This window comes from Netta rufina (genome assembly GCF_964035555.1).
Source record: "Netta rufina genome assembly, chromosome: 9".
NCBI lineage: Eukaryota > Metazoa > Chordata > Aves > Anseriformes > Anatidae > Netta > Netta rufina.
In genome coordinates, this window is record NC_140132.1 from 7917810 (window position 1) to 7989898 (window position 72089).

Genomic DNA, 72089 nt, shown 5'->3' on the forward strand with positions numbered 1-72089 from the left:
ACAGCTTCTATGGGTAGAATTAAGGAGCTTGTGGAACAAGTTAATGTCAGATACAGATTGCTTCCACTGAAAAGGTCTTATGATTGTTTTCCAAATAGAAGGTAGCATAAAATAGCTGGAACATAAGCAAGTAGGACGTGCCTAAAAAGAAAAAACAAAAATACACTGGTGCATACCCTCTGTGAGTTTAGGTAATAACTTAAACTAAAGCCATTTAAAAGATCTTACTTTTGAGTAGCTTGAAAAATGAAGAGTTAATATGGTTAAAATGGATCTCTAGATAATCAGTGGCCTTCCAGAAGCTATAAGGAAAGTGAATGTTTCATTCTGTTTATATCAAGTTATCATGGTGTCATTAGAAATCTCAGAAGTTCAGCTTTGTGGAAGGATTTAAAGGCAACACTTCAACAATAATCGGATTAGAAGGACTTGCATAGCTACATGGTCTAAAAAAACAGATAAAAGAAACCAGAGTTCAAACTTGCCACAAAGAAAGGCAGTGAGCTGTGAGGTGCAGAATCAACACGCTGTTCTGAGTCTTTTATTTCAACAATTACCCAAAGTAGGGATGCCTGCAGATTTTAATGGTTACTGGAAAATGATCAGCAATGACAATTTTGAGGAGTATCTGAAAGCACTGGGTAAGCTTCCTTTCATGTTTCTTTGATAAATAATCAATAAATGCTACCTGTCTTAGTCCTGACATGAACCTATTTTTCTTTGTACAGTCATAAATCGTTTTTGCGAGAAATACTTATTTTGGGAATACACTGTAAGAATTGCTGTATGCAAAATTGTCTTAAGCAGTCTTTACTTTTTAACATCTTGACGATTAATTTTACAGTGATTAAACTACATAGCTGAAAGAGGTAAGTGGCAGATTTCAAATTTCAAACCCAACCATAATCTTAAAGTTTCATGTGTGCTAAGGAGGCAATGATGTACTTGATGCAATTCTGCATGTTTACATTTGATGAAGCATGCAAAATGCTAATAGTTCTATAGAAATACTGATACCCTTAGTAACTGTGAAATACAAGTGGTGTTTTTTAGGGTTCCACATAATCAGCAAATCAAGACAAACTTATTTAAGCTAAAAGAATTAGGCTATGGATTTTTCCTTTTAAGCAATCTGGCCTGAAAGATCTGGATGTTTATTTATCCATGTTCATTTTAGTCCTCCCAAGAGCTACAAGCCTGCTTTTGTGGTAGACTTTTTCTGGATTAAAATAACTCTTTTTCTTTTTCAGATGTAAATGTTGCTGTAAGAAAAATAGCAAACTTGCTAAAGCCTGACAAAGAAATCCTTCAGAATGGGGATCATATGATCATTAAAACGCTAAGCACTTTTAGAAACTACATCATGGAATTTGATGTAGGGAAGGAGTTTGAGGAGGATTTAGCTGGGGTGGATGATCGCAAATGCATGGTAAGCATTAGAACTGTAACAACTAACCAAAAAAAAAAAAAAGACTATTAAGACTATTAATAATCCAAGGCCTTGCACAGACAACATCTATAAGCCATTTTATGTGTCTGTTCCTAAAATTATTCCTGTGACTTTTTTCAATGAATTAATAGTAATTTCAATTAAATGTTACTCAATTACACGGGGATATCTGTTGGACAGAAAGATATTTACATTTGAGTTTTCAGAATCTCTTGGTAGACTAATATTTTACAGTACAAGAACAGCTGCAGGTCTAGGTGCTCTTCCCCATGTGCAACAATGGCCAAGTGTTTAGAAACCTGCTGCTTTTCTTATTCTTGTTTTTGTGCTCCTTCCTTTCTGTGCGTATTTGGTAGAGCAGATGCGTTAATTAGCCTTCTGGAACAGATCTTTGTAGTCAATAAGCAAACACCAAGAACTCTGCCTTATGAGCTCTTTTTGCTTGCCAGAAAGATGGTGTTTTCTAACTTGTGACTTATAAATACCAATTAACAGAGAAAACTTGAGAATACAAAGTTCTTTAGGTGAATATGACTGGACGTTTTTTTTCCTGTTAGTTCAAGGGCATGATGCCTGCAATATCCCATGGTGAAGAAGTTGATAAGCACAAGAATTATTTCAGGAGAGACTAGAGGAGTAATTATATAAAATGGAATTAATAGGTTTCCATTCATAGATAGATACTGCCATTTACAAAGTACTGTTCTCCAGTGTTAGGGTATATACATTTACTTTTGCTCTGGTAATGGTAATGCAGGAAATGAAGGATCCCAAAGACCAGGAAAAAAAAAAAACAACCACTAATCAGCAAGCAAGGACCTCAGCTAACCCCTCTGTACTCCTTGTTAGAGAAGGTAGAAACACGATAGAGTACAGAATACAAAAGTCACAAATGGGAGAATCAAAGTATATTTGTGTAAAGGAAAGTGGCATAATGTCATAATGCATTTTTGATTACTGGAAAGCTCTTCACCAAGGTGATGTGGTCCAGATCCACCAGTTATGAGTCTAAGGAAAAATTTAGGTGGCTAAAGTACTGTCAAAGATAGCAATAGTTAGCAATGTTCAAGTCATCTACTCAAGTGCTAAAAATGTCTGAGTCCTCCATGTTTAATTCAGTGAACTGCTGGTTTGTGTGAGTACAGAACTGTTTTCAGGTAAGCATTATCTATACTTAAATACCATTGAGCTCCAGACTAAAACATCCTCTGCTTGTCAGAATGAAGTAATTGTGCTAGCATATACCTGCAATGAGTTCTCATAAACTGTGTCAGGCAACTGGCGTGCTGAAAAAGCTGATTCAGAAGACATGAAAATGTGGCCCTTGACCAGCCATGCTTTTGAAATGATGAACAAATACGACACAACTTCTGGTTCACTGAAAAATATCCTTAACACTTCACTATTTATAACAGGTCAATATTAGCTACCCTATTTTGCTAAATTGAGTGATGGGGAAGAATTCAAAGTGTTGAATCAGAAAGGAGAATATAGAGACTATTCTAGTCACTAAAGCAGGTATTAGATTTGGGGTGGAACCTAGATCACCCTGATTTCAAGTGTTGCTTAAACAATTTGTCTATTGATTGTTTATAGCAAAATCACTCAGCCTTGGAAAGAGGAGGTAGCTTCAACTTCTTGCCTTTTCAAAAAAAAAAAAAAAGTGGTCTTGCTAACTCTAACTGGTTGTTTCTTTGTTGAGAATGGCTTAGACATACAACTTCACTAAAGCTTTCAGAAGTCTTCAGTATCTCTTCTTGACCTCCCACATCATAAGCAGATACCAACTGCAGCCCTAAAACTAAGGTCACTCTTTGTGACTGTTGCCTTGTAGCAATGTATCATACTTTATAGTTCAATTTTCTGACTAAAGATTTATTTTCTTGGTGAAACCACAGCTTTTCCAAAGGAAAACAGTACAAGGAGCTGTTTTTTGGAAGCTACTTCAGTCCAAATCTGATAACTGTACCGTCAGGCCAGGCTTGCAGTTTGCAATGAAATAACTCCAACGGGCTGGAAGCCTTGTTAAGGAAGGGTCATGGAGGTGATGCAAGAGATACTGGAACACTCCCTGACTGGTGTTATGAGGAAAGCCACCATAAAAACAAAGGTTGAATGTGATTCTTAATGTTTCGTTTCTTCATCTATAGCTTGTGAAACTGCACACCATAAATGGCTTAATCATTAATACTCAATCTGTCTAATGGGAGAGATTATGAATCATTTATCTATATTATGAACTGAGGAGACCACTGGGCAAGTTCTCTCCTTGCTGTCCTGCTGTTCTTCCAAGAAACTCAACGCGTTAGAAGTACAAAGTAACATGGATAAGACAAATTACACATTAAACATTAGTTTTATAAAGCAGAGCAATCATCATGAGACTAGTAAAAATACCCTTAGAAATCATTCATGGATCATGTTTCTTTTAATGATGAATATATTTTAAGAGTCATCTAACTAGAGTTAACATCAGTAAAAATAATATTAGCACAGTGAACACGTTGGATCTTGTTTGTAATTCACTGAAACTTTGTTCACCTTTCAGTTGTAAAATACACCTTTGAGTCTGTCAGGGTACAGTATAATTACAATAATTCCACGTCAATAGTCTATGATGAGTAAAGGCTAAACTCTTTTGCTGATTCTAATTTTAGAAGAAAGTTGAAGTTATGACAATAGGGATTAGTACTCCTGTGATGGTATGGGATTCCTCCTTGATTTCACTTTGGATTTTTTTTTTCCTTATTGTAGTTGGTCACTGCTGGAAACCTCTGAACTTGGAACAGGGAGTTAATTCAGCTGGATAAACCTTAGCAGATTCAGTTGTTTTATTTTGTTTTTACCTTTAACTGTCACTTTTTTCTGACACTCATTTTTAGGTGATTCTGTTTTCTTAAGGGATATAAATAACATCAGTTGGTGATATCAGCTCCTTTACAGTTTTATTTCTCTAGGGAAGTGAAAATTTGCTTCTTTAGAACTTAGATTTTCTTTGTTTTGTAAAACCAAAGATTAGGATAGTTGACCATACAGGAGAGAGCACTAATGACAGCACAAGGTGCTGCCTAAAGGCAGTTGTTACTCCACGTGTACCGAGCACTATCAGTAGTGCGTGGGACATGCTGCCGCACAGCCTTGTCTCTTAGGAAATGCAGACAAGGTGTATCAATCCTGGTGCTATCATACTTCTCCCAGAGCTTTTCCCTAGAGATTTTATCTCCTAGGTGGAAGTTAGAGTTTCTCTGTTTGGCACATTCATGAAAGATGTGTTTCTGCAAGTTTAATTGTTATACTTAAGGGTTGTTAAAACTTTTGGCAATTTGAACTACAAAGATAAAATAGAAGTTTGCTTACTGAAGAGCATCTTATGTTCTTTGCAGACATTACAAGGTGCAAATTACAATATTAATGTTCTGGCCTTCTTTCTACACATTGTATCACATTATTTCTCGTGTGATGTGATATTTGAATTGGACCATGTGCTAAAGTTTCCACTACTTCCAAGAGTTTGGTTTTGGTTTTAACTGGTAGTATACGTTAGGTGTTAGTGTACAAAGACAGAAATTTGAAGTTTATATGTAACTATGACTTAGGTATTGCCTGAAGTGAGTATTTCACTGTGCTATCTTCATTCTCAGTGAAATATCCAGCCCCATCATGAAATTTCCTCATTTTAAAGATATATTCCATAGTCTCTAGTTACAATTAATTTAGCAAGCATTTTAGCTATTACACTAATGATAAAAGCTTGTTTCAAGCATGTGAGCTTTACTGTGGAAAAATTTTGTTGTGCACCAAAGAAGCAAAAGCTTATTGAAACAATAATTAGTTGATATCTGTCTCTAAAAGCATGTCCCGTTCATCCTCAGATAATTTTACTTCCCTTTCTCACAGTCAGTAATAAACAGGGAAGCCGAGGAGATGCCTACGATGTAAAATATGTTAACAGTAAATGTAAGAATGGGGTAGGATCTGACATGAAACAGAAAAGTTAACTTTATGCACCTTCACGGCACATTTGTTTGGTATGTCAGTCAGAAGTAGGGTGTATGGGAGGTGGGGGGATTTGGAATTCACTTAACAGATCAATCATACTTGTTACCATGTGGAATAATTTCCTGAAAGTATATAGTCATTTAATGTTTAGACAGCCTCATAAGGATTGTCCACAGGCATCTGAGCAACCATTCTGCCAGTTGCACGTGCCATATCCTAGTGAAAGGTCTTACTTGAGGCAGGGTCTTTGAGGTTGATCATGGCTCTGTTTTAAACAATAAACATGCCTGATGTGAAACTGATTCCTGTCTAGTTTATATTCAGGGAAAACACAATAAAGTTTAGTTGTTCTGGGTATAATTTGATTTATACTGCTGCAAGGTCAGAATAAAGCCCTATTATAAAATTACATGGCTCATTAAACTTTTTTAACTGTTATTTAGGCAGGGTTCCTCTATTCCACAAATGGAATTCACAGCTGTTAATCTAGTTTAGAATAGGTATTGGAATGATTACTTTGCTGTCAAAAAAGCAATCACCAGTGATACTTAGAATTTCACTAGGGATCCTCAACAGGATGAGAAGACTCAAAATGAGTTGTCTTTCTAGTAAGATGCAAGATGGGCAGTGTATGTCTTTACTTGATCCTTCTGATTCAAATCCTTGGTTTCTTCACATCTTCAAATGTTTTCGTTTTCTTTTTAAAAATTACTTCAGTTTATGGATTTGGGTTTGTAAGTGTTTTCTCATATACTATATTGGAAGAAGGATTGTTCTAGAATGAGTATTGCTGGGAGATGTGTTTATGATTGGCTGTACTTATGTGTGTATATATATACACACTATTCTTCTCTCAAATCTACTGCTCCCTCTCTCTGCAGAAATGTAAATTCCCCAGTTGCTTCTTGAAATAATCTCTGACTTCTTGTGATTTTAATTCAAAGGAAGTAGTCTTCACGTAGTTTTGTGTTGATACTCCTGACCTTTTACAAACTACTGTCTCCAGGTGAGGAAGAATGGTTCTCCAGTCAACCAGAGAACAAAGTTCCACTCTTGGATCTGACTCTGCCTCTCTCACTCCCTGAGGCTCATTAATGAGATGCTATTCCCATTTTTCTTTTCTGTCTTGTTTTGTTGGTATTGTGTTTTTGTGGTGTTTTCTGTTTTGTTTTTGTTTTTCCCACATTACTTGGCCTTTTGGCAGTACTGCTTGTTATCTGTAAGTGATCTGTTCAGCACATTTACATAATGATGTCAGATGAGATCTCTAGAACATTTTGTCGTATGCATTAAGATATCGTTAACTTCAAAGCTTGTAGTCCGGGATTCATACCGAATACCTGAGGCTAACCAACAGTTTGAGCTAGTTACTCACAAAACAACGGCTAGTGTTCTGAAAGTGTTGTGGGCAAGGAGGTTTTGGATGGGCATAGTATTTCAGCTTTGTGTGCATCCAGAAAAGTTCAGAGAATGATGAATGCAGTGTGTGCCATCACAAAGAATCAGGTGAAAACTGGAGAACCTAACTTATCAAATTGGATTTTGAATGACAAACCATTAGTGTTATGTACAATTGCATCTTGCTAAATTTACAGAGGGTAATTCAATTATACACATCAAATTAAACAGTGAATGTCTTAGAATTGATTCTGATCCTTGCACAAAGTGAATTGGATTTATTGTTTTGTAGTTTCTTCTGATGTAGGATATAAGCAAGTCATCCCATTTTTGTATGGATTCTTACAGTTTTATTTCAGTAAGAAAAAAGATTACCATTCCTAAGAAATAAAACTTGATGTACTACCCAGAATACTTATTCTACTCTTTCTCCCACATGTTGTCACCTGCGTAGCCTGGAGCCTGGCATATGTCTCCAGTCATTGCCTTCCCTCATTGTTCTTATGAGCAAGAATTCAAAATAACATTTAGAACAACAGTGTTCAACATTTTAAGACCCTGTGCTACAGCAGCTTACTCTTTGATCTAAAAGTTGTCATTACAATTCTGTTTGCTAGCAATGGAGTTGGTGACAATCACAGAAGCAAAACACTGCTTATACAAGAGTCCGATTTTTTTGACTACAGCAAACTTCAGTAAGCTTATCAGTCAGGTACGGAATGCCTGCATTATAACCAGCTTGTCTTTCAGTAATGATCTGAGTAAGTTCAGAATCGCACAGGCATATTTCAGAGTCCTATAGCTACAGGTACCCGTTATGATATGTCATGCACCAGCCCCTCAAAGTAATGAGAAATGTGTTGTATTGTGCCACCATCCTTTTCCTGTTAGCTAACTTCGGGAGATCTGTTGCTGCTTGGCTTAAAGCAGGAAGGATTAAATGGGAGGTTAGATTTATAGGTGCTTCTGCAGGGTTGAACTGAAGTTGTTATGGGAAGGAAAGATCTGTACAGTCTTTACCATGCTCCCCAGCTAAAGGATAGCTAAATATGTGTAGCCTTTGTCCAACAACAATATCTTGAGATGATGTGCAGGAATCCTACCACTAATTTTTCTGTTGGTGAATGTTTGCTAGATATTTTCCTGTAGAAGAGACGTAATTAATCCACAGATTTTCTGTTTAGAGACTTGGCTCTTTGGGAAACACCACGTTGAACCCTTATTTCTGTTAGATCTTTTAAAATTATGATAACTTCGTATCTCTATTTTCAATACTACTAGAATAGGTTCTGTTAAATTTTGAAAAGAGCCTGGAGTGTGTGGAATGGTTATGAATAATAAGCAATCAGTAAGTTTCTTTCAATAGAATAAATTTCATGGCTAATAAGATATGCTTCTGTAGTTCGTATGTGATTTTTTTCAGATGGCAATGCTGCTTTTTTAGCTGTTTATCTGTATCATCCTAAGCTGTTTTTATGTTAACAAGAAAATTTGATACCTTCTTAATATAATTAAAATAAGTTACGAGAAGTAGTGAGATGTAGGCCATTTATATTTTTGAATGAAATTTTAAGATCATATGTATTTTCAAAGGATTTATACTTTACAACCAATTGACCATGTAAATTGATAATGTGTTGTGAAAATTAGCAGTATTTCCATTTGTGTTCTTAACTATGATAGTGACCTCATAGGAAGCCATTTATTTTTTTCCAGTATAGCGCCACCTTGTTCTCAGATATGGTATCTCAGAGCCCAAAAACTATCAAGAATCAGGACAGTTCAAAAAAATATAAGAAATAAAACCACCAAACATTACTGGGCTACTAGGAAAGATGAAGAGGCCTTTTCCTAATGGATTCCTAATCGATTTCCTAATTGATTCTCATTTTTTCAGTGCCTGATACATCTCCATGACTGTATCTTCCAGGATTTTTAATTCAAGGTCTGTAGTGTGGTAGCTCACGCATTAACAGAGCTGTTACCATAGCACATGTAGGGAGCAAAGAAAGTACCTAATTTACGGAGACGTGCTTCAAAAGTTTGTAAAAACAATGAACAGCTGAAGTAAACATAAATTAGAAAGTCTACTTTGAAGAAGTAATTATAAGAAAACGGGGGACTTCTTCAAATAGACTTACAAAGTAGACTGAATGTCTTAATGGTAAGTTTACTTTTTCAGCTCTGGAATGTCTAAACTTTTCTGGGTAGATAATCTTGTTTAACTTAGGTTTCATTGAAAAATTACCTATATTTTTCATTCCCTCATTTGATTTTCTGCATGTTCCCAGTATTCCTGGATCTGACTTTTCTTAGAAATAAACTTATTTACCTAATTTCAATTATGGAATTGGAAGAGAAATAGAAAAATATTAGTGTATCAAGTATTTTTTTGCTTGAATCTGCTCTTTTCTCAATAGTTTAACAATCTGTCAACAAGCTGCAGATACAGACTTGATGTGATAAAAGGACTTACAGGCTGGAGAGATGACAAACTGAACATGTTTGTAGCCCTCCCGTTAGCAGTGTGCAGCATGCCTCTGATACAGAAAGTAACAGGTAGCGACTATGACCTTACTGAATGCACTTTCACCATTATATTTTATTGTTTGTGTTACCAACATTTTATTCCATCAGCATTTCAGTTGATGAAAAATTCCCCCTGAAAACTACTTATCAGATGTTTTTATATCACTTCGATACTTAGTTGAGATGTAAATACTTTATCTTGAGCATCTAATAAATATCTAGTTGGATACATAGCTATGTTTGACCAAAAATACTAGAGTATTTCTTTTGGTGTTATCTAAAAGCATACTACAGGGCACAGCTTGAACTGGATTTTCCTGTGTCATCTGACCTAAACAACTTCTTTTCATTGTTTGGTCTTTCTTAAATCATAATTGCAGTTGTAAATGACTAGTTATTCTCATAAACACAGAATTACTGGATTGAGAAGGAAAATGACCTGTGTCATGCAATTGTAGGGCACTGCAGTCATTTGCTGCACCATAATATAGAGACAGCACTGTGAAGGGAAGTAGAAGAAAAATAGAACTTGTACAGCTGTGTTTCTCCTGAAGATAGAAAATCAATAACACATCTTTGATGAAGGGTGGTAGCTGCAATTCATATTTGTAAATGCAGTGTGTCAAAAATCTATATAGCATCAGCAAAAATATGCTCGTGGACTACTTATAAAAATATTATAGTTCATTCATCTGTAAAATGCATTAGGTATCTTCAGCTGTATAGTGCACAACACCAACAAGTACGTTAGGAACAGCTAACATGGGAATGAGAAACATTGTGCAGCGCCAGCATCAGATGTTCTTGCAATTAGACCTAACTGGGAAGTGCAGAGTTTTCTGATAAATTAGTTTATTTTATGAATGTTTCAGTAAATTACAAGAGTCAATATCTCTGTCTGTGGGTCAATATGATTTACCACTAGAAGCTGAAAGTAATATCTACTGTAATTCTGCAAGACTTCACTACTGTTACTGCAACTAGAGAAAATGCAAATACATACTTGATAGTTTTGTTTTATTTTTTCTAAATATTTCATTTAATAAATCTCTGTCTCATAATTGAAAACAGTAATGAGAGTACTTTAATTTTCATTTATTCTACTTTTTATTTCAAGGACTACAGTGTTGTAACTGAAATCTTCATAAATCACTAACAGAAGTATGTGAGGGGCCAGGTAATAAAAATATCTAAGTGCACAAAAATAGTGTAAAACCATATAAATCATATAATAAAACTAAAGAAAATTTAAATATTTACTGTATTCTCAGGCTTCAAAGATGATAATATAATTAGTGAATTAAGTATAATTCTTTTTTTTGTAAAGTAATCTGTCTCTACCTAGCGATGCTCAGGCAGAAATACCATCAGTCTTTGGGACCACTGGTATGATACTGGCCTCTTCCAATAGAGACTTAACTACAATGTTTAATCCAGTGGAGCCTCATCAATAATTGCCTTGGTTTGTCATCCTCACCTCCCAGATAAGCCCCATTATTATACCTCAAGAGTATGTAACCAAGTACATAATCCCAAAGAGGTGCAGTATTGTTGGTTAGAATTTTTGAGACAAGTTAAATTGAGGCAAGGCTAACTTTATCTCCTGTTAACTTTCCTTGTGTTCCTTCAGTACTTTTTATCACACTGTCCACTAATCACATTAATCACCATTTTCTGGTGAAGTTGTCTACAGAATTACATCTATTTCACTTAGTGTGTATTCATCTTAAGTTTTAAGTTTGATCAGGCAGTAAGAGACTCAAGAACATGCGTAAGAAACCCTTGATCAATATTCTCCTTTAATTACTGCATGGTGCTAGTGTTCATGTAGCTCAGTGAAATGATGCACAGACTAATGACACATGATACATTTCTAACACTCTCTTTCACACTGTCCATCTTTTGGAAATGCAACGGAAAAGATCAGTCTGGAAGAATAAAGCTTTTAAAAAATATATCAGCACAGTACAGTTTTTCAAGGCAGATGTTATATCTAAGGGAATTCAAGCACTCCCTGTTGGGAGATTTTGATTGCCTACAGTATCTCCCCACCATTTTTTTTCTCTTCCAGACATATTTTTTTTTCTTTGTTGCCCATATACTGTCATTAGATTAACACAAAAATGTAAAGGGTCTTCCTGGAGAAAGTGGAAAATGGTGAGGAAGACATAAATAGTTCAGTTTCTCACTTAAGGTATGGAGTATCTGGGTTCATCTGGGTATGAACCCAGAAAATATCCTACATTTTTTGAAGCTACAGTATTTCTCCCAGTCAGTAGTCACTGAACTGATATTCTGTATTCACAAGGAAAGGAGAGTTTATACACCAAATGGTAAACTCTAAATCATTGCTCTTACGTACAATAGAAGGGCCAATATTTACCAAAAGTTGCCCTACAATGGTATTTTTAGAATGTTGTTATTATGTTCTGACTCAAATATTTGGAAATGCTGTAAGGCAAGCTTTGTTGTATCTTGGCTGTTTGTAAAGAGTGGGCTATTGGCCGCACATACACCAGCTGTAACAATTCCATCCTCTGTGTGTCTCTGTAGAGATACTTGGAATTGAAGAGCGTATTGTTCTCTTTGATTTGAGGTAAAAGTGGAACTTCTGTCTTTTGTATTATTTGGGTCTTTTGTTATTTCCGACTTTAGAGTTTGATCTAAAGAAAGAAAAGATAAAAATACTACTGATTAATCTTACTGTCGTAAAACGGTTGTTTTTGCTAACGAAGAGAAAATGTTGTGTTCTCTAGCACTACTTTCTGTCCTTTATAACCTTCATAGCAAAAGAGCCACATACAAAAATCAGAAACTGTATGGTTTATTCACATCCCTTCAGTATTTATATGCCTGAAAGGGAGGGCAAAGGATGACAACTGGGAATTCTGATAAAACAGCTCGGTTAACAGTCTGTGATATTTTACTTTTCATGACTGTCACCAAGTCACCAAAAGCGATATCTAATCTTGATTGAAAAAACAAAATGCAAGAGAAAAAAATTGTTGTTTCCTGAGATGAAACAATTTTTAAAACCCTTAGAGGCTGAAAAAGTTAACATTTCTTTGTGTTGCTACAAACGTTTCTCTATTGCCCCCAAGTGTACTAAGCTAGTGAAGTATTATCAGGACTAGTAACTTCCAGAGCTAACTTTGCATGTTAGTAGTGTTAATAAAGTTCTTATTTTGTCATTGTATATTGCCTGTGAATTCACGTATAAACCTATGAAATAAAACTTTACAGGTAATCTAATGACTCAGCTATGCTGAGCTAGTACTCAAGGGATAGAAATAAGTACTGGTACTAAGCAAAGCTACACATACAACTGATTTATTCCACGGTATCCCTTTTGTCTGATCACTGGAAGAAATAATCTTCACTTTCTGATATAGTAGTGATGCTGAGAATCATCAGAAAGTCTAAGGTGTTAACTAGTGTTATTTGTTTCCCTCCACTTTCCAAATGGGCATGCATAAAATCAAAACAGATATGGAAAAGGATATAAACTATGGCGATCACAATAACTCTCTTAAATACAGCTTTGCCACAATGTGTTGTCCCTTCCTGTGTGAGCATTTTAAACATTAAAAGAAAACATTAAAAAAAAATGCTATCTACTACTAGGTTTAAATACATTATTTTACAGGAGAGACAGAACAACTTGGCAATGCATTCTACAAATGAGAGATTTTTAGCAAGGACAAAAAAGTCTGTCTTTAAGAAACCTCGTGTGGTGCAAACAGACTGTATAGGAGTACTAATAATGCCTTGCTTATGATTATCTATGCTGGCACTCTTTCTAGTGGTTCATTTTCCGTGCTTGTTTAGTCTAAAGCTTCCCATGGGTGGGGACTGCTGGCTGTACTCATTTATAGATGGTGGCTCTCGTGGTTATCATTTAAGAATTGTTTGTGACATACACAAATTTAATAAATAGCACTGTGCAGTTCTTGAATGCTGAACTTGTAATTCCCAGAATAACAAATGTGGACTGACTTCTCTTAAAAATCAAACAGGATATCTTGTCTCCATATTTGGCTACTGTCACGTTAAGGGGTGTAGCTGATTAACCGTTACGGGCCCGGTCAGATTCAGGATACTGAACCAGTCGGACATTCACCAAAAACACATTAACCGTCTGGGGGTCCAGTCAGACATTCACCATCAACGCATTAACGGCCTGGGGGTCCGTTCAGACATTCACCAAAAACGCATTAACCATCTGGGGGTCCGTTCGGACATTCACCAAAAATGCATTAACTGCCTGGGGGTCTGGTTAGATTCAGAACACTGAACTATCACGGATAACCACCCTCACCCTCGCTGCACTCAATGAGAGTTATCACAATGCAATCAAGTATGGTTTATTACAGCAACAGATAATCAGGTTCTTTTGGATTGCCGGCGATAGTGACTGTCTGCAAAAGCAAGTTAGTATGCATAAAATACACAGGTGTTATAGGTGTTGTAGGTGTTATACGTGTTACAGGTGTTATAGATGTTTATAGATGTTACAGATGTTACAGAGGTTATAGGTGTTGCAGGTGTTACAGATGTTACAGGTGTTTACAGGTGTCACAGGTGTGCAGCCTAGAAATAAACGCGTTAAAAGGATCGAAGACTCTATAGAGATTTATAAGCAAGTGTTCAGATCTCACCCAAAGGCGTCCCAGTGGGGGGGGAAGAGAGGCTCAGCCCGTCGACTGATCCCAGGAGTCAGGAGGTCCTAAGGATGTTGTCCTCGGGATGGTATCTCCCCTGACGGTGGTATCTTCCCTAACATCCCCTTTCTCTTGGGCCAATTTATATTATTTTCTATCTTTTGGGTGGAGCTTGAGTGGCTCTAGTCAAGCATATCTTAGTTATGATTGGTGTAAAGTTTTCCCGTCTCCGTTTAAAGTAATAGGCTCCGAGGAATTCAGAGCGCATGCTCAGTGAGGGGTGGTCGCACCTTGGAGGCGGGTAGCTTTTGGGATGGAGGTGTGTTTTGGTATTATAATGATATTATAATGAGCAAAAAGTACACTAGGGTACAGCATTTGTCAAAACATGACAGGTCTTTGGCTTAGGGTGGCAAAAAGTGCAGCTTTGTGCACAAGAACAATCGAGGTCCCATCTGATTACAGAGCCTAGCCGTGGTGTCTCCACTCCACTCTATGCTCCGTGCTGTTCCTTAGAGCTAGCACACCAAGTTTCCCCAGCGCGATAGCATCTAAGGTTGGGAGCCTAGGGAATGCTCAGATAATGCAGTTATGCCCTACCCTGAAAGCCTCTTCAATGCTGTACCTTTTCCTAAAAATGTGAATGTTAGTTTTATTTTCCTAGTTACTTCAGGCATTTACACCACAGCTACTTACACAGGTACTGGCTTGAAGGCTTTAACAAGGTAGATAGTAATTCTGTAGTTAGTCCTCAGATTCACTTCACACAAGCTGATTTAAAAGCAGTGTGCTAATATTGATGCTCAACTATCCTAAGCTTTTGCAGCACCAGAACTGCATTACAAATTGCCACTGCTCTTGTCTTCACTTCATAAAAAAAAAAAAAAAAAATTACAAAATATTGCTCTCTTTATTTTAAGGAGGGGTGAAATCAAATCGTTAGTAAATACTAACCGCAGCAACAAGCTGAAAGATGCACCCTCATACATTCCAGTATTTTTATTAATCAATAACTCAGGGCAGCACAGGTGTTCACAAAAGTGCTGTGATGAATCCTGCAACACCTTACTCTTATTCTGCCAAACCTGGCTCAAGTAGTTCTTCAGCTACTGTTAGGCAAAGCAGGATTATGGCAAAGTTATCAATTTACTGATACTTCCAAATCACTCTGCTCTATCATTGATGACAAATTAAGACACGGGGGGGGGGAGGGGGGGAAATATATGTATATATGTGTGTATATATATATATAAAATATACATATATAAATATATGTATATATACATATATTAAAAAATAATAATAATAAACAATGCAGTAAAAGCCTTTCTCGTGCATCCCTAGCTGCCAGTATGTGGGAATTATGTTTGGGTAGGGCAGCTGGACAATCCTTTGTATGGTGGAAAGAAACTGAATCTCAGGTTTTTAGCTCCTCTTACAAATACAGCTGCACATCCCTTTTGATGTTGTGTTTGTTAGCAAGGAGGAGTGCACTTTCACACAACGATTTTTATGGTTGTTTTTTTTTGTTTGTTTGTTTTCTTACTGTTAAACAGTTTATCTCACCCTTCTGAGTTTTGACAGGCAGTTGCACAACAACTTGCCATTTAAGCTCATATCTTTTATAATTATCTTAATTATTATAATGCTCTGCAATTATTCTTATGAAATTCATTAATCTTTTATTATAACGTAGAGTAGGTTTTCTTTAAGCAAACTAATCATAATATCAGGAAATGCTACAGCAGCACTGAACATGCCTGTTTTGTTAGACCACAGTATCCTGGGAGGGAGATAAGCTTCTCTGCGTACAGAAAGGAGAAAAAGAAGATCGTGGCTGGACTCAGTGGATTGAAGGAGATGAAATGCACCTGGTAAGATCGTGTAATAGGTTTCAAACACCATCCTAATACTTAGTCAAATGGCTAGATGTAATGCAGCAAGCTGTGTGCTATATTATCTTGTCTTTCTTTGACATAATTAAGTTGTTGCTGCATTTGACTTCTTTCTAAAGCAATCGTTTCATTTGGCACCATTATTCTTCTATGTTCCTTGCAGAGATTGCCTCATTTCAGTGTAGTACTCTTTCTGTGTTAACTGTCTGTCTGAACAGAGCAGTTTGAAATGTTTACACTGAGGAAGACATTTATTGTACATTTTATAAAATACACAGTATGGGAACTTGTGAAAGTACACATCCAACAGTAAGCCATAAGGGGGAAATATACCATTGTTCTTCTAAAATAATTACAGGCTAGACTGTATTATAGCCTAGAGAACTAAAACAGCAATTAAGTTTTCTAACATGTCATGTTCTCTCAGATCACCATTTCTATCTTTTCTAAGTTATCAGGATTTGAAAGAAGACGTCTATTCTTTTCTTACACAGCTCTTCATAGTATCCTCGCTCTCTCATCAGTGTGGGTAAAATGAACTCTTCCTGCTGAGATAATAAAATCCAACTTCAATTTCATTCCACTGATCAGTACTATTAGCACACAGCATTTAAAATGAATGTTCTCTTTTTCAAATCAGTAATGGAGTTATAAATGAATCTTTGTGAAAGTTCCCAAAGCCCCTTATTACTACACACAAGTTTCAGGAAGTACTGGAAGTCCCAGAAAACAGTTTGGAAAAGGAATGTATGTGATAGACCTTGCCATCTGATATAATGCAGGTAAATAGGGAAGTAACTTTACAGCTGCAGTCATGGTCTCAATGAAAGCAGAGGTGAACCTCTGAAAAGGAGACTCCAAAATTTTCTGTGTATATGCATTCCCTCTTGTCTGCACACAAACAGGCTACAGTAGTTGCACACTGTCTCCCAAACTCAACAGTCGGGGCTGTGACCGCAGGCAGCTGCCCTTCCAGGTTCTCTGTTGGCACAGGGGTTGTAATTAGCCCCACGCTGTCTGACCTTGAAGCTCAACTTACTCCCTGCAGCACTCAACTCACATGAAGCGATGGCAGTAGTTGCTCTTAGATTTTGTTTTTGGCCTCCGTTTTGGCAAATCCTAGTCCCTGTCCCTTGACAGCTCTGCACTCATTCTCTCTTCCCACTCGCTGCCCGCAACACCAATTTCTTTAGCCCAGATTTCTGTATCCTTATTCTGATTCATGCTCTAGCCTTGCAGCCTGGCTGTGGACCTCCAGGCCAGACTCCTTTCTATGCCTGAACCTGTCAGGGGGGTTATTTTAGAAGTCATAAAATGAAATTCCATTGCTCACACATTGTTGTCTAGTGCCCTGAGGTACCCTGAGGTTACCTGACAGGTCTGAGGCTGCTGCGTCAGAAGGCTGTGGAGAGTTCTGTCTCATACCTGCCAGCTTACATGGGCATCACTGCACTAATTGGCACTTGTACAATTTACCATGATCTGTCTGTACACAGAAGTCAGTACAAAGTTCCTTCATGCAAGGGAAGTACCCAAGTATTTTAGAGACTAGTTCCCAATATTTCAATGTTATCACTTTTTATGTTTCATGAACTTCAAAAATGTCCTCTTTATTCCTCTGAATTCTCATTAGTGTAACTTTGTCTATTAAACATTCAGTAAACGAGTCCCGTTTAGTATCTTATTTTTGACCAGCTAAGATTACTAGGTCCTGTACTCTTGAGAGTACTTTGGTACAATGGACAGTTACCTCTAAAAAATTGATACTTCGATAGTTTTATGATCCTATTGAACTTTACACAACGAGCCAAGTGTTAATTTAATTCCTTCCATGGTTCTGTAGAAAGCAGTACCACATCCTTTAGTAGTTTATCGCCTCCTATTTTCACCATTTCATTCTATGGTCTGTACTTTGTGTAGTTCTTTTTCCTCTTTAGATTCTGTTTTATGTGAGTGACTTATTTGACCATTCTCAATTTCCTTTTGAGTTTTATTGCCATTTTCTATTGTATTGATTGCTTCTGCTCTGTAGGTTTTTATCACTGTCAGCAGATCTCTTAGCACTTACAGCACACTCTTTCTTCTGGGTTACCTATATATAAAGTGAACAAAACAGGTCCCAGCTAAAATCACTGCATCAGTCTGCTTGTTTCATCAATTCACCATGAAGCGCCTTCTCTTGCTGCAGGCTAGCAACATATGCCAATAAGGTTATTGATCCAGTGTAAGTTCTTCTTAATAAGTCATTTTATCAAAGTCCCCCGTAAGAAAATGGGCATAACTTTCCAGTTAACTTTGCTCCCCATTTCCTCAAAATATTCTGACAGCTTAATTAAAAGTCTTATCTTGAAATACGAAGCGCTACCCTACTTCTAGGTCACACATAATCTTTGTCTTTATGTCCCTTAGGAAGCCCCACCCATTTTCTTTTTCTAGCAAAACCAGTCAACACCTCCACAAATCCCCACAAAGACTGTGTGCAACTCTCAGGTGTAACTTCAACAGTTTCAGTAATACAGAAAATTAAACTGCATCTTCAGCAAGGCTAGGTGGACAACAGTAAGCCTCGCAAATCAATGCCCAAGACACAAACATCAATGTATCTGCTTATGTGCAAGTAACTATGACCTGATGATTAGCAAGTAGAGATTTTTTAAAAACCTATTGTGGAACACAAAAGACAAGTGGAAAGCATTAGGCATCCAGTATGGCCAAGGTCAGTCAAAACTCGCTGCCATGCTGGGATTTATAGACCTAGCTCAACTCTTACATATACAATTACATGTCCTTTCCTAGCTGTGACTGCCCTGTTGCTAGACTGTGCTTTCAGCTGTTCTCTAGTTTTGTAGGTTTGAACTACCAATCATCAACATACAGAATTCATTATTCAAATCCATCCCCAAATAACTTGTTCATGTGTCTAAAATACAGAACGCTCATTTCAAAGACTTAAGCAGTTGCACACACAAATAGTGAATAATGCACCAGGAACACATTTGGCCCTTTAAATTCTGGGATCCCAAAATAACTTCTCTTATTCCACCTTTCTCCAGAAAGTAAACCCAAACCTGCTAGTTTCTTTTATGATTAAAAAATAGGCTAAAATATGTACAAGCTATACAATCTAGTTTGATAAGAAATTGCATACTCAAGCTGGACATATATGTGAATTTATAATGCATGTCCTATGTAAAAGTTGTTGTGTTTGTTTTTTTTTTTAATTATTTTCTCTTCCTAGGAAATAAGAGTGTGCGGAGTCAAGTGTAAGCAGGTCTTTAAGAAGGTACAGTGAGCCTACTGCTGATACAGAAATGAAGAACAGTAGAATTTACAGACTTGCCACCAAATTTCCAAGCACAAGTAATGACCGTCAATGACAAGAGAGTAAACACAGAGATGAAGCTTACATTAGAACAGTATAGTTGGAATAAAATATTTTTAACAAATTATTTTAAAGAAGTAATTGAAAATAAAACCCATTAAAGTTTTTGAACGTTTTAAATGGGTGTGCACTGTAATTCTTGACGACACCAAAATGGAGGCTGTTTGGTATACAGCAAGATACTTGTGAGCACATGCTTTACTCATAATGGAAATCACCCTTCCGTAGCTTTAGCAAGGGACCTTAAGGTAGTCTTGTTTTCAGGTAATGAATTGTTGTAGGGAAGTGAAAAAAGTGCAGTATGTGGCTTATGGGAAATCCTGATTTCACTGAGGTCAGTGAGAATTTTAGCATCAGCTCCATTGGAACAATACTTCACTGAAAGTATTCTACCAAAAATGAAGGTATGATTTCCCAAATTAAGTAAAGATATGGATCAGCAGTCGAGAAAAATAGCACTTAAAGAACCATGGCCAAGGGGCAATTGCTTTCTAAATGCTTTAGCCAATGTCTGTCCATTCTTTTTTTTTTTTTTTTTTTTTTTTTTTTTTTTTTTAATTTATTTATTTACTTTTCCATTCTGAAGAAACAAATAGTAAGATCACTGTTAGAAACTATATAATTGTACACATGCCAAACAAAAGGTATGACTAGCATTGCTTTCTATGGTATCATTTGCAAATTTTATTAGGACACATCATTGTGTTCATGTTCTTATGCAGCATATATGTATAGCAAAGCATTGGCCTAGCAGTTTCTACCACTGACTTAGTCACTATAAACATTCATAGTGATTTATAAACCAAAGTTGTATTTTCAGACTGTCAATACACTGGATATACAGCTAGCACCAGCACCTCGCATCACGTTCAAAAAGACTCAAGGATGTAGGATGCCTGATGGATCAGACCTTTAGCAGAAGGCACACTGTTAAAAGTGTGTCCTACAACAACTGTTATTAGACATTTTCAGAGACTTGATCAGTGGGGAAGTTGCTATGGCAGCGTCCAAGATGTTCCGAAGTACTGCAACCCCTGGACATAGTATTGCTTTGGCCTGCTTTGGGAGCCCAGTGCTAAGACTTGAGAGAAATTTTAGACATTCATTGCATAAATGTGAACAAGTTACGACATTCTCTACTAACCAGAGACAGCTCTAAAATATGCAGTATTATTAAACTTGTTCAGAAATGTTACCAGTCTGATCTAACAAATGAAGAAACGGAGGTCCAGAACCATTTGTTTTAAACTAAGAATTTAGTACAGTGGAGGTGATAAACTTTCTGAACTATGGTATTTCAACTGTACTATATACTGTAAATGTGGCACAAGATGTACTGTAATATACATCTAATTTAATTTTGTAAAGTTCTATCTTTTACATAAGGAAGTACACAGACAATATTATCTATGAAGGTTTACACAACCCCATGTGATGTGTAACAAAACAGGTGAAAAATACTCCCTCCCAGGTAAATTCTTGTGTAACTATTGCAACAGATGTTTACACAACCTAGAATTACAGACATATGTAATGCAATTGTCTCCTTTAGGTTCCCTTGTAGCTTATTTCTTGGCAATATACATGTATAGCACTGGGAACTGCACTTGGCCCTAGTCAACCAGATGTAAGGAAATGCTACTCATGTGTTAGCTGTCTAGCTGTTCCTACAGTTAAATGGATATCTATCCTGACTGATACACAGACCAGCAGTTAATTGTGATTAAGTTCTCTTGTACTTAGAGTGGGAAAGGTCAGAACTGGTTATGGTTAAATACCATGGAAAGGTTCTAGGGGAGGGAGAAGGGTGAGAAACCTGTATATCTCAGGTTAAAAATACAGCTCTGTTTAAGTCAACTTGCAAAAAGCTGTCTATTTAAAGTGTTATTTATCACCTTACACAAGGTTGAGGATATCCTGATTGCTAAATCTCAGTGCATCAGTCATTTGTTTTGCTTGAAAGGACACCAAAACTTCTTTCCTTCGAGTTTCTAAATTATTGATTTCATAATCATGCACACCCTCCAGATGTATCTGCACTCTTCAACCCCAAGAAAAGATAGCGAATAATGGAAAATAAGGAATCAAGTCTAACTCTTCATTTATAACAGAACTGAATTTGTTAAGGCCACCTTTATTTCCCTCTCATGTGAAATTTGAAACTACACAATAAAAAGATGATTCACACCACTATCCACAATTAAACTTTGCATAATTCTTTTTTATGTTCAGTACTGACTCAGACCCTTTTTTAAACGTGGTTTTTCTCCAATAGCACTTGGCAGTTCATAACCCTTAATTCACCAGATGTCTTCTAATTTTTGCCTCCAGCTCCTTGCAATCTTGTGTAACATTCATAAACTCTTTTTGCAGAAGGTTGTAAGTGGATCAATTAACATCTAGCTAAGTAAATCCAATTGTTAAAAACTATTATTATTGTAGTCAAACAGACAGCTTTATTCCCCTTTGGGCCATTTGGTACGAGGGCAAATTTAGCGCTGTAGTTAGTAACTCGTTGCTTCTCAACCAGAAGCAATGTAACCTGCCTCTAATTACAGAGAAGAGGCAGGCTTGGAAGTACTTCTGTAGTTCACATACATCAAATATAGAAACTTCAGAAATATTGAACTTGGAATATATTCTCTTCAAATCATCTAAATTACTTGTCATTATAATTGTAACCTCTTATCTCTACTGCAGCAACCAGCTCGTCTGGAAAAGGAAATCCTGTCTGTTCATTGCTTCCACGATGATGCCCTCCAAATACTACTATAATATTAGCCATGCTGTTTCCTTAAACCCTTAACAACATGTTATCATACACTGGGATTTAAAATTGCCTCCATAAAATAAGTGCTTAATAAATGCATAACGTTCAACTACTTGACAAATATCAGCCTACTTTCAAAGCTTACTATCAAAGCTACTTTGAAAGCCAAGTGCCTTCACAGTGAATTCATATCCAGGCTTGCTCAGGAACCAAACTTCATATTCATTTTCTTGGTCTTCCACAGAAATTCAGTTCTAGTTTTATTTTAACCTTTGTTGTACTAATCCAAGGTTGCAATGACATTAGCAAGTTTTAAACATACTTTACACTAAGCATTCTTACAGGTTTAAGAATTAAATTGTCCACTGTCCCACAGCAGATTGGGCAGATGAGTAATGATTTAGGAGGCTCCTCGCAGAAGGGACACTTGAGTCCTATGCTTCCTCTCATCTTCACCGGATTTTCAACTTAATTTAGCAATAAATTTTTAGTGGGACCTTCAGATACTTTTTTTCATGGTTTGTGGGATTATTCACCATCTGATCTACCCATGCTATTACATAAGAAAAACAGGAAAAGGATTAATTCAAGTTGTGTGCTTAGACCATGTAATGATTAAGGAATAAGACTTGCACAAAGTAGAACATCAAAGAAGGTTCAGTAGGATTCAAAAAGCATAAAGGATCTGCAGATGCAGAGGATTTGATTTCAGGGTACAGAGCTGAAACCTTTTGTAGTGGCATGATCTGTAGAGAGAACTGGATGGTCTTTTAACAGTAGGAGAGAGAAGGGTGGGAAAAAGAGAAGAAAAATTAGCACCACTAATGTTTTTGAACATGTTGGTTACATAGCCTCAAATAGTGTAATCTGTATAGAAGACATTTTTATTTGGGAATTGATTTTTATATGAATAATTCAAAACATACATATTAATTTTAGTGGGTGCAAATAAGTGTATACAATATTTATCTCAGCACTTGAAGACTAGATATTTGATGTGAGTGCAAATCTAATCTGATGTATGCAAAATACATGTATATCTAAGAAAGGACTATTAATTTCTTGTTTGTTTATTTTAGAAATCCAGGATTTCTTGCTGGATGCCAAAATATTTTGCATGCACAAAAGAATACGAATCAGATTCCGTTATATAAAGAGGTATTTTTAATATTAAGTATTATGAAATTAATGTTAATTAATTAATAGTGAAATACCTTTAATGTCCTACAGCATTTCATCTTCAGATATGTTCTTTAGTGACATGTATGCAGAACACCAACTTCTGTGATTTTCACATGCTATGAGTAAGATTATACCACAATGTTTTGCTAGGTTTTATTGATCTGTGACTCAAGCCAGAAGATGCTATCTGTATTTAATAGTCTTCACCATATTTTTCTTTCCTAAAAATCTCAAGTCATTTTGGGGATCAACGTAAACATTTAACAAACACCACATCCTGTCAGCTGTTGAAGAAACGTCTTGTTTTGTTTGCTTGAACCTGCTGCCTTCCATTACCATGTAATTCCTCCTAATTCTTGTACTGCAAGAGACATCACACAGTCATTCCCTATTTTCTCCATGCCACTCAGATTTTCTTTACCCCAAGCATCTTGCTAAAATAAGTGTTCTAAAAAGATCAGAGTCACTAGGCTGATTCCAGTGTTTCAACTTGAATGCTTTATTCCTAGAGGCTTTTGCTTAAAGCACCAGAAGACCACAGTGCTCCCATTTCAATCCAAAACATTGAAACACTCCATGGAAACACATGTAAGAGCACCTCTTACAGCCTAATCCATGTACGCAGCTCTGGAAAACCAAACAGAAATGTGAGTTAGGGCTGCAGTCTACATTTATGCAACTGTGAAAGATAGGAAGGAATTGCTTAGTGTGATCTATATAAGATTTTGATTTTTTTAATAAGCATGAGCTGGCTGAAGAGCAAATACCCTATAATAAGAAAGTGCATGAGATTCCTAAAGAGTCTCTTATGAGACTGAGTCATAGAGGGTCACTGTCTACTAGCGTGGCATGAATGATGTGCTGCAGTAGATACATCTACTTTAATCAATGCCTAACGTTTGATTGACTCCACTATACTAAATGTGCTAAGTGGTCAGTAAAGCATAACAGTTCTTCAGTACAACATAAAACTTTGCTAGCATGTATCATATTGTATTGTATTGTTTCTTGGACAGTCTCATCTGTAACCACATAAAAGATTCATGGCTATTCATTCTCTATTAGTAAAACATTTTATCTTGGTATAGTACCTATATGCTACTGCTGTTTGTATTTTAAGAAAATTTTCAACCTCAAAGCAAATGTTTATTTTAGTAATTTACTCCTGTCTGGCAAAAATGCACACAACAGTAGAGTCCCTTCAGTACCCTGTAGCTTATTACCAAGACCCACACTCTTCTCAATATTAGCAGTTAATAAGAAGCATCCACACAGAACACTTAAGCAGAACAGCTTTTCAGTTCTTTGCCAGTCCTTTCAACAGGACTGCTAGAAGATTAAGTTTCTACACCACAGAGGCAGGATGAAATTCCCTCTTTCAAGAGCCACATTCTTATTAAAGGAGGGAAGGAAAGAAGGAAGGAAAAAGCCTGTGGTTATTGACTCAACAGTAATTTACATAACTGGAGACCATTTATCTCATTGTGCCAATTGGTACAGCACTGTTCTAATGCTGAGCCAATTAAAAGGTCAATATAGTGATAAGAGCATTTCAAATTTAAAATACTTTATTTAAATGTTCAACTAATTGAGAGTTCAAGATTGGAGCAGAAGCACAAGCAGTCAGCTATGGGGGCACAATCATTATGGAGTAGCTAACATTTAGGACTTGTTGTGCCTGTGAGAAATACGTACAGCATGATTATCAGCAGTAGGTGCAGTTCTTAAAAAATGCTTTTATCTACATTGTGGAACCACTTTAACAGCTTTTGTGCAACAGTTTCACTTCCTTTCTTCCCCCCTCCACTTTTCCCCTCCCCTCTCCCCCTCCCCCCCATTCAGCTACACAAAGCAACACTACAGAAGTGCAGAGATAAAATACAAGAAAAGGAGAAAGAGGTAATGCAAGATTGTACTAGAATTTAAAAAGAAAGGTCCCTCTCTCCTGATGTTCCCACCCCATTTTTCTCAATTGCGATTCAGTGCTCTTATAGCAAAAAGGAGATACTTATAATGCTATGCAGGGTTTGTTAGGGTTCAGAGCCAATGCATATGGGATGAGCTACTGAAATTTAACATTAAATCAAGTGCAACAAGACTCACAGCAGTTCATTGCTTCCCTTCTCTAATTTTAAATCACCATGATTCAATTCAATCTTTTCTTATCAAGACGCTGATGCTTACTATCCATAACCATTACAACTTCCAACGCTTCTCTCCAGCTGGGCATGTTAAGGGCAGGCAGAAGTTAACACATTTCAGTAATACTTCTGTGAAGTGACTGTGATCTTCCACTCATCCTGTCAAGAAACACACTGCCATTCTTGATGCTGACATTTCCAAGTTTATTTTTGGAGAAGAAAAAGGAAGAAAAGCACCTTATATATATGTTACAGCAACACAGCTAGTATTCAAACACACTACCAAGCAGCTCCTGGAGATGCCATATTCAGGCACAACTATGTAACTCACTGCAATGTAGTCAGTCATCTCCACTGTATTGATGATACCTGGTTCATTAGGAACACTTAATTACTCAGGACAATCCTTAAGGGACAGATGTGGTGTAAAATACCACTAGCTGGAAAGCCAGTCATTCCTAGTCCTCTATTCCAACACATATGTTTCATTATTTTAGATATAAACACAGAGAATTTCTCAGCTTCTAAGAGCTACTGACAGATTGTTCTGAAAGAATTCTGCAAGACTAACTGATCAGTTTTAGAGCTATTACACCTAAGAAATAGCAGAAAGCACAGAACACACTTCTACAACACTGCAGCAGTAGCACATCATGCCAACTCTGCGAAGAGCAGCTTCAACTAATCTCAGACATGGGGGCTGACAGGAGCTAGACAAACAAGATCTGTAAACTAGATTTCACACTGTCCTAAATGATGCAAAAACAGATGACTCATTCCCGAGCAATCAAAACAGAAAATAAGAAGAACATCAGAGTTCTCTAGGAAAATAGTCTCCAAACTGTGTGGATGCAGTTCTTTAATCATCATTAAAAAAAAATAAAATAAAATAAATAAATAAAAAGTTATCCTTGTCAACTTCTGGGCAAAGCAAAGCAATGGAAATGTCTCCCAAAAGCACACATACAAGATTATTTCACAGAATGTTTTTCTGCAACACAAGTATGATCCTTTATCATGTATTTTTCTCACACAGCAAGTTTGCCTCATAGACATCAGAAGCCTCTCATTACATAACATTCCATTTCTGTTTCCAGCTCCCAACTTGGTGGTAGACATTTTTTACTGTATTTCCAACTGTATTTTGGTGACTAAAGAAACAGAAAGGTGCTTAACCTGCTGAAGGTCACTCAAAAACCCTACCAGGTGCTTAAGTATTAGTTGAAGTTAACAGGGAATAAATACCTATTTGTTTGAAAATCTTGTGGCCTTTTTAGGAAGGGAACCTTGTTCCCTTTTCAGTCACAAAAATGCTTTGAATATCTGAATATCTGGCCCAGTGTCATGCAGCACTTCCCACTCGTGTTTCCATAACTTCAGGAACAGCAGCTAACTGCCCTTTCATACACATATTCCCCCAAAGTAAGTGAATGGTTTTCAGCTTAAAAAATAAATTAATAAAAATGTTGTTGGAATTAGGCATTCTGTCACCAGACATTAAAGATTTGAAGGAGGAATGCCTAAATCTTTATGGAGGCATATGAAAAATATGTCCTGAACTGAAACAGGTCCCCCACTTCATAATTAAGAAAAAAGCCCTACCACAACAAAATAATGAATAGCAAAATAAAATTTTATCATTCTTTAGAATAGCTTTCAATGACAGAGCTGACCAAAGGTTCTCTACAGTTCTCCTCCGAAGCACAACAGCTCAAGACACTGAATTATGTGCCTAACAAGGAGGGATTATAACATGAGACAGCTGTTACTTAGAAGCAGCCTTTAGCAAGGTTCCTTCATATCCCTTTCCTTTCTGGTAGAAGTGTTCCCTATTTTTAGAAGATTGAACCATGTAACACTGTAGCCATGGGCCACTTCAGTCCTTATTTCTGATAATTTTATTTCTTTGCAGTGAAAGTACTTGCTGAAATAATAACTTTTTTTTTTTTTTTTTTTTTTCACCATTCTTTTTTCCTTGAAAGGGCAAATAAAAGCTACCTGTAATTGCACTGACGTTGTCAAAAGTAGATATCTGCATGTTCATGTTTAATGCAAATACTTTCACTTGCTGCAATTAGATACATAAATTCAATGTACTGTCCACATCACAAATGCACTTGAATGGGATTCTGCAAGGTACTGAGCTCTCTACCTTGATACAAAACACAATGCTACCTACTGACCAAAAGAAAAAAGTTACGTAGATGTGTTAGCTAGACAAAAGGTAGATTGCTCAGCAGCCTGCGTGGTCAGACAGTAATGAAAAATGTATCAATGGGGGGAAAAAGAACAGTTTTGGACAGCTTTTGTTAAACCTGAACTTTCAAAGAATCCTATTACAGACTCCATTTAATGATTGTTTGTTTAACCGACACCATATAAAAGGTTGTAATAATGGTATGTTTGAAACTGCAGATATCTCAGAGTGCCACGCAGTAATATAACCTTTACTCACATGAGTGAAGGATATGTTGTTGAACAGAGATAGCAAATCAGCCTTCAAAGGCAACGAGCATATTCCAGCAGAATGGTAGGCATAAAGCAATTTACAATTGCCCATTAGTAGGGCCTTCCAACCACTTTGTACTTTGCCACCATCTCTGGTACAGCACTGTGCTATTTGAATCCTTAGCACTGCTGGCTGAAGATGAAGTTATATAATTAGTAACAAGGAGGAAAGGGGATTTTTTTTTTTTCCTTTCAAGCTCAATATTGTTATAGCAGGTATTTGGTTTTCTAAATGCCGCCCTAAATTATTTGCAATGTAGTAGCAGAGTTAAGATAGCAGAGCTAATTCATGCAGCAGCCCTGTCTCCCAGAATGTTCACCCTTTGATTGGGAACTGATGGAGCAAAATCCCCTGACAACCAACACACTCTTTTCCTTGGCAGGGTTGTCTTTTGTTAGCAACAAAAGCAATGATAAACATCTTTTGACAGATATATAGCTTACCAGAAAGTCTTTTATGTACGCTTAGCAAGTTACAAAAACCTAACCAGATATACATTTTTACAAGTAACACATTTAATTTTAACGAAGGACTTTGTTCTCTCATAGCTGTGAAAAGAGACTCCTCAGAAGGAGAGTAACGGTCCTGAGGAAATACTTCTCGGCTCATGTTCTTTTATTTCTGTGTTGCCATCACAGCGGCCAAAACTTGACACTTCACTTACTCCACTGTCACACATTCTGCATCTGTGATCATAAAAAAGCTATACTTGTTCCCGTAGTGGCACTTCTCTGCTCAAACCTGGAAATTCCCATTAGGTATAGAACAGGAGTGAAGTGAAACAACTAATAATGATAACTACAAATACAGTCTGAAAGGTGCAAGTGGGTCAAATCTTTAAAGACAGGGAAGAGGTTAAAAAAGCTTTAACCTCTTTAAAGTTTTCATCTGCTTTAAAGAAGGAGATATGGTTATTCTGTCTTTTTCACTCAGCTTCCTAAATCTATCTTTTTGGCAACATTCTAGGCAAGCTGTTATACTTATTATATAATGAATGTCAGATAAAAATAAACTGCTGTGTCCATCAATAAGGACTCCTTCCTTCCTTCCTTCCTTCCTTCCTTCCTTCCTTCCTTCCTTCCTTCCTTCCTTCCTTCCTTCCTTCCTTTTCTTCCTTTCTTTCCTTTCTATAAAATTTCTTCTAAAATACACATTTTAAGAAAGTTTATTTTCATTTGTATCACATTCTACATGAAATGTATTTGGTACTTTTCACTCAAAGTCTGAAAGCTCTATATTTATTAATTCCCTGTTTCAACGCAGACGTCCAGGGGCAATGTCAATAGCTATGTGGATACAAATGAACCTTACCCCTGCTTCACATGCACGGACACGTATATGCATCCAGTTCCTGGAACTACATGGCATCACTGCTATTACAGCTCCGTCATGTCAGATGTCTGGGACAAATCTTAACTTCAGCAATGTATCCTGAGTTATATTCTGTGGCTTACCGCCAATGATCTTAAGTTGCTTATACACATGCTTACATACCCATTTGCAGTGTCAAGTTGCATTTTAGTAACATGGGGTATATGGATTCATTTAACTACATCAGACAATATTTGGATTTTTCAAATTACATTATTTTTACATATGACTATAAATTTCCATCTTAAATGCTATTTCTATCAAATATCTGCAAACATAAAGATGGAAAGTCATCATAAGGACAGGCAGACAACTAAACACCTCTGCTACTACATAAGATTATTTTCAAATAAATTCCAGTATTCATCAGGGAATTAAACACTGGTTTCATTTTTTGAGCAGGATATGTTAGAATGAAGCCAGAGCCTTTGGCACCACAGCAAGAGTGCTGCTGTGGAGCTAGAGATGCAGGCAGAAAAGAGTAACTACACAGCATTGTGAAGAAAAAAAAATAATAATAATAAAAAAAAGCTTTACAACACAGAATATCCCTTAATCAGCAGGAAAAAGAAAATCATGCCAAAGTTCTCAGAGAGATGCAACAACACAGCATAAAAACACTGAGTTCCCTGGAAGATATTTTGCCTTTGGGGTTACTGGGCAAGAATTTGTTTTCTAGCTGAAGTTTTAAAACTGATTTATGGCAACGATCTTTCAGAAAATATTTAGGAAACAGGTACACTCAGCTATCTAGTACTTTTTTTTAGAACTAGTGTAACAGTTCTGTAAATGCCCTATTCTGGTAGTACCACAGTGAAAGAAAACAAAATGAAAGAATTTTATTGTGTATTTTATCAATATACCTGAGCCTAATTTACAGTCCTTCTGGGACAGTGCCTTTATGTCCTGATGATTATGACAAGAATGGTTTTAATCTTTTTTTAAATGGCTACAGTGAATTCAAAATTGTATATTAATTACAGCAGATGATATGGCTTTATCTGTTCATCTAGATTCTAGAATGTTAAGCAAAATGGGATTACATACTACAAATCGTTCCATCATCAAATTATACCAGTTATGAGATCCATGAGAACTTGATGTCTAAGGTATTTGAAAGTATATTTTTAAAGTGTTCTCCAGATGAGGCAAAAGAACTATTTCTCTTTGGCAAAATGGATTCTTTAAAATGTTATTTTAATGGATGAGACCCTGCATTAAATTGAACATGATAAAGGAGATGCACATTTTCTTAGCTAAATTATGCTTGTCATAGAAGCATCAAAGAAAAATAAAACACACTGCTTTCTATAGATTTATTTAATTCAAAAACTATCAATCAGTATTCCGGTTCAATGTCTGAGTAATACAACCTTTGTCTGATGATGATAAGAAGTGGCAGTTGCAATTACAAAACTTTGCCACAGAATAAATACAATTAAGTTATAGATTACAGTTACAGATATTAATGCATAGCTCATGCATGGAATTCAGATCCTGAAGAAATCTTAGGAGAGAAGATTTAAGCAGCCTTAATGTCAATGACAAAGCACTTAAACTGGGCTCAGGTTTTCAATCAACATTACAGTCAGCCCAGAAAGAAGTATGCTTTAATGGATAAAATAAAGGATTGTGCTCTACAGCTTGCTCTAACGAGTGGCTTATTTCATGACCTTGACAAAACCTAAGTTTTTCCAATTTTACAGAAGTTAAATTTTTTACCTGCTTCCCTGAAATCTATGGGTAGACAGCACAGAAAAACTCCTAAGCAGAATTAAGTAAATAATAAATTCAGTATTTTCCATTTATGTTAAAAATCAAGGTCAGTTTTATAATTAGCTATTATGTATCTTAAATATACTTTTTCAAAATACAAACCACTTTTATTAAAGTAAGTTTTCAATCCAGTAGCATCCACAAGATGATTTCTTCTTAAAATAAAACTTAGTGACAAGTTCATGAGTACTTTATGAAATCTCTAATACTGAGCCAAAGCCATTAGTAAGAAAGAAGGAAGGCTTCTAATTAATAAAGAGCATAATACCTATATTTTAAACTAACAAGATCAGATGAAGTAGAAGAGAAGAGGCTGAATGAAGACAGACAGTCATTGATCAAAAACAGAAAAAATATCCAATGTCAGAAAGCCTATTATTTTATTTCTAGAAGATTGATTAGAAACAGATTTCTGTGCTTCTTTGTTTAAAATGAAGCTAGACACTGGCGAAATGTACCAAAATGGCATAATTGCAAGCTATGTGTATGTCCTCACCCTACCAGAGCATTTGCAACCAGTCATTATTGCTTTGTCAACAGACGTCAGACATGTTCCTCTATTGAGATGTGAATGCTGCTCCTCCTACCTTTTTTTTTGGTGTCAACAAACCTTTTGTTGCTTCAGATTTCTGTTTTGGCATGATCAGCTAAGAATTTTCATTAAATAATAAGTGTTTAGTCAACAACCATATGTGCAACTGGCCAAACTTCCTATTCTTCTCTGTAGGGTCCAGACCTGAACAGACAAGCAAACTTAGAAGTAGAAGCCAAGACTCTAATTAAGCCTGAGAAAGTGAGGCAGGCTTGATTATACCTGGTTGTATCAGACCTGGTAAGAAAGCTTGTGAGCTAGGATTATCCAAGGTAGTTTAGTGACCTTTGATATTGGGTGACAGCAACCATTAATAACTGGGCAACCAGTTGCTGTTTGCTGAGCTCATTTTGCAGATGATGCCTTTAATTTGGTCCTCTTCTGCTGTACTTCTCTCTCCTACTGCTCCTGCCATTTCTTAGCAAATTTTCTGCCCCATAGCTGTCTTAATAGCTTAATTCAGCTGGATTAAGACATGCTATGCCTGTCTTAATCCAGCTGAATCCCAAAGGCCTGCTAGGCATTTTGCATGCTGACAGGAAGAGGATTGCCTCCCTCCAAGTTACTTTTAGTTGTCATAATGTGACCACTCGTGTTTGTCCTAAAGAGAGCCCCAAGCCTGGTGAGATAGCACCTCTGACAGTTTTTGCAGTAGCAGCCATCACTGAATACATTTCAAGCAATTAATTTTCATAAAAATGAAAATAAACATGAGTCCACATGTGGTAGCAAGTTTAAAATAATAATAGGTGTCTATGACCATGCTCCTTCTGTCTGAATCTTTCAGGGGAATTCAATTGCTGAGAACAACTTTAGCAGCTTGCCATATTTCTATGTGCTACAGAGCAACCAAATAACCATAGGCAAAAGTCTCTGCTGTCAAGCATGAGGAGCATAGGGCCTGATCAGTGGAGTACAAGGCATTCTTTCTCCTGTGATACATATACATATTAGATAGTTTTAAAGGAAAATGAAAGTGAGGTAAGGACAGAGTGGAAAGCATACTACTGTCTCTTCAAAATGACATGCCCAGAAGTTGACAGAAAAAAAATCTGTTTTACCAATAGCCTCTGTTCCTTCCACAGTTCTCTTAAAAGTGTCTTGCTGCATAAGCTTTCTCAAGGACAGTGCACCACAAGCTCTTTCAGCTAGCAAGATGGCTGAACGCTTTCAGACACCATTATAGGATTTTTCATCCGGGCAGGACTTGGATAACATCAGAGGAACTGAAGGCAAGTGTTTGAAGTGGCTTTCATGACTGCTGACTCATTCCACAGAAACAAGGTTTGGGCCTCACATCTCAATCCTGTCAGTTCAGGCTTTTTTATGAGATGTTCTGTCTCAGACTGCCACTAATCAATATTGATTCGTAGGACAAAAACAAGAAAAGCCATCTTCATTTCACAGAATCACAGAATTTCTAGGTTGGAAGAGACCTCAAGGTCATCGAGTCCAACCTCTGACCTAATGCTAACAGCCCTCCACTAAACCATATCCCTAAGCTCTACATCTAAACGTCTTTTAAAGACCTCCAGGGATGGTGACTCCACCACTTCCCTGGGCAGTCCGTTCCAATGCCTCACAACCCTTTGGGTAAAGAAGTTCTTCCTAACATCCAACCTAAAACTCCCCTGGCTCAACTTAAGCCCATTCCCCCTCGTCCTGTCACCAGGCACGTGGGAGAACAGACCAACCCCCACCTTGCTACAGCCTCCCTTGAGGTACCTAAAAAGAGCGATAAGGTCGCCCCTGAGCCTCCTCTTCTCCAGGCTGAACAAGCCCAGCTCCCTCAGCCGCTCCTCGTAGGACTTGTTCTCCAGGCCCCTCACCAGCTTCGTCGCCCTTCTCTGCACCCGCTCAAGCACCTCGATGTCCTTCTTGTAGCGAGGGGCCCAAAACTGAACACAGTACTCGAGGTGCGGCCTCACCAGAGCCGAGTACAGGGGGAAGATCACCTCCCTAGCCCTGCTGGTCACACTGTTCCTGATACAAGCCAGGATGCCGTTGGCCTTCTTGGCCACCTGAGCACACTGCTGGCTCATATTCAGCCGACTATCCACCATCACTCCCAGGTCCTTCTCTGCCTGGCAGCTCTCCAACCATTCCTCTCCCAGCCTGTAGCTCTGCTTGGGGTTATTGCGCCCCAGGTGCAGGACCCGGCACTTGGCCTTGTTGAACTTCATGCAGTTGACCTCAGCCCATCGGTGCAGCCTATCCAGATCCTCTTCACACACAACTAAAGACTGTCAAAGTTACTTGGGCTTTAACAATGTACAGTCTTCTGTCTCTTCATTACATTGTTTTATTTCCAAGTTCTTATTACTCAGCCATAAAACTTATCTCTGGTTGAAATCTGACACACAAACTATGAGCCTAGAGCTTTTGTTTTTCACATACATACTGGAAAACATGAAAAAATACACCTAATTCCTCCCATTCCCAAGATTCTGTACATGCTATACATGGCATGCCACCTGAGTTTACTGGTGATCTTTCAAGGAATGGGTGCTGAGAACATGATTATCGTGACAAGTAAAAGAGAACACCTTTTCTTCATTTCCATAAATGTGTACTCATGACTTAGGAATGAAACGCTGTTTTGCTATTTGTGAGTTTTTCTCTATGTATGTGCTGCATAAACAATAAACACAGAGAATAATTCTTAAGATTTGAAGTTGATAATAAGTCAGAATTTTAAAGCTAAAATGCAACGAGAGGCTCCCCAGTATAACTGGCATGGCACGGTCGCAAAAGAACACTGTCAATACTGTGGGTCAGTGATCTGCAGACTTAAAGTTATCCACATGGGGCTTTTATAAATTTGTGTTAACAACATCTGCACTATTAGCTCTGTATGATTTAGGCAGGCATTTATATGTGGTAGAGGTTTTATTGCCTATCAAGATATTGATTCGTAAACTAAAAATTCTCTTTGCGGATCTTAACACAATGCTCTTTAAAAGCTCATGAAGCATCACAGAACTCTGTCAAGTCAATAATTCATGTTTTATTAATTCCCTACTTAGATGTTTCTTTGATTGGTTAAATTTAGTGTCTGTAAGCCAGTCGCTTATTTACCTGATGGGCTCACAAGAGCTATTTCCATTCTGTTGAATAAACCTGTGCTTAGAGAGGTCCTAATAGGGAGTTTACAAAATGCACACATAAAAAAAAAAAAAAAAAAAAAAAAAGTTATTTAGAAAGAAAATGGGATGGACGCAAGCAAAGCAGAATTGAGAAAACCTGTACAATTATATGTATATGCTATTAATTAATTAAGGCCTGATATATACAGGATGATCTTATCTCATAATTTGTGTTCTCTGAATGTGGCTAGCTTTGCATATGTAATGGAACCATCTATTTCTTTTGTAGTTCATAATATATGTTAATTATTGATCATCACATCACATGATACAGTTTCAGTCACTTCCACATCTTGTCAAAACGACTGTTATAGAGGAAGCAAACTACCTCAGAGCTAAAATCAATGAGCATATAAAAACTGTCACCATGAGCTTCTAGCATATGCTCAGATTTTAGAAGGTGAATGTACACATTCAGTTTGATTCGTTCCTTCTTATACATCCACCACCAGGCATTCAGAGATATACTGAGTACCTGCTTATAAATTGATTATCCCTTTAGTGTACTGAAGGAGGGAATAACTTCCAGCTGGAAAAACAGTGTGATAATGCACTTAGAGATTATTATGCGTGTGCACAAGGCAACTGAAGTGATGTTGCTTATACAACTGATTTTGAGTGTTTGTGAGTGGCTGACTTGGGAGCAATAACATTTTCTCTTCCTTGTTGTTAAAGAATCTTTTACTATCTACATAAAATGCATAAATAATGACAATGTATTTATGCATATTGATGTAATGTGTAGACTAAGAAAGAAAGTACACAGAGATAGGTAAAGTCAAGCCTATTGCATAAGTATTACATAACATCATGGTAGAACAATGTTTAAAAACAGAGTATTTCAAATTTGACTGTCTGCATATCATTCATAGTGTCTCATCTCAAAATTCTTACAATGGAAGTAAATACATATGTGTTCAGCGCAGTAACTTGTGCTTGAAACGAGGCATGTTTTAGAAAGTAACCTTCTGCACTGATCTCAAACAGTGATTAGTTTACCAATTTCCATGGGCAAACTGGTCTGTAGACAAACTACACGGTTACGAATGCAGATATCGTCCTACACGCATTCATGCAGGAATTCATTGATCTTCGGCTTTCAATCACTGCAGTTTCCTAACCCTGTGTCTTATTGAAAGCTCTCTTAATATCTTCTGTAAGTAGGGATCAAGATACTTCTTATTCTCTTAAATGAGCTCTTTAAGTAACACTCAAAGGTATTTTAAGCACTGAACTCCCAGCAACTCTTAACTTGTGTAGTTTTTAATTTTTAACCTCTGTACAAATTTTCAGCCTCTGTGGAGTCCTAAAGTGCCTTCTGTGGATAATTAAATTTTAACAAAGTAAAAGCAAAAGACATTGCAAGATCAGTAACTTTTGAATTTCCTTATTTCTGGGTTGGAGTTCTAGTTCTTTATATTTTTCTAGCAATAATTTTAATAATATCCCTGTTAAAAAATAAATAAAAAAGAGAGAAGAAAGAGAGAAAAAAAGCAAGGAGCACTCCTGATCACTTCCAGTTGTTCCATTTGTACAGCTGTCTATAAATTACCTTGATTAATTAAAGCCAAAGAATTTAAAGCCTTAGCTCATATTAAGTTGCTTTTAGTGCTTACTGTAATCTCCTATAAAGTTCTACTGCACATTCAAAGTCTCTATTCAGACACATTCTGAATGTGCTTATTTGCACAACTTACATCTGTGCTTTTCCCCACAATAATGTAGTGCTGCTGGATGAAAAATACCTTCCTAATACAAACTGCTATGTTTCAGGGTAATTAAAAGCAATTTATAGGGTAATATTGAGATTAATATAGGGTAATATTGAGATTAATTATGATTTACTTTGATTTATTGTACATTTGCTACAAATTGTACATTGTACAACTTGCTGCAGAGTGGTCAATGATTTTGTTAAATCAAAGTTGGTGTAAGCGCAGCTCTTACTATATAAATATATGAAAATCAAAGGAAAGCAAATATATTTTCAAGAGAAATATTTCTTTTTCTGTCCTATCTTGCATTTGCTACACTTTCAAGACTTCCATCAATTTTAAATGGGAGTTCTGGGTCTGTCAGTTCTGTAAGGTTGGTTCTTCACAGGGAAATGTCACACCTAGAAAGGAACTGAAAAAAAAGAATTCACCTTGGGAACTTTAACTGTGCTGTACAACTTGCCACTGTGTTCAATATATCTCAAAGGTATACCATAATAGCTACTAGTTCTTTACAAAGGTCACTATAAAATCATATCCTGTATTACTACATATTTCAGAAGTGATCCTTGTCTGCCAGCTGTTCAACTGAACTTTGTTAATGAAGGTGAAGTTTTCTAGGGTTATCACTCTGACCCTTAAACTGTATTATCTAGAAAACCATAAAGCTTAAAAAAAAAAAAAGATATGAGAAGGTTTATAAAATGCTCTCCTAACAGGTCCTGTTTCCAGCTTCACCTTTTGATCTGAAGTTGGTTTTAAGCTCTTGCCACCATGCCTGCAGATTACAATGGGACGTGGGAAATGGAATCCAATGAAAACTTTGAAGGCTACATGGTTGCTTTAGGTAAAATAAAAAATATTAACTATATAGAGATATAGATAACATGTTTTTGTTATACGTAAAATCTTTCTAAAAATTAATGGAAATTATTTTATTTCTGTATTGTGCCTTGTGGCATAGGGGTTTCTGTCAATCACATTAAAAATGAAGTAATTGAAATGTACTTGCAATTACAGTGATCTAAGTATAAAACATGAGAAAATTTGTAGCCAAAGATTTTACTCTATATTTAGATATTTTATTTTCATGCTTACAGTGGACAGCCCTCATGGGCCCAGTTGTGCCTATGCATTTCTCATTCCCAGCTGTTGTCTCTTTGTTTTCTATCTAATGGTCATTGATATATATCTTCTGTTGAGCATTTGATCTTCCTCTTGTTCTGACTTTTTACAGTACCTGATGCCACTGTAAGAGTTATAATGATAAAAAAAAAGTTTTTTCAAGTCAAAGTACATTGTACTTTTCATCCAAAGTCAAGATCAGATTTGTGGCTTCCTTGAGCTTTGTCCAAAAGTTTTTGATTCAAGTTACTAGAGAACTTGTTTGCTCAGATACAAAAACAGCTACTTATGTAGATTATAAAAACAATTCAGTGGTTCAAAATCAGTAATATACTGTGTAGACATCTTCCACAAGCTAAGATAATGCATTTGTTAGGAAGAACAGTCTAATACATCAGGTAATCAGGTAATGCTATCTAAATCCAACAATCCTGAATGTCTACACTAGTGATTGACTTAGGGATAAACACCAGAAAATGCTTGACTGAGATGAAAAAAATGATGCTTTAGCTGAATTTTTACTAGTTTTAGTCCCATCAAAGAGTCCATGTCTTAATTTATTTATCTGTTTAGATGGACAGAGAAGAAATACGTGCAAATTCATAAAAATAAACTCTCAGGACTTACCAACAACTACTGAAAGTATTTATTATTTCCTCAAAGCTTCAGCTCATATAAGAAAGAAAGGCAGGTTTCCCTTTTCTGAGTTTTTAGCTTTTACATTTACAGAGAAAAGCCTGATGACTTCAGGAGAGTCTGTAAGTACTATACACAAACACCTTAGAGGTATATTTATATATATATATATATGTGAATATATATACAAATAATAATAGTTAAGATAATATCAGGAATCTCAGGAGAAAGATACACACTAATTGATGTCATATGAGATAGCTGGGATTTGACAGTTACTTGTAAAGATATGCATCTTAACAGCATCCTTAGAACCATTTCAGTCAGAGGATAAATTATCACCTTTTTGTTATTACATAAAATAAAATAAATTATTAAATTAAATAAAATGTGTATTTTTTTATCCCCTTCTGATCTTGTATTTCCCAATGGAAATTGGAAGAAAAATGGATGGATTCAGCCTACAATGGAGTCTGGAGTACAGACATCTGATACTGAGAAGGCTGTTTAAAAAAAGAAGTAACAGTTCACAAGAATAATAGCACTTGACCTACTCAATAGCCTAAGATAAAGGAGAAAGAATGTGTTAGAATAAGGAATGCAATATAGATTTATTCTTCCTGGGAAATACTTTGATTCATTGCCTACCCTGGGCACACTTTAATGGAGACATACTCACTGAACTTTCTGACATTTTCAAACTACTTTCCCAATAAGAACATCAACAACTGGTTGGGATGAAGGAGTTGTTTGCACTAGTACGTCATGATTTTCTGTGCATACATGCATATATGAGTTATACGTTATAGTAGTGACAAACTGCCACTAAATTAGTGGGGGAAAATTAAAGAATAAAAATAAATTAAAAAATAAAAATAAAGAAGATGCATATGACTATAGGTTATTTGCAGACTACATTCTTCATTAGCTTGTGATCAGTGAAAGGTAATGAATTGGAAAGGGTGAAAAGATATTATTCTGCTTTGTTTCTCCCAAATTTGCATGTGGTTGATATTTAAGTATTAAAATCCTCAGGTTCAAAGCACTCTGAGGCATTTTTTTAAAATTCATCCATCCTTATAATTAATAAATATGTATTTCTATACTTTAATTAAAGAATAGTTTTGCCCTTTAAGCCAGAAACTTTGGTTTTGTTGTAAACATGTTACAAAGTATTTTAATCTACTATAATAGAACAATATATCATCTTTATCGCTTGTATTGTTCAACATGCAGTTATGAAAACCATGCTTTAATAAAACCTCCCAATTTTTCTCCAGGAGCTACAAGACTAATATATTAGTCAGAAATAGCATTTCTTTAGAAGTCTAGACAGTTTTTTTTCCTCGGAGAGACCTAAATTTTATCCTACCTGGTTATAAATCAGACCCAGAGATACTTTTAATCCAACATAGAAGATAAAATATACCCAAGAAGTCTTGAACATAAATACTGAACAAGAACATTATTCCCCATGTTAAAAAATTCTTCTCAAGCCAATGCTCTCACTCAACTCGATTAGTACTTCACAAGTAGTATAATGAATCTACCAAAACAGAAAGGACTCCATTAGTATGTGGCATTGCTGAGCTGACAATGATTAATTCATATGCAAAACTACTAAAGGATGGCTAAAAAGCCACAACCATTTTTCAGTCTCTTGCAGAAACATGTGAGATTATTTCATTTGCATATAGCACCTTATTAAGATTCATTGCCAGCTGTTCAGAAATATTTATTGCAGCTGGCAATGCAGCTGGCAATAGGTGGATTGTCTGGGGCAAACTGTCATGATAGTGCTGTATACTCTCCTTTCGATAACTTTCAATGTATTCAGTTGCAAGCAGTTGTTTACATTATGATGTTAGCCTTCATCATGAACAAAATAAGGATGTCAAGGAGATGAGCACTGCATAAAATGCAGACAGAACATTAAAGACAAATTGCCAAATGCTGTAGTTTGATACTTTTTCAATTTTTTACTTTGAATCATTATTCCTTTAACATCTATCTACAATTTATTTCTGTCTCTGCTGTTTAACTATAATAGATATCAGTTATGTGATCGTTTCTCTTTCATTCATTATTAAACTTCTGCAATTTTTTAATTAATTAATTAACTTCTTGTATACTCCCACAGATTATAGGTTCCACTTAAAAGTAACTTGCCAAAATCACATAGATTATATAGCCATTTTAACATGCTTATTTTCTGAAAAGGAATATTATTCTGAGGACCTCATTTTGGGAGTGGCCAACATTTGTAACCCTGCAGGACACATATCAGTATCTTCATATGCCTAAGAGCTACTTGATTTATACTGCACGCTTGGAAGAGGGAAAAGCTTTCAGGCACAGGATGATAATAGCACTCCTGGCATCCCACAGCTTCATGCATGAGTGAGGCCAAAAAAGAAATGTAGGTCTTGTTATTTCACTTCCAAAAAATCTGGAGATTCGGATAATTTAAGAAGCCAGCATGTATTAACTGCTGGTTGCATGTTGTAGCTCTGCTCATTATATTCCCACAGCTACCCACATAATAAGAAAATGCACAATCGGTGGAAGATTTTCAAGTTGAAAGCCTTGCAAACACAAGTTGTTGTTTTTAAAAAATCTTTTTCTCTGTGAAATATTGCAGGTAAAGAGGTTATTTGAGAAATTAATTTATCATTAAATAAAGTGCCATTTTTATGACGTGTAAATGTAAATGATGACTGGTGACTTTTTTATTTTTAGTAACAGATGTTGGAATTTTGTGTGATACTCTCTTTTCTGTTTTTTGACAGATATTGATTTTGCAACTCGTAAGGTTGCAAAACACCTGAAACAAACAAAGGAGATTATTCAAGATGGAGACAACTTTAAAACAAAAACACTCAGTACTCTCAGAAACTACGAACTGAACTACACTGTGGGAGTGGAGTTTGAAGAACATACCAAAGGACTCGATAACCGAGTGGTTAAGGTATAAATGTAGTATCTGATTCATCTTTATACCACAATCCGCACTAGCAGTTCCAAAAAGCAGCTGAATAAATGATAAAATTAATTGCCAGAACTTTACAGACATTAGTGAATTTTTATAAAGCACAAATAATTTGCATTTTGAGACAGTTTTCTTTCCTGCTACAAGCATTTATATTAAATACAAATTAGGGTGCATACTCAGATACATGAGGACAATCATTAATAAAATGTTTTTCTGATGGGGAATTTTTTCAGCTTTTCTATGATATGCCTTAATTTAGAAAATAACAAAAACAGTTTATTATTACCTATGTATCTTCCTTAAGGAAATTGTAAATTTATCATTTTGGTTTTAGGATACTCTCTGTGTCAATATAGATGTTCAGCTCGGAATGGCTAGGTTCATATGGGACTTGTAGTCTGAGCCTGCTCAGCCTCAGTTGGAGAGTTTAACAGTTGGCCATTGTTTAAAATCAGGTGCACTCAGCTATTAAATATAGGTTAGTTTGGAGAAGTGACAAGAAGAAAACGTGAGCCAACGTTACCCTTGGTACAGGTGCAAATGCAGGCCTGCAGGCGGTGACAGGCAAGAAGGCCTCGCAATGCACACTTTGATCTTTCAAGGACTGGAGGAGTAACCCAGCTCAGAGTTCCTGAGGGAAACTGGGGAGGGGGAGGGGAGGGGGGGTAGCATATCTTCAGACACCTCTCAGTGAGCTGTGTGGACAAGGAATGTTTGGATCAAGGACCATATTGTGTGTTAGCACATCCCTTATCTGCTACAGCAGAATCAGCTAGTAAATCTTGTGAGGCTTTCAAATCAGTCCATGTCAGGGAAGTCAATAAGGAGAATAGATATGATTCTCAGTTAAATTCACTTACTGAATTCAGCTCCATGCTTCTGTTTAATTTCTGTTCTCACACCTAAAATACTTAAGCAAGATTTTTGAAGATAGAAAGGGTGATAGATCTCAAATTTCCATTGACTGTCCCCTTCAGGGTTTTGAAAATCTTCTTGCACCACCTGCCTGTCTTGGCCATCATTCACTGAATTTACCCCTATCAACTCTGCTGACAATTACCACATCTTCCACTCAGCAATCAGCTCTCCTGTTCTTCTCCAGGCTGCCTTCTGCACCATTACCACTATTATCTTCCTAATAAACAAAGTTTCAGACCTTGTTGCCAAACTCTCAATAGCTCAGATCAACACTCACTGCCGACAAGGCCCATCTTACTTTGGCAATTGCCACAGGAAAGCGGCAGCATAAAGAACGCGTTCATGTTTGAACTCACACAATCCTTCACTGGAGTGGCACAGATTTAACAGAGTGCATTGCTTATTCACTGTGGATCGCTTTTCATTCTTAAATCAGTTTTGTGCAGTGTAATTCCTATGACTTCTATGACTTCTTCCAAATTATTTCTCAGTCACAGTACTGCAAGCCATCAAATAATAAGACCCATTTTCCAGTATCAAATATCTCTATGTCTATTTTTTTCCTATCACTTTCTCCAGTGAGCACTGGGTGGGACATACTCCTGTGATGGGGTTTGTGCTTTAAACCTTTGCCCCCACATCTCTTTAGATCAGTTGAAGGCATTGCTAAGGATCTAAGGAATCATCGGTTACACCACTCCTTAAATCCTTAAATCTTTGCCACTATTAAAGCTATTTTCTCTCTGTCTGTGCAAAATCAGTTCACTTGCAGACTTACTGATTTCCTCTTCATTACCAATTATTTGGAAGGAAGGAAGCACAGCTTGTACAATTGTTACCCTACCTGGTTTAATCACTTTTGCCTAATATTCTTTTCTGAATAAATTATATTATTTGTTTCTAACAAGAGGAGGAGGAAAGAGGAAACACATCATGCCATTAATCTCTGGACTGCTCTAAAATAATTTTCTGGTCATTTTATTAACAAAACAATGCCTCAAACACACTGAAGTTAGATAAAGGTAGTAAAACTGCTAGACAACATTTAAATGTAAAGAGGGCATAGATAATTTAAAGACCATGTAGCTTAAAAATACCGTGAATATGAAAGAAGTTAACTGAAATGGAATGAGTTTTGTCTTGTTATTAATAGAAATCTCCCTCATAAGAGAAATAAATCATCCAGCACTGAACCAGAATATGAAGTAGGCTCCCAATACTCTTGGAGATTTTTAATAACTGAACTTCCACTGACTGCAACTGGTCTGATGAGGATTTGCTTACGATACATGGCTAAATGTCTCCCTAATTTACAATGGTTCAAATCTAGAGCAATTTAAAAGAAGTTCCTCTGAATTTACTGTAGCATATCTAAGTAGAGAATTCATCCTGTAAAGAGAACTTTTCATTGCAGATATGATCCTCTTTCTCCTGGACAAGAATCAGTGTGTCCAATACCCTGTTTGTTAGTGACAGACTCTGAATCACACAGAACCACTGAATGGTTAAGGATGGAAGGGACTTCCTGGGGTCGCGTAGTCCAACCCATCCACTCCAGCAGGGTCAGCCGGGGCACATAGCTCAGTGCTGGGGCCAGTCAAGATCTGACTGCCTCTACAGATGGAGACTCCAGAAATTCCCTGTGCAACCCCTGCCAATTTTTGACCACCCGCATAGTTAAAAAGCAATCTCTTGTGTTCAGATGGGATTTCATGTCTTTTAATTTGTGTCCATTGTCTCTTGCCCTGTCAGTGGGAACTACTGAGAATAGTCTGGCTCCCCGATCTTCATTCTCTTCAATTAGGTATTTACACACATTAATGAGATTCTGCTCTGAGCCATCTCTTCTCAAGGCTGAACACCCCCAGATCTCTCAGCCTCTCTTCTTACAAAAGATGTTTTTGAGAAAGACTCCCCCATTGGGAAAATAATCCCCCATAAAGGAAATAAGACGCCCTCAAAAAGGAATAATCAAAAGATGAATTAACCTCATAGTGCTCCTAGAATTTTTGGATACCAGAACTTCCAGTGAGTATTTTCCCAATAGTTGGGGTTTGTTCTGATAGATGGCACTAGCATTAACAAGATCCTTCAGGTCAAATAAGCCTTTGTATGGGACAGTATATTTGAGGAAGCTACCGTTGACCTCTTTGAAGGGAGAAATTCAAGTATGACTACTATAACGCAGAGCAAGAAGTAGTTTAAACTTTATTCACTGTAGGTTTAAATCCTTCAACTTCATGTTGCCCACAAAGCTGCAGCTATCTCACGAATCTGTACACTTTGGCAAATCACATTCTCCAGATTCTTGTGGACTAGTCTCCAAATATACCAATCTCCTGTTTTAGTTATTTGTCATCTCTGAGCACTAATACTGTTATGTCTTTCTGACCTCTTATGAGTATGTTCACCAGCTGAGCGGTGCTGTGCCATCCACATGCATGGTTAGAATGGAGGTTAAGTCACACAGTCACTCCTGCATCTGTCACTGTTCCACCTGGAGCTCACATCCAGACCCCTGTCCTTCACCTTTGATGCATCAGTGACTCAACTAAAATTCCTCTGTAAAAGCTTCTTTCTCTCTTTGGGTCATGATATCTCTGTTTAAAGCCCTCTTGTGAAAGTGCAGGAAAGATGATATAAAGTAAATAAATGTATTGTACAAGACTATATTAACATATACTTCCTCTTGTTATTTTATGCAGAGCTAGAAGTGCTAGCACAGCACTATCTGGTATAAGCCCGCAGATCTTCACTCATGAAACCTTATGATCTTTTTATTAGTGACTTTAAACAGCAAGAAAAAAAAACTCACTTTCATTAAAAAAAAAAAAAAAAGGCTCAGCAATTCACTAGGTGATATGAATTCTACCTTAGCGTACGTGAAAAAATACATGGAAATTCACTACAAAATACTGTAAAAGCTTGACATCAAAACAGTGATGTCATCTTGAAAGCATTCAGAGTTTTGGATGACTGGTTGATTTCTATTTCCTTAGGAGGAAAATGAGGAATGGTAGGAAGAAACTGTAATTGTTTCTTCTCATTGTTTGATTGAATGAACTTTTTTTCATGTATTTGTAAGTTTCTTGTTAACATATCTGTACTAATTACTTGATTCATGCAGACACTAGTGACCTGGGACGGTGACAAACTGGTATGTGTTCAGAAAGGCGATAAGAAAAACCGAGGCTGGAAGCACTGGATTGAAGGAGACCAGTTGCATCTGGTAAGGGCTGATATACAGACACATAGTGCATAACAGACTGCAAGAAAGTACATTTCTTCCATTTCAAAGGTTTTGTTACTTATTCTAGTTAGAAAGGTCTTTATTTAGACAGCTCTGATCTCTGAACTCTAAGGAAATCCCCCCTCTGCTACATCTCAGGAATGCTCAATTTCTTTCCAACTGCTCCCAATTAAGACAAAATCCCGCAGTGCCTTTTTTGCTCCAGTCCGTTGCCCTCTGGCTATTAACCCTTCTTGTTACATTGCACCTCTAACGTCTTCTCATTCTCTTTTAATCACTGGTAGAAAAGGAAAAAAAAAAAAAAAAAAAGAAAAAAAAGGAAAAGAAAAAGAAAAAGAAAAAGAAAAAAAACTATAGGGAAAAGATTGCAAGAAAAATGTTACTTTTGTCCTGAAAGAATGAAAGTACTATGCAGGAACTATGCAGTGATCCAGATCAGAAATCACTCTCTGGATACTCAAGAGGATCCTGCAAGCAACCTACATTGCAATTATCTTTTGTTAGGTGTTAGTACAATAAAAAGATAAAACATTCAAACATCAGAGATGGTAAACTGGGGCTCAAAGACAAACACAGTGAGCCCCAGAGAGGCCAGAAGGGCCATGCAGGAAATGAACACTCACTGGAGCATGGAAAAAAATTCAAAATAACAGAGTATGTAATGAATATGATTCCAGAGTTTCTTGGGAGAACAATCAAGAAATGGGCAATACAATGTTGGATGGTGCAATAGGTGGATGCAGAAAAATTATGGAAAAGAATGTATTAATTTCTGTCTCATTATATGCATCTAGATATCTACGCCTTGACAAGTTTACGCTGCAGGTAGTTGGTAGGGCTAGACACATTGCCTGAAGTCTGTATGCTTGAAAGGTCGAGGCAATGAATTATAAAAACCATCTGTCACCTAACTGAAAGTCAACTGTCCAGAGCACTTTTTCAACCCTATTTCAATACATATTCACATATTCAAAAGCTGACCTAACAAAGATGCTACATGCTGGCTCCAGCATTCAGCCTAAGACTGGGGGAAGCAGAGAGACCAAGCAGATTCTCACAGGAGTCTTCAGAAACTCCATGGCAGGTCAGGGCTGGATAAAAGGCCAGCTTCAGTTCACCTCCAAGTCGTATCTGGCACAGTCAGAAGGCTAACCCAGCTGAGTGCATTGCAATGTGCAGGTGTGTGCACTGTGTGCCACACTTCAAGAGATCAGCTGCAGTACCGGGCAAAAATCCTGTATTGATCTAGCCACTGAAATACAGCTGGGCATATCTCTGAAGCAAATGTCCCCATCCTTTTGAAGCATCCTCATTTTTTCTGTTTGTTTAGTTTAAATTTCCCTGTTTCAGTACTTCTCATGAATTATGAAGTAACGTGAAATATAAACTATTACAGTATGTTGTTTTAATAATTGAACATGAAAAAGCCTTGCGTTAAAGAGCAATTTTTATGCATTTTTCAAGTTCTTTTTTGTAGAGCTCAATTCACATGTCAAAATCTGATTACTGCAACGTGTGGTGCATGCCTGCTGATTGGTCACATATAATTCACCGTTCTTTCCTTGTGTTCTCTTCTTCATAAGCATATCTTTGTAATGCAGTGGCACAGTTGTAGTAATTTCTGGGGAGAGCTGCTGGGTATGCAACTTGTACCACTATGTTCTTACCAATTGTTTTAATACTACAGGAATTGACATGTGAAGACCAGGTTTGCCATCAGATATTTAAGAGGAAAAAATAAAACTGACCAGGAAACAACAAAGATCTTCATCACACTATTGTGCTGTTAAGTTTTGTTTAAAAAACATGCAAACAAACCAGATTTGCAATAATTCTTTGACACTGCTGTTTGAATGCATTTTTGTGCACATTTATGGAGAGAAGCACTTTTTACGGAAATAACATCAAATGGTTATAAACATTTTTTTTCTTTTTTGTTTTTGTTTTTCTTTTTCTTTTTTCTTTGTTTATCAGTCTGGAGTTAAATAAAATTGTCTTTCAAACAATGCTTTTCTACAATCCCTGTGATTCTTTCCAGAAGAACATCCTTTGGCAACAAGGCTGAAAATTAACAGTCACAATGTTCTCAACTACGGTATATCTCTCCACCGTGCTGTAACATCACAATATATTTGGATAATTGAGTAAAATTGGGCATTCATTGGACTGTTTTTATTTAATTTAGTCCTGGATCTCTAAGTCCACAGTTTCAGGCAACAGGATGATGCACTGAACAAGACACACAGCCTTCCACATAATGGTTATTCATATCAATTTCACCCAGATCTATGGCTGCTAGACGTCATAAATGTCTCATGGCCAACACGAAACGTGATCTGGTCCTAACAGATCATTGACACAGTGCTGACCTCCAGTTAGAACTGGCATCCTACTAATAATCCCAGTTAAGAAGTCGGCTGTTTGAAGCACACTCTCTTTTCAAGAGTTACTCCATGAAGTTAATACTAAGGTGTACATATGGCTGTCAGAGGAAAACTGCAGAGTTTACGCAGACTGCATGAGGAGTACCCAGCATACTGCAGTCTTCACCTTGTAGCTAGCTTTTAAAGACTAAAAAGAAAAGTCATTTCCATCCTACTCTCTTCAGTTTTATTTGTTTGTTCGTTTGTTTGTTTTCAAAAGACTTCATGCTCTTTGCTATAGGCAAGTTTAAATTAACCATGGTTGGTGAGAACTACTTCAGTAGATGGAAACTGAAATTATTCAATAAAATGTGTATGCACGATACACAGAACTGAAGAAGGATTCATCTGCCCCAAGCCCATCTGTTTTTTCCAACTGTATCAATCATTTGCAAAGTCCAGAGCTGATTAATACCTCACTAATACATACATGGCCATGTGCATATGTGTAAATACGTATGTAGAGACATTTTTATGAACTAGACCTTGCTTCTCCTGAAATAAATTGGATACCAACCTTGGAGTTAGTAAATTTTTTTATTTTTTTATTTTTTTTCTCTTTCAGCCCTAACCTGGACTTTCTGATAGAAATAGACTTAATTCCTACTTCTAAGTCTCTACTAGTTACTAGGCTTAGGAGGACCACAGTTAGTTAAGCATTCAAAATGTTACCACAACTAAGTAATTACCACCAAAAAAAACATATGCATGATGTAATCAGTGATATTACTCACATTTGGTTCTCACCGGGAGAAAGACCACACAGTGTAGGGTTTCGTAACTTCATGCAAATCACAAAACAAAGGAAAAGTCCTCGTGTATTAGGAAGAATTGTCATAAATATAGAAATGTTTAGTTTGAAGATGGAAAATGAGCATTCTTCATTCGTTATGGCATTTACAAGTTCTGTCTAGTGGATATGGATGGGAAGGAAATGAAGTAGGCAACTGGGCATTTGAGTAGACTTTGATTAGGGAGAAAACTACATCATACTTATTCTTTCGCAAACTTAGAAAAAGAAAATTCTAGACTTTTTAACAGGGAGGGGGGAAATGTTAAAGGTTGTTTATGCTCCAAAACAAAATTTTCTTCCTGCACATACTGATATGTAAGACCTTGCAGCATTCTTTATAAATGTACACGCAGAACTAGAGGAAACAGTAAACAGAGGAAATATTCATTATGATGCATTATAGTTACTTCCAAAGGTACACTCAATTGCATCTTATTTGTGATGTTAGGTTGGTCTCTAAGCCGTACAAAGTCCCTTATCTCCTTGTCAGCAGATTAAATACTTGCACTGAAAGAACAGACCTCGCTGGTAAATCACAGAATGCTCATTCACATTTTTTCAGCCCTCTGGCATGCAATACTGTCTCAGCTGCTTTGAAGGATTACCATTTGCATTGATTCTTCTCCTCATAGTGAATATTACTCAAATGTAGCTAACAGAAAGGGAATTTACCAGGGTCCTTCTGATCCAGAGAGCAGAAAAGCCTGTATTATAACAAAAGCACTTCCTAGTGAGTACTGTACTGACAAAGAGTCAATACCATTGCTTGTCACTGGACTCTTCAAATGACAATGAAACAGGTGTGTGTAGGAAATGTTTATGATGAGATTTCTAAAAATTCTCTGCATCGAGCCAATTTTGCTCCCTCAAAGCCAACTGGTTAAAAGAAGACAGTACTGTTGTAGGATAATGTTGTAAGTGCTCCCACCAGTAATGCTCTGTGGTTACTCTGTAAGATGCTATCTTTCTGTTAAGTTCTGAAAGTTCACGTAGGTAGCATGTGCACAGAATGGTTTTCAAGTTTTCCATGAATAAACTACCCACTCTGCTCATTTGCTGCATGTGAAATATATCTATTCCACTGCCATCTGTTGAAAAGTCTGAGGTTTCTAAATCAGCATTACTTTAACATCTGACAAAGACAAATAGAATTTCACACACACACACACACACACACACACACAAAAAAAAAAAAAAAAGTTTAATTACATTTGTTTGTGTTCTTTATAACCAGGCATGCATATTTTGCTTTAGTGGGGAAAAATTAATAGAAAGGATGGAAGCATTCAGATATTCAGATTTATTCTGAAGATTTTTTTCCACTAGAGCACATTCTTTTCAGGTTTCATTCCTGATTGATTGGAAGGGCAGAGGTTGCAGATATTTTAATTTCAGCTTGCTGATTATACATATTATGCAGATGGTGAAGATTAGAAGAAATAATTTTGTGTATCTGATCAGTTGTTTTTTGTTTTTGTTTTTCAAAATTTGCTCATCTCTTTCCACATGTGCAGGGAAAAAGAACTGTAACAACTGAAGAATAAGTATGTTTTTTTCTGGAGGTATCCTAAAGCTAAAGATTGCTTAAATTTGCAGCGTGACCAGACTGAAGCGGTGTTCTTCCAAGACACCTTCCAACGCTGTTGTTCTAAAACCCAACTGAATACCTAAATACAACTTTTCAACAAACTGATTGAAAAATATTTTTACTCCACTTACAACATATTCTAGCTTGATCAGAGAAAGTCTATTGAGCTTTAATCACAAAAGCAGGTAGTCTTTGTAAAATTCAGTTGGTGTGACAACTAAGCCAAGTGTATACTCTTGTATATAAAATCTAATTTTATATTTTCTGTATGCTTTTCCTATCTATATTTCATTATTATGCATAATTATACGGGCATCAAACTGTAGATTGGAGTGTCATTTCACCAGCAGTTCTACTTGAGTCAGAGCACTTCTGTGGAGTCATTCATTCCATTCAGTCAGATCAGGTCCTGAAATCAGGTCATGCACATCTACTGATAATATAGACTATAGAGACTCTGAAGCTGCAGGATTTAATGCATTTGGAGTTCAAAGTATCAGTGTCAGGAAAATGTGCATTACCATTCACTGTCAATGGTATCTGCTTCAAAGATTGAATAGGGAAAGACTGCAATAAACTTCATGGAGATTTTAGGAGCAAGGTTTTTAAGCCAAACATTTCTCTTTACACTAAGATGCTCAAAGCACACAACAGAAAATATTAGCATGTTTTGTGTGTGTGTGTTTTTTTTTTTTTTTTTTTCTGTTATGCTATATTTTTTTCTGTCCAAAAAAAATGTTTGAGATCTGACATTTATGTGGATATATACTGTGCTGAATTTTTCTAAATATATTACCAGCAACTTGCTCTAAATTTGACTCTCCTTTGCTAAACATTTTTGAGAAGCCAATATCAGTAAACTAGTCAGGAATAACACCTGGAAGATAAGCTTTACTGGGTAGGGGATTAAGGCAGAATTGAATGACTCCCTTTCTGAAAAAACAGCCTTGCTTCTCTAAAAACACAGATTGCTGTTTGCTACTAATGGGTGCCTTGAGTAGCATTACAGCAAATTGCTTTCCTTGATGGCATAAACTGAATACACAGCAAACATGAACACTTAGTTAAAATGTTAGCACATCAAAAGTCACTAAAGGAAAATAAGTGTTTTCCAGAGAAGGGCTTTGTATGATCATAATTGAACTATTTCTGTTTCAGAGAACTTGTGCCATTTGAAATGGGAAGCAGAACCAAAGTTTCCACTGCCATAACTGCATAATCATTCTGCAGCCATGAAAAATGTATGTTAACTGCAACCAAATCACAATGGTAGGAATAAATTAACTGTTGGCCACCAGGCCACAGGATCCAGTGTGGTCCCCAAAGAATGTCTGGACAGCTCCAGTCCCTGTCCCAGTTTGGAACTGCAGATACAACACCCGATTACAGCAGCAGGCTTACAACCTGCTGCAGTGACATCATCTTCCCCCCAACTCACCTTGATTAGCTTGTGTTATACTGAAACATCCCTGCACTATGAAATTCCACAGGGGCACTGCAGAATTACAAGAAGGTAATAAGTATCAGTAGGTGGTCTTATAACTGGCTTAATTTTTTGAATGGAACAAGTTAACTCAAAGGAATTGCAGGACATACTTTAGTAGAGTAGTTTAGCCCTCTATAATGCTCTACTTGCACAGCATGAAGTAAGGGCAAGGCAATGAAGATTCAGATGGCCTTGAGTTCAGACTTGGCCATGCTTCATAAACTGTTTTTGTTTTGTTTTGTTTTGTTTTTCCCATAAGGAAAAAATCTGTTTATTCTATTGATACAGATTAGGTTTGCTTTTTGATCCAAAGCCATAAAAAAACAAACAAACAACAACAACAACAACTGTTCAGCTTACTCTAGATCTCAATATAGACAAACCATAAACTAGACTATGCATGAATACATTATAATAGCTTCACATACGTGTATCTGACAGAACTCTGTAGCTGTCCTAGTGCAAGAAATTAATATAGTAGGAGACATAGAACACATAAGGAATATGTTTCTACTGGAAAGCAGAACACATTTGACACCTTGGAATTGGGATTAAAAAAAGGTCAAAATAATCCACTTCTCACTGCAAATTTGTTTGTTAATACAAGTGGACACTGATTAAAATTCTTTTGTAGTATGAATCACTATTGCCGTACTAGATGTAACAACAGTGCCACAACTTACTGAAGAATCTGGTATTCTGCAGCCATGTATTTGTACAGATCCCCACAGAGCAGTCTTGTTCACTTTAATCAGCATACAAACCAAAAGACTTTCTTAAATATTAGACCAATGCTAGAGCACTTGGGCTGCATGTTTTAGTTACTTAGTTGTTTTCTGGATTTGACTTGGACTGAAGAACAAAATATGGAAATTTTTCAATCAATTGGTCTCAGATTCTTAGAAGATTGCAACTCACCCTTCTTCCCCTGACCACAGGTTTTGGTAATGAAAACCATTACTGCTTCTATCCTTTCCTGACAGCTGCAGCAACAGCAATTCATCTCTACTGACCAAAGGCATAAATGTAGCCTGGTGTTTTTACCACATTTTTATTTCCCCTCCCACATTAAAAAGATGCTAAAGAGCATCTTTAGGTAGGAGAAGACTCAATCTGTGAACTTCTGTACCTAATTCAATGCCAGTTCATCTTATCTGGCAGTTTTAATCATACAGAGAATGAAAACAAAACCAAAAGCAACCAAACAAAAGACCCTTGTTTTAGGTAGCTCTCCTGAATGTAAGATTACATTTAGCCATCTTTCTTATCTTGAAATAAGCAGCAAAGTATAGTATGCCTGCCCTAGTGCTTGCTATAGGTAAGTTTTCTTAAATACGTATTACTAACAGGCTCCATGGTCCTTCAGGGGCTATTAAGTCAATGGTTTGTGAAGCCACAGAAGAATCTGAAACATCCACTCTGAAGACAAATGTTTTAATTCAGTGATTTTTTTTACACTCTTAGGACTAAGTTATGAGGGGTGAAAACTGTGTATTGTGTCCTCTGCATCTTTCATGGTCAAGGCCTTGTGTAACTCTGTCCATTTCTGGTTACAAAGCAGAAAGCATTACAAACTTTGGAGTTGGTTGTTCCTACATGTTCTGTTCAAAGCACTTAAAGATTTAGTATCTTCCAAGGACATCAAATATGGTAATTTAATAAATAACAATGCTTTAAGAAAGGTAATAAGGGGGAGTTATAAAACATGTTTTAATAATAGAGGAGAAATTAATTAGTGTTGGTTTTGTGTTTTGGATTGTTTTTAAATGAGCCATACAATGACTTTTTTCCATACTGTCTTGTTCAGCATATAAGTTTCTCAGAAGACCGGCTTACACTACAAGGGCTTATTGCCAAATATTTCCTTTTATCACTAAAGGTATACATACAAATCTGACGTAAGCTAGTAAAGTCTGGTTTTTGTCTTGTCCAAACCAAATCTACTTTCCCAAACAAGAGAATTCTCTCAGCCAACACTCAGGCATCAATAAAAACACCACTGATACAATAACCCTGGCAGCTACAAGCTCCTAGCTTCTATTTGCAGAGTTAAGTCTTCCAAGTTCCATCTATGAGAAGCTTCTCACACATCTCCATCTCTCAGTTCTGTTACATTTAACATAAAAATATTCCTCAGTTACCATGAAATGGTTTACATATAAAAATCAGATAATATTTTTGTTAAAGTTGATATTCAAATAATTTAAAATTTCCAAATTATCACAGATTAGAACAGGTCTGTATCTTTTAATTGCTACAGGTGGATATCTCTTGCAGACACAAAGTCATCTAATGAGGCTGGCTTTTATCAGCAAAATGGTTTAATAGCAGTGTCATATCATACAAGATCTGGTAGAGGAAGGTTTTGGTTTTTTGTTTGTTTGTTTGTTGTTGTTTGTTTTTTTTTTTAAGTATGGCCCAATGTAGCCCTTTCACACACACCATATATATTATAAAGTAAATAGTTCCTGATGGTCAGCTTCATGGCAGTAACTGCTTCTCTGCAAATGTCTACATTGAAATACAAATAAATAAATAAATAAATAAAATCCCTGTCTTTCATTCAAAGGGAGGCTGTTGTGATTTTCCTTAGGCAGAAACTGCCAGGCAGAAGCATGCGCACAGTTTACTGTCATCAACTGACCCATGGTAATTTTTCCTACTACAGTAACTTGTTTGTGTACCACAGACTTTGGACCTGAAGGTAATTAGTGCAGAGATTGATGAATGAGGAACAGGAGCTACAACACTTGCCTTGCCACAGTGACTGATCTGTGATCAAACAAGGTTTCAGTCACTCTCTAGGCTGCTCTACACAGGAATTATTTATAGGTATAAATATGTCAATACCAGGATGAGTGATTTTTTTTTACAAAAGTATGACTACTCAACAAAAAATGGATACAGTTACACCTGCATTAAAATGTGTTGCAGATCTATGGTTTATTCCCTCCCTGACCTCCTGGGAAGGGAGAAAAGAACAAAAAAAATGAACCAAATGAAGCATATATATACAGGCAATTATTTTTTAGCCTTTTTTTTTTTTTTTTGTCCAACACAAGCAATTATTTAAATTAAAACTTACTTACAACATTATTTTTGATTAATAATAATAATAATTATTATTATTACAAATAGTTATTTACACTAGCAATTATTTAAATTTAAAGCAATTAAAAATTCCACTAAAATGGAATAAGAAAATCCGATGACAAACAAATAAACATGATACTGGATTTAAAAGCAGCAGTGAATACTATATTCAAATAATTTTATGTAATTTAGTAAAAGGCCTTAAAGACTATCATTTAAAAATAAGCGACCATCTTCTTAAGCATTCTTCCCCAGCAGGATTTACTAAGGAAGCAGGTTCAGGAGCCCAGGAGCAGGCAGCACCGGCAAAGAAGTGAGCGCTGAGCAGGGTGCAGGCGCCACCTCGTGGCTCATCGCTCCTGAGCACGCAGCTAAGGGGGCAGCAGAGCTGTTGGCTGAGCTTACAGGCCCCTTCCCGAACTCGAAACAGCAAACACGGTCTTAATCGCAATTTTATGTCTCCATAATATATTAAATAAAATCATATAAAATCAACGGGTTTTTTTCTTTTTTTTTTTTTTTTTCTTCTTTTTTTTTTTCTTTTTTAAGAACAGAACCTGATCTCCTTCTACGACAAAGTGACGCGCTGGGTGGATGAGGGAAAGGCTGTGGATGTGGTCCACCTTGACTTCAGCAAGGCTTTTGACACCGTCTCCCACAGCATTCTCCTCAAGAAACTGGCTGCTCTTGGCTTGGACTGGCGCACGCTTCGTTGGGTTAGAAACTGGCTGGATAGCCGGGCCCAAAGAGTCGTGGTGAATGGAGCCAAGTCCAGTTGGAGGCCAGTCACTAGTGGCGTCCCCCAGGGCTCGGTGCTGGGGCCGGTCCTCTTTAATATCTTCATCGATGATCTGGACGAGGGCATCGAGTGCACCCTCAGTAAGTTCGCAGATGACACCAAGTTAGGTGCGTGTGTCGATCTGCTCGAGGGTAGGAAAGCTCTGCAGGAGGATCTGGATAGGCTGCACCGATGGGCTGAGGTCAACTGCATGAAGTTCAACAAGGCCAAGTGCCGGGTCCTGCACCTGGGGCGCAATAACCCCAAGCAGAGCTACAGGCTGGGCGAGGAATGGTTGGAGAGCTGCCAGGCAGAGAAGGACCTGGGAGTGATGGTGGATAGTCGGCTGAATATGAGCCAGCAGCGTGCTCAGGTGGCCAAGAAGGCCAACGGCATCCTGGCTTGTATCAGGAACAGTGTGACCAGCAGGGCTAGGGAGGTGATCGTCCCCCTGTACTCAGCTCTGGTGAGGCCGCACCTCGAGTACTGTGTTCAGTTTTGGGCCCCTCGCTACAAGAAGGACATCGAGGTGCTTGAGCGGGTGCAGAGAAGGGCGACGAAGCTGGTGAGGGGCCTGGAGAACAAGTCCTACGAGGAGCGGCTGAGGGAGCTGGGCTTGTTCAGCCTGGAGAAGAGGAGGCTCAGGGGTGACCTTATCGCTCTTTTTAGGTACCTCAAGGGAGGCTGTAGCGAGGTGGGGGTTGGCCTGTTCTCCCACGTGCCTGGTGACAGGACGAGGGGGAATGGGCTTAAGTTGAGCCAGGGGAGTTTTAGGTTAGATGTTAGGAAGAACTTCTTCACTGAAAGGGTTGTGAGGCACTGGAACAGGCTGCCCAGGGAAGTGGTGGAGTCACCATCCCTGGAAGTCTTCAAAAGACGTTTAGATGTAGAGCTTAGGGATATGGTTTAGTGGGGACTGTTAGTGTTAGGTCAGAGGTTGGACTCGATGATCTTGAGGTCTCTTCCAACCTAGAAATTCTGTGATTCTGTGATTCTGTGAACTATTAAGGCAGTGTGTGTACACTAAAACACATCACAGCTTTACAAGTGCAGGGGACTTTGCACGTGCACCTTGAGGGGACTAAGTTCCAGCTACATATTAGTTACAAATTGCTAAAAAACATCAGTTTTAATTCGGGTGGCCATATAAAAATATTCCATATCCATTTTGGATAGGAGAATTCAAGTAGCCTCTTCACAAAGTGAAGGGTATAAAACCATGCCTAGGTGGTAGCTCCTCTTACTATTTGCAGGCCGGGGGAGTTGACTGCATGTCTTAGGGAACCGTCGCGTCTTCAAGAGGATAACATGTAGTTCCACGACAGCTTATGCCAGTCTTACGTGATGCTCCTTCTAGGCCCTTCTTCCTGAAATCTCACAGCTTGACCCTATGTGCTACGTCATGGCAGGTATTCATCTAACCCACAGAAAGATAATTCAGGGAGCTAAAATTAATTCGTCAAAAAAAATGAACAGTTCTCTATTAAAGTGTTTCTGGGTTTTGTTACCTACGTCTACTCACTACACAATCAGAGAAGCATCACTGCCACAGGGTAAAAGAAATAGTAAGATTATGCTGCAAGATGAATCATTCCTTACGATAATAAACTGTCTGGAAACCAGCAACTCAAGAATTTGAAAGTATTTAATCATTAGCAATGCTTATAAGACTAATGGAAAGAAAAATCATTCAGAAAATTAAAGCAGACATCGTATGGTTATCTTTTGCCTGCTAGAAGACAAGTCTTATAAAAGCAGTTTACCAATTTAATGATTAAAATTATCTACATTATTTTTAAACTCTCATTTTTACCAAGGGTTTTGTATTACCGCATGTTCTTTACCATACAGCATATTCAAGATAATTTATAACAAGAACAACACAAGAGGGTTTGTGATTGGATTGCTATACGGATATTTGAGATCCAATTCATTTCACTTACTCCATGTCAGTGAATTTCTTGATACTAAAGGTTAAAAAGGGACATGTTTTCAACATACCATGAACATAAAGAAATGTTTTATTACACTCAAAATGGAAGTACTGCATTGAACCTCCATTCTTCAAAATGTTCGTTCAGATGTATTTACCATCTAACTCCTGGTGTTAATAAGCATCTAGCCTTACTCCGACTACATACACCTTAGGATGTTGCATAAAACCATGATGACTTAAAAAAAAAAACAAAAACAAACAAACAAACAAACAAAAAAAAAAACCTCTGGTTAGCAGGAAAGGAACAGAATCTGTGAGACAGCTCAGCTGAACTCATTTAATAATTTTTAGCAAATCTTTCCAACTGGCATTCAAGGTCCTTCTTAAGCCTAAAGCCTAATCAGTCATCTTTCACACACCTTCCAATCCTTCTGCCTGTTTAGACCTAGATTTCTCACTGATAGCAAGGCTAGTGGCTTTGACTGCTAACCAAATTGCAGAACAATGCTTGAGATGACAGGTTTTAAAGGTAGATTGAACTACTACTTTTTTTTAGAAACACCAAAAAAAGTTATTTACAGAAAATCAAATGCAGGCTTTCCTATCACCTCGAGCCACTCACAGTGTTGCCCACCTTTGACATGAATAATATACTTTGTTTCCTCCTTTAGCTCAATTTTCAGCTTACCGTCAAACATTTCTACTAGCGGTGGAGCAAAGCTGAGGCAAAAGCAATCGGTATGAAAACTCTTTCAACAGCAGATGAGGCAAAGCCATGACTGGCCATGGGAAGCATAAGAGTCACAGGTTTTTGCTCAGCATTAGAGCAAACAAAAGTAACATAAGGAAAGAATTAAAAGCCTAAACTTTCTTAGCCTGAACTAAGACTTTATATTGACTTTATATTGAGCCTCATTCCTCAACAGATTGTATACCTCATCTTTGCAAGTGAATTTGTCCAGAAGATCAGAATTTGTTCAGAAGATCTGAAGCCTGGAAATCCCACACACCAGGTTCCTTTTATGTAATATATTGCCAAAAGACTGAAAAAGAGCAAAAGCTAAAGGCATGAACTGATACAGTCTGACTTAAAAACACCGGACATGAATGGTTGTGATAGCTTGCACTACTCAGAGTGGATGAAGAGGGTACATAGCACAGACTGCTGCTATTGAAGTATATACATGGCTGTATCTCTGTCCATGGAGAACTTTAACAATTCATGTTCTACCACAAATGGGAAAACAAAAGAAACAGAGCTTGTGTTGGACTTGTGTATATAACTACATTTTTACATTCATCTCAGCAGTGAGAATGGCAGCTATTCTTTAACCTCAATTTCCGTCCCTTTGCTTGTTGAGACAATACAGAGCTGAAAGATTTCTTGCTGTTTTACATGTGTATCACCACAGTTCCTTCAAAGTGGTTTGACATCACTACCATCCCTTTGAAGTATATAATGAAGTAGGATATTTAAGACATTAATACTGTCTGGTTCATTTTAGCCAAATAAAAATGTGGTCTGAGAGTTTGATTTTGTACCATCATGTACATTGCATAACCAAATGTTACATCAGGGACTGAGACCTTATCTCTGTGACTGGAAAACACAAAACTGCCTGGTGTGGAGAAAGCAAACAACTTGGTTCATTCAAAAGCTGTAGTCGATTACCAAAGTGTCCATAGTGCTGTTCTTAAACTTGCTTTTATTCACGCTTTATATATGCATAAGATACAACTCTGTGTCAATCTTGTCTAGCATTAAGAGAAAGCAAATGTGATTATTTTCCACTTTCCAGAGGGCTGGTGCAACAGATCATTCTGATGACTGGTAATATTCAATAAATATTGTGTGCAACCTTACGGAAAACCCTATGCTGAAACATTTCCTGAGCACATTCCATCTCTGTGGTCACCAGTCATAAGGTAATACTAGATAATAGCAATTAAAAGTGAGGACAAATTGGTATTTTTGTCCTGAATTCATGAATATCACTGAAATTTTAAAGTAAGCTGGAGTAGGCTGAAATTTCTAAGTAGCTATTGGACTGATACTCCTCCAAGGAGAAAATTTTGTCATTGTTTTACATTATGTTATCTCAAGACAATATTCAGGGCAAGCTAAACTGCTCAGTGAATCAGATCTTTGAAACAGTTTGACAAATAGATGTAAAGAACAGCAGAGAAAATGGAATACGTTTATCTGAAGCCTCAAAACTCAATAGAAGAACATTAATACCAACATTCAGCTATAGTGGCATTATGAATCTGATTTAAAAAAAAAAAAAAAATTATATGCTCTAAACTTGGAATACCTGGGAGGATATATACTGCTGCAGTCTGCTTCTGTGATTTCAAGGCCTGCTCTTTTGCCACTGATTTTAATGGAAGTGGACTCGTGCCAAAATTGTGACTATGGCCTCCACAATGTAAAATGTGAAGAAGCAAGTGTTAATAAATCAGAAGCACTAGCAGGTCAATCAAGATCATTCCCGTTAAGTGATTATATAAATGACGTAGAGATAGCATTTATCTAATGAATCAAATGCACTCAAAGAAGCTGTAGCACAAGAGGGTAGGCACTTGTGTCTTTCTATTATGTACCAGGGTTCCATTTACTCTCAGTTACAACCTATATTTCTGTCAGTGCTCCTTGTTTATGGACATCTCTCTCCACATTATTACCATGTGAGCAGCTTTGCTATCACTATTAATTCCTTATATTATATTTTCTGTTTAAATTCTAGCATGCTCAAATTCTGCCTAAATATCAGATGCTGCTAAAAATATTGATGACTATCCTGTTGCTGATTTAAGGAAGATGGCATTTTGAGCTCCCTTAATACCTTTTTTAAAATGACTGAACGTTTCTACTGGAACCTGAAAATACACCTGGCATAGGTGCCTTGTTCAGATGAAGATATCCAATACAAAAAAAAAAAAAAATCTAAACCCACATGGCTGAACTTTGGCAGAATTGTAAATTGAAAAGGCAGGCCTGTAATGAAAGTGTCAGGTGATATTAATTTAGGAGACTTCAGATACAAAACTTCCAATCCCTTCTTTACATACTGCAATATCTATTTTCTTTGCATACACCACATACACTGTTGCATTTGAAATGACTATTTTTTGAAACTACCAGTTTATGCACCATAAGGCTGCTACTGAGAGGCAGCAGGTTTTGGAAAGGATAATTTTTTTCTAACATGAATACTACACTCATGACAGTTCTGCTAAAAGTTCTGATTTCTTTACAGTATTTTAATTCCTCATTACCTTAGTGAATGTACTAATCTGATGCCTGTACATGAGACAGGATTGCATACGCTGGTAGCGTGTTTCCAAGAGTGAGAAGAGAAACAGGCTAGACACGTTAGACTGAAAGAGACAAACTCATTCCACAATGATGTAGCCTTGACCTGCAACAAACTGAAGCAGTATAGTTTCTAGGAAGCTTTTAATTCAGATTTACAGTGGACTTTGTCTCACAGCTCTGCCACCTACATGTTAATAACACCTTTTCTTTAAACCCACTGTGTTCCATCAGTCTTTACTACCTTCTCGGTTAAGGCTGCAATGAGTTTTACTTCAGCTCACTGCACTGTAACTATTAACTCCTGGCAATGAACGGAATTTCACATTTATTTTGTATATGAAATAGACACTTTAAAATACGATGGAGTTGCTCTAAATATATAAAAGCCTCTATATATTGGAAAAGAAAAGATCTAGTCAGAATAATACAGTGATTTAGGTTACAAAATAACTCACAGAATACTTAGAGAATTACTAAACGTTCCATCAAGAATACCTCAAGATAACAGAATTAGTCAAGTTCAGGCATGCTAGAAAACTGAGTTGCAAAGTGAAGGGCAGTGATTCTGGGAGATGCTAAACAACCCCATGGAGAAAAATAAGCAGTGGTTGAAATCTGGTGAAACAGAGGAGAATTTATCTAACAGTGGTGGGGTGGTGTCCTGGGGCAGAACAATCAAGGCAAAGAAATACATGTATCAAACCCTCCTCTGGACAGAGCCGCCACCTGTGACAAGTAGCAGCACACACTCTATTCGGTAAGCCACATTTGGATCTCACTATGAACACTTGTTAAATTTTCACCTGCATACGAATTTCCAAGCCTATAAAATGAGCCATATGGCTCTATTTCCAGACCTCTAGCCTTTATCTGAGAGAAAAAGAAAGTGGACTGGTGTTTTATTGTTAGTCTTCCCCTTCCATGATGTTAAAAAACATTTGGTACACTGAGGATAAAGGATAGGTGTTTGTGATCAGTATTCCAAAATACTTTGATCTTTTTCTTTGGAAGATCAATAATGCAAAATTTTATTTCTTCAAATAGTCTATCCTGTTCCCAGAAAACTTTTTTTTCTTTACCATAGAAACTCAACGCTTGCCAATAATTTTACAGCCCAAAGGATATAAACTGAGATATCAGAAAAGTGAGCTTGAACAGACTGGGTATTCTGAGCAGCAAGAGCCCTCTACGGAAGTAATTACCAGTAGGCCAAGACAATACCATAGTGGCTTCCTTCTTACAACAGCTGTATCTCCTGCTGAAATTCCATTATAACTGCAGTGTTTTTAACTAAATCATCTATAATAAAATTGGGGACAATTCCACTGCTACAGAACCCCAGCACATTTTTTTTTTAATTTTACAGAATTTAATGTGTCAGTATGCAATTGCTTCAACTACCAGCACTTGGCTGGCAGTAGTATAGAAAATATCTTTCCTTTAAATATGAAAAAAAAAACAATCAACCAAACAAAACAAAACAAAACAAACAGAAACAAACAAACAAAAAAAATAATGCTTTGTGCTGAGACTGTGAAGAAATTTCCAAGTAGCTTTGCAAATACAGAATGTGTCCTGCAATGCCATTTACCGGTTCCTTTATTACACACTTCATTACCCGCACATATCCGCACTTCACAGAAATGCTCTTTGTGCTTCTAACAAGAAGACAGTTGTAGAATGGCACTAGACACTGCATTGTAAATATTCCTGTACAGCTTTATTCTGGTTTCTTAAGGAAGCAAGGCTTATTATTGCACTCTGCTGGTCTGCAACAATTTTGTCATCTGCCATATATCATTCCTCCTCCCCTTCCCTGTCCGTGGTGTTAAAGATGCCAAATAGCCACAAAAATAACGGCAGGCAGATAAACCCCAGTTTGTGCCCTTCCTCCAAGATAAAGAAAATGCTGGATTATTTTTTTCAGGCCTGCGAGGAAACAGCCAAGTGCCCAGCACACGTATGTGTTGTTCCAAGTAAACTGCAGTATTATTGCATAGGCAAGCAGGCAGAGCTATGAAAGGGGCAACAAGGAACTTCAGAATGGGGATCCCTCTCAGTAAATTGGCAATCAAAATAGTTGTTGGGTTGCATCAAAGAACACAATGAAGAGATTTGGGGGTTATTTAATGTCTTTGCATTGAACATCTTTCTAAAGATATCCTCTGGTTCCAGCTGCAGTGTATCTAACTGAAACAGTGCTTGGTACGGGATATATAGCAAAGAATAGGAAAGGAAAACACATCCATGACAGTATTTTCTCTGTATACCCATTTAATTTCCAGCAATTTGTGGATCATTTTCTTCTTGATTCAGAAGTGGTACCCTTGTGTCTAACAGCTGTGAAATATATTTCTTATTCTTAATATACCAAATTATTTGTTTGTTTGGGTTTTATTTCATTGCTTCTCTCCTACTGCAAGGTCAGCCTTGGCTTATACCTCATGTCTCGTTTCTGCACTTTGCTTTTTACGTTGTTACAACTTCCCAGGGGATGCTAACAGCAAACTAATTTCTTCCTTTCCCTGCTGTTGTTTTCCTGACTAACTAGCTCTTCATCTTTCACATATTTTCCTTGTCATCTCTCATTCCCCTGTAATACCTGTATCTCTGTTTGGGCAGGACCTCATTGAGTTTTTCAGGGAAAAATACACAATGTGTTGTTCATCCCCCTCTACCTGCATTCTCTAATAGGGATATTTTTACCCTACCTTTCTTCTCTCAGTGTTCCAACTTGTTTCAAACACCTCAGCTGTATAAAAATCATGAATTAGATTCACATACCTTAAATTTTACTCAAATCATTACATTTAAGCAAGCTTATCCAGATTCTACATCCTGGAGTTCTGTACTCATAGATTTTAAGCATTATTCCACAATCATTAGTATAACAAAACTAAAGTGAAAAGAAAGCCTTAAATGAAGGCTGAAAGTCTAAACTCACCCATAATAGTTGACAACATTGTGCCCCTCTTCTTGCTTCAGGCATTTCCCTTTTCACTTATTTTCATTAGGCTTGTGTTTTTCTAATTTTAAGTATCTGTCTGTCTTTGCTCTCTTGGAGTGAAAGTAACAAGATCATCCTTTTGTTTGTTTATGTCCTTCAAACTGTAAACACTCCAGGGCAATGTAATCCTTCTCACTGTTTTGTTACATAGGGGCTCCTAATTGTCAGGTGAACACTTGTATCAAAAGAAGTATTTTCTTTATCCGAATCCCAATGAGTATAAATATCCTTTGTGCTATTTCTCTCCTTTGTAGAATTAAATTTGGGGTTGCAATTTTTAATTAAAGATGGGACTTTTTTTCTGACAGCAATGCCAGGAGAAGTTTTCTCGACAGTGATTGCTTGTGCTCTGATGCTTCCTGAAATCTCACGTTCACACCATGGTGTTTCTACTAAACTCTAGTAGACAGCTCTGTATGAGCCAACAAGGTGTCCTGGTGGCCAAAAGGGACAGCTGTAGCCCGGGGTGCATTAAGCGCAGCACAACTGATTGAAAGAAGTGTTTGTCCCAACATATTCAGCACTGGTGCAGCCTCACCTTGAGTAGTATGCAGTTTTGAGCTCCACAAATAAGGGGATATAAAGATGTTAGATAGGATGTTTTCCAAAGGAGTACAACAAAGATGGTGAAACTTTTAAGAAGCTGAGGACACTTGCTTTGTCCAGCTCAGGTATAACTGAGGGGAGGCCTCATGGCGGCCTGCAGCTCCCTCACGGGGAGCGGAGGGGCAGGCGCTGAGCTCTGCTCTCTGGGGACAGCGACAGGACCCGAGGGGACGGCATGGAGCTGGGACAGGGGAGGGTGAGGCTGGGGGTTAGGGACAGGTTCTGCACCCAGAGGGTGGTCGGGCACTGGGACAGGCTCCGCAGGGCGTCGCTGAGGGCGGTGAGGGACCTGTTCCAGCTCCTGCGCGGCCGTGCCAGCAGCCCCCGTTACAACCGTTACAGCCGTTACGGCCGTTACCGCCGCCCTGAGGTAACCGCGCGCGCTGCCTCCCCCGGCCGCCTACAGCTCCCAGCGTGCCCCGCGCCGCCCAGCACGACGCGTCCCGGACTACACGTCCCGGCATGCCCCCCGCGCTCCCCCGCCCTGCTCTCGCGAGACTCGGGCAGGGCGAGGCTCACCTCTCGCGAGAGCGCCAGGCCCGGAAGCTCCACGTCGGAGGGCTCGGGGCGGCCGGGACGGGGCCGGGGACGGGGCCGGGACTCGGCGGCGTCGCGCGGGGCCATGGTACGGGGGGGGGCGAGGGAGGGCACGGCGGGGGGGGGGAGGCCCTGGTGGGGGCGAGGGGGCCGGGGGGCGGCCGAGAGGGGCCCGGGGGGCTGCGGGGGGCTCCCAGGCCGCCGCCCCGTCAGGTAGGCGGCGGCGGCGGCAGCAGCAGCAGCGGGTCCGTGGCGGCCCAGGGCCTGCCCTTAGAGCTCAGGGTTCAGGACTTGGCGTTGGAGTTGTGAGTGGAAATGAATGTGTGACGCGCAGATGTTTCCTGTGGTGACAGCTGTCCTCTTTGCTGTGTAAAAGGAGTCATTTTCTGTTGTTTGCTTTGGGTGGAAATTCACTGTACTTTAGTAGATCGGGGCACCAGAGAAGTGTGTGTGGAGATGGGCACCGCATCTTCTCCTCTGCCTGTGCTGGGGATGCTGTTTATAAATATAAGCATATAAATGTCATTAATTTCACTGAAGTAGATTAAACAAGCCTGCTGCCATTGGTAGAGGTGTGCTGTTACCAGAAATCCCTACACACACGAAAAAAAGCAGATGGATAGAAAAGAGTAGTCCTCTGTCTGTCTGAAGAGCAGAATTGACTCCATTTATTTCAAGGTTTAATTTCAGGCTTCCTTCCTCCGTTGTTTTCTTAGGCAATTGTATGTTGATGAATTTACCGTTCTCAATTTTTTTCATCTCTAGCCTCTCCGACTTGATATCAAGCGAAAGCTAACAGCCCGGTCTGACCGGGTGAAAAGCGTAGACTTGCATCCCACAGAGCCATGGATGTTGGCTAGCCTTTACAATGGCAGTGTCTGCGTTTGGAACCATGAAACGCAGGTGATGACTTTGGTTTTCCTTTACTGTGATTTTTTTGTAACTGACAGATATATTAATTCTGTTTCAACCCCATATATACAAGAGAAATCTTGAAGTACTGCTACTGGGTGACTGTACTCTCCCCTGACTTGCATACAAAAGCCCTTTAAATAATAGATAAATAATATATTGAGCAGTAGCCGTAATGACACTTCATTTCCTACACATTTTTAAGTATGAATCCTTTCTGCGTTTCTTGCACACTAATGCCTTTCCTTCTGAGACGTGAGAGGATTCTCTCTTGTACTTAACATTTGTATTTTTGAAGATTGAAGCATTAGACCTTTGCTTCTTTGTCAAGTATGGTTGAAATTGGGCAGCAGCTTTAAAAATTATGTGTGAGGAGCGGGAGGTGTCTGGGGAGAATGGAAGGAAGACGTAAAGGTGAACAAACAGGCAAGTATCTTCTTTCTTGAACCAGGCATCCTGCTTTAAAAAAAGTGTGCACGTAGTGTTGTAAAATTCTGTGGAGTGTTTGAAAGACAACTTTTTGGACGGCATTAAGAAAAGCTGAGTTCAAAACTGATATTCTCTCCAGTGCTATAAACATGTTTGTTTGTGGTTTTTTATTTATTTATTTATTTATTTATTATTATTATTGTTGTTTTTAGACCCTTGTGAAGACTTTTGAAGTATGTGACCTGCCAGTGAGAGCTGCCAAATTTGTGGCGAGGAAGAACTGGGTTGTTACAGGAGCTGTAAGCTGTCATCTTTTGCTTTCCATATGCAGTACTAGGTTCTCAAATTCATTTTCATGCCATTCCTTTGTATATCAACTACAAGTATGATTTGATACGAATTTGCAGAATAATGCTTTATTACAGTTCCCCTAAAACTTTCTCCTTTAAGTAAATTTAGAACCTCAAACTTTTCATTTGAAAGGAAAGTAACCTAGTATTGTGGCTAGTGCAAGGTAGGTCTGGATTCAACTTTTACTGTCAACTGGAGTGCGTCAGCACCCGATTTCAACTAAACTTGTAGTGCTGCTTTAGCTAAGCTGAAACTAATGGTTTTTAAAGGTAAGATGATGTAAAAGTTGCTTTCTGCCCTTGTTCCTGGCTTTATTCAAAGCACAATTTTCTAAGTTTTGTTCACCTCTGGAAAAATAGTCTGGTTTTATTCAGTCAGTCTGCTTTGAGAGGAATTGTTTTATTCTAGTCTTGCTAACGTTTTGCTCTTGATGGAGTGAACATTGATTGGTTCTTAATCTGGTGTCCAAATTATTGCCATATTATTATTACAGCAAATTAAAGTAGGAGATAGGTGTCAAAACATGAAACGTGTGTTAATGCAGTAACCTCTTGCTGAAGGGCTCTTCTATCTGTCTATGACTCAGCTTTCAGCTTAGACATTAAAAAGTTGTATGTGGAAAGTATGGGTAATCTGTTGAAAAGTCAGATTTCTCTGTTTTGTTTTTTTTGTTTGTTTTGTTTTTTTTTTTTTTTAATCTAAACTGATATCTAATGCCTGAATTTTTTTGTCACGTATTTTTTTCTTTCTAGTATAGTCATTTTACTGTCTCAAGCTGCCACGACATATTTAGTTCAAGTGATTGGAAGTCAGGGCTGTTTCCCCAGAAGAAAAACATTTGCCAGCACAAGAGTTCAGACGTGCATGGGAACTGGATTAGGAACTGATGAAATTTAAAATCTATTTTTATCAGTTTAATTTCACCTGGATCAATTCCTCAATCTGATTCACTTTGGAGCTGTATCAGCCTTACCTTTCACAAGGGAGGCTACAGTGCAGTGGCAAAGAAATGATGAGGAAAAATCAGGACAGCTGCTTTTAGCAGCAGGGTCAAGTCTTCATCAGAGTGGATATGAAAATGTGACATGGGTCCTTGCATATTGTTTGTGTTGCACGTGCATTGTGCTGAGTGCCTTGTTTCATAGGAGCTCCTGTTCTTTTCTGCCATTCTGTAAGCTTTCTGTAAGTGTTGTTTTTTAAACAGGCATGTGTGAGAAAGAGAAGGGTAGAAAAGAGAATTCTTTGGATAAAGCAAGTAATACAGAATTTATCAAAACACCAAAGTTTCGTTTACTCATGATCTTGTACGTCACGGTCACTAGTGAAAGTTCTACAACATGCCCTATTCCTTGTCAGACAGTTTTTTCAGAATTGTTTTTTTATAAAAGGGTTTGGGAGTATTGCTTTTAGGAATACTGAATCTGAAAACTCAAGTTTTCTTTTTTATATTTGTTTTTGACCCACCCCTGCCATTCAGTTGAGAAGCAAGTTGAACTCACTTTCCCATATGTTTTAGTGTTACAGTTTATTTCCTTCTGGCCCAACAACATTAACGTTATTGTAAAACTGATGTTGGAGAACCTTGCTTTTAATTTTCATATTTGCATTAATTTTCAAAGTGTTTTTCCACTTAGCTTAATTTTAAGTCAAAGGCCATTTAAAATTCTTCTTTTTTTAAAATGGAATCTTAACTGAAGTGTTTTTTATTTTAAGTGCCTTGGAATAGGATTGGGTAATTTATAGACTTCTGTACCGAATTTTAATTTGTCTTGTGAAATAGGTATAGAAAATTTTTCTTAAACTTATTGTTATTGAAGACTCTTTAATAGTGGAGTGTTTCATCTAGCTACCTTGCATTGAATATGAGATGTATGATACAAAGAGCCCTGTTTTAATTGTTGCTTTTCATCTCTTTCACAGGATGACATGCAAATTAGAGTGTTTAATTACAACACCTTGGAAAGAGTTCACATGTTTGAAGCGCACTCAGATTACATTCGTTGTATTGCGGTGCATCCCACGCAGCCTTTCATACTGACAAGCAGTGGTAAGACTTCTTTGGTATATTTTGATATTTTTTTAATCATCTGTTTTTAGGCTTCTGTTCTATGCCTAATGAGGAATTGCACATTTTTCCCAGTTTCTGATGAAATAGGAATCCTTGAACAAGTAGCCAACACATCAGTTGTTATTTCTTTGCCAGATATATTCAAGTTGTTTTTTTCCTAAATATTACAGCTTATGCTCTTGTCAGAGGAGACCTAATAACCTTGTTGCTGAATAACTGCACAATGTAAAGTTTGTGTACCTGCTAATTACCTGCTATTTGAGAGTTTGCCGTACTTAAGTTCCAATTTTTAAAAATATTTGTATAACAGCTTGGAGTATGTTTTCAGTTGGCAATCTGAATTGAAGCAACAGGTAACTTCTGTCTGTTTTCCCAACATACATCAGAGCTCTATTATTTGAGACAATCTATTTTACTTCAGAATGAAAAACAGTAGTATTCCAGCAAATCTTGCCAAGAACATGTACTATTTCGTGGTCCTTAGTCCTTTTCACTCCTGCAAATCTTGCTAATGCAGTCAGAGCTCTACTAGAATATAAAGAGTGTTTTGTGTTAGAAGCACTGTAGTTATTTCTCTGCATTTTGTTGTTGAAACTAACATACCTACACTTGAAATAAAGATAACAGAAAGACAGGTTGGTCATTTCTGCTGCCTTTTTCTTGATGATCACGACAGCAGATGCTGCGGAAGGTAGCACAGGTCTAATTCTTCAATGTGATCTGAAAAGGAACAGGGTATATAGATGAGCTGGGCAGACTCATTTTTTAGTTTTATAACCATTTTACCAGAGAATCTTTTAGGTGAACCTATATTCCCTTATATATTTACAGATTTTAAAATATTTATCTTGAGTTTTATCTTGAGTACTAGCAGTGCCTCCTTTCAAGGAGAAGGGATGAATGAACTTCAGAATATGTTAAACTAACTGAAACTTTTTTTTTTTTGTAGATGACATGCTTATTAAACTCTGGGACTGGGATAAAAAATGGTCTTGTTCTCAGGTGTTTGAAGGACACACACATTATGTCATGCAGATTGTCATAAACCCAAAAGACAATAATCAGTTTGCCAGTGCTTCTTTGGATAGGACAATCAAGGTAAAGAATTTTTTTTCACTCATTACTTATCAGACAGAGCACACAAACCAATAATACAATTGGAAAGTGGGGTTAGAATTCTTAAAAGCAGGTGCAATAATAGATTTTTTTTGTGCAAAGACCTGAACATTGAGTTACTATGCATGTACTAAGTCATTCAGTATATTTGCTAGTTTACCTGTCACCTCTAATCACTGAAATACGGTTCTCTAAACTTTATTATCACTACAAAAATTATATATAAATAATAAGTATACATAAATTATCAGTATATTGGCTGTAAAGATGCCAATTTTGATTTTGTACATCTTCAGATGCTGAGATTAGATGTGTATAAACATTGATGTGATACTCATGGGAAAATATAAATGTATCTACAACTTGATTCATTTTGAGTCCTCATTTAGAAAGAGATTTGTCATTTAGTGTAACTGGAAAAATGTAAAATTGGGCACAAACATGGAACTATTGTATGCATAAAAATTAGATTGCTTTTTCTTGGTCTTCTAGTTGGTTTCATAAACGGCTTTTTCTGCTTACGAGCATTGTCTTATTTGGTTGTATGTCCTATAAGAAAATGCTGAAAGAAACCAATTTTATTGCTTTCAGGTGTGAGGCCAAAGTGTGCAACTCAGCATGATTTTTCTGTTTATTTTGTTTAGGGATTGGTAGTTTGATAAGCAGTTGTTCTTGTTCATCTTCTTCACCTAAAGGCATCAACCGTATCTTTGGAATTCTAAATTCCAAACATTAGAATACATATTCTGTTTGGCAAGGTTGATGAGAGAACCTTGATGAGAAAAGATCAATAAATTCTTATGGTTGTGTTTTGTTTTATTTTTTGTCTCCCTGGGAAGGTGTGGCAGCTTGGTTCTTCTTCACCCAATTTTACTCTGGAAGGCCATGAGAAAGGGGTGAACTGCATCGACTATTACAGTGGAGGAGACAAGCCGTATCTCATCTCAGGTGCAGATGACCGGTTGGTTAAGATTTGGGACTACCAGGTATGTGTTCAGCTTTCCATGAACTCTTGTACAGACTTTGCCATAGCAAAATCAGTAATGAAGAAATAGGGAAGTGGACTTGAAAACATCAACACATCTTTCTCATCCTTCCTTGCAAAGAAAGAACTGGGGGCAATATTTCACAGTACCTTTTCCAGATCTTGTTAACCAATTAGAAAATATGCCGTGAATTCTTCAAATTAATTTAGAGATTATTTTAAATAAATTTTGACATTACCGTGTTGTAATTGGTGTTAGCTTTGTACCCCTCCCTCTTTTTGTATGCACACATGCTTGTATTGACAGTTCACAGGGATCATCAAGCCAGTCGTTGTCTTATTGCCTCACTTGAATGCTCTACAGGAAAGAAACAGATTGAATCCAGGGACAATTGCTGGAACCTAGAGCTCATAAGTACTTCCTGTGTACAAATGCATAAATGGCCAGAAGGGCAAGGTAAAAATTGTGAGATAAGAATCTCAGGTTTTTGAAGTGTAGTGTCCTAGAGTAAATTGAAGCTCAGAAGTTAAAGCTACCAGTGTTAATTAAACTACACATTGTAGTAATGACTGTTAGCTAACCGTGCTCAAAATTTTGCCACCCTGTACAGCTGTATACTCCTCATTGCCTCAAGCAGAGGAGACTTTTCTTTCACAACTGTGAGTGAACACCCTTAACAAAGATACAAGATCTTTCTTCATCTATACATCAGATATATATTTTGCTCTGATTAAGTGAACTCAGCTCTTTCTTGCTTTGATCTATTGTGCTACTGAGCTCAGAGAAAGGGATTTTATTTTTTTTTTGTTAAAGAAGAAGCCCATCAGAAAATAGAGAACCCATCAGAAAATAGAGAGAAACAACAATGTCAAGGGAAATAAATACTTTCTTGTGGAGAAGAGACGTTAACTCAGCATGATTGTAGTTTTGTAATATGTCTAATGCTGGTTCTTTACCATCTTGGAAATGTTACTGGAAGAACTCCAGAAAAAATGTTTTCAGGGAGATTTTGAATGTTTTTCTTTAACGAATGAATGCTTAAGTGTAGCAGTGTGTTTATTATCTGTACCTGTCCATGTGACTTTTTGCAGAATAAAACATGCGTGCAGACACTGGAAGGACATGCTCAGAATGTGTCGTGTGTCAGCTTCCATCCTGAATTGCCAATCATTATCACAGGCTCGGAAGACGGTAATTGGGTCTTTTCTGGTATATGAAGGAAAG

The 72089-nt window shown here is 37.4% G+C and overlaps 3 protein-coding genes across 3 annotated transcripts in view; all 3 read left to right on the forward strand.

The window, feature by feature from the left end:
* Window positions 1–432: 432 nt before the first annotated feature.
* RBP1 (retinol binding protein 1) lies at window positions 433–19305 on the forward strand. The gene is made up of 4 exons (XM_084291667.1): window positions 433–641; window positions 1251–1429; window positions 15810–15911; window positions 19171–19305. The coding sequence occupies exons 1-4, from the start codon at window positions 569–571 to the stop codon at window positions 19222–19224; spliced, it is 408 nt and encodes a 135-aa protein (XP_084147793.1). The 5' UTR covers window positions 433–568; the 3' UTR covers window positions 19225–19305.
* Window positions 19306–37290: 17985 nt separating this feature from the next.
* Window positions 37291–47178, forward strand: RBP2 (retinol binding protein 2; the record flags this gene model as incomplete). Its single annotated transcript, XM_084291669.1, has 4 exons — window positions 37291–37363; window positions 41067–41245; window positions 45315–45416; window positions 47125–47178. 4 exons carry the CDS (start codon window positions 37291–37293, stop codon window positions 47176–47178), a joined length of 408 nt encoding a protein of 135 aa, XP_084147795.1.
* Window positions 47179–65005: 17827 nt separating this feature from the next.
* Window positions 65006–72089, forward strand: part of COPB2 (COPI coat complex subunit beta 2) — a 14425-nt gene continuing 7341 nt past the window's right edge. The window contains exons 1-7 of the mRNA XM_084291824.1: window positions 65006–65091; window positions 65769–65906; window positions 66557–66643; window positions 68616–68742; window positions 69713–69861; window positions 70719–70865; window positions 71957–72056. Coding sequence (XP_084147950.1) covers window positions 65089–65091; window positions 65769–65906; window positions 66557–66643; window positions 68616–68742; window positions 69713–69861; window positions 70719–70865; window positions 71957–72056 — 751 coding nt within the window. The 5' untranslated portion in view covers window positions 65006–65088. The remainder of the gene's footprint in view (window positions 65092–65768; window positions 65907–66556; window positions 66644–68615; window positions 68743–69712; window positions 69862–70718; window positions 70866–71956; window positions 72057–72089) is intronic.

What these genes read in the sequence shown, in the direction of transcription:
- RBP1 (XM_084291667.1), top strand. Translation starts at nt 569, where the DNA reads ATGCCTGCAGATTTTAATGGTTACTGGAAAATGATCAGCAATGACAAT. An exon ending in GGAGTATCTGAAAGCACTGG is followed by an intron (nt 642 to 1,250) that starts GTAAGCTTCCTT and finishes TTTCTTTTTCAG; the next exon opens with ATGTAAATGTTGCTGTAAGA. An exon ending in AAGGAGATGAAATGCACCTG is followed by an intron (nt 15,912 to 19,170) that starts GTAAGATCGTGT and finishes TTCTCTTCCTAG; the next exon opens with GAAATAAGAGTGTGCGGAGT.